At 34.6% G+C, this 72,089-nt stretch overlaps 3 protein-coding genes and 2 long non-coding RNA genes across 8 annotated transcripts; 3 read left to right on the top strand and 2 right to left on the bottom strand.

The window, feature by feature from the left end:
- Positions 1 to 23,916: 23,916 nt before the first annotated feature.
- Positions 23,917 to 26,051, bottom strand: LOC141395507 (NAD(P)H oxidoreductase RTN4IP1, mitochondrial). Its single transcript, XM_073971503.1, has 4 exons — positions 25,573 to 26,051; positions 25,291 to 25,511; positions 24,206 to 24,814; positions 23,917 to 24,147 (listed from the first exon to the last, which is right to left on the bottom strand). The coding sequence occupies exons 1-4, from the start codon at positions 25,883 to 25,885 to the stop codon at positions 24,040 to 24,042; spliced, it is 1,251 nt and encodes a 416-aa protein (XP_073827604.1). The 5' UTR covers positions 25,886 to 26,051; the 3' UTR covers positions 23,917 to 24,039.
- Positions 26,052 to 26,159: 108 nt separating this feature from the next.
- On the top strand, positions 26,160 to 28,963 carry LOC141395510 (uncharacterized). 2 transcript variants are annotated; one of them, XR_012410652.1, is made up of 3 exons: positions 26,160 to 27,416; positions 28,240 to 28,392; positions 28,456 to 28,963. It is a non-coding gene; the product is annotated as an uncharacterized lncRNA (long non-coding RNA). The 2 variants fall into 2 exon arrangements; XR_012410653.1 differs by having other exon boundaries at positions 26,160 to 27,064.
- Positions 28,964 to 29,987: 1,024 nt separating this feature from the next.
- On the top strand, positions 29,988 to 32,109 carry LOC141395503 (uncharacterized). The gene is made up of 2 exons (XR_012410651.1): positions 29,988 to 30,125; positions 30,177 to 32,109. It is a non-coding gene; the product is annotated as an uncharacterized lncRNA (long non-coding RNA).
- Uvrag (UV-resistance associated gene) lies at positions 31,994 to 35,060 on the bottom strand. Its single transcript, XM_073971492.1, has 5 exons — positions 34,449 to 35,060; positions 33,209 to 34,381; positions 33,073 to 33,150; positions 32,492 to 33,007; positions 31,994 to 32,430 (listed from the first exon to the last, which is right to left on the bottom strand). The coding sequence occupies exons 1-5, from the start codon at positions 34,901 to 34,903 to the stop codon at positions 32,304 to 32,306; spliced, it is 2,349 nt and encodes a 782-aa protein (XP_073827593.1). The 5' UTR covers positions 34,904 to 35,060; the 3' UTR covers positions 31,994 to 32,303.
- A 2,935-nt stretch (positions 35,061 to 37,995) lies between these two features.
- On the top strand, positions 37,996 to 42,070 carry LOC141395505 (MTOR-associated protein MEAK7). Of its 3 annotated transcripts, XM_073971497.1 has the most exons (8): positions 38,972 to 39,039; positions 39,108 to 39,153; positions 39,362 to 39,619; positions 39,695 to 40,016; positions 40,078 to 40,332; positions 40,399 to 40,517; positions 41,061 to 41,258; positions 41,334 to 42,070. In XM_073971497.1, the coding sequence occupies exons 2-8, from the start codon at positions 39,139 to 39,141 to the stop codon at positions 41,445 to 41,447; spliced, it is 1,281 nt and encodes a 426-aa protein (XP_073827598.1). In that variant the 5' UTR covers positions 38,972 to 39,039; positions 39,108 to 39,138; the 3' UTR covers positions 41,448 to 42,070. The 3 variants fall into 3 exon arrangements, with proteins under 3 accessions (XP_073827596.1, XP_073827598.1, XP_073827597.1); XM_073971495.1 differs by lacking the exons at positions 38,972 to 39,039; positions 39,108 to 39,153 and adding an exon at positions 37,996 to 38,251; XM_073971496.1 differs by having other exon boundaries at positions 39,006 to 39,153.
- The last annotated feature ends 30,019 nt before the right edge of the window (positions 42,071 to 72,089 follow it).

A 72,089-nucleotide genomic window follows, 5' to 3' on the forward strand; every position in this document is an offset into this window, starting at 1 on the left:
TATATTGAAAAGTGTTGCAGCATCAACAATGTTTGTGTATATAAAATATGAGGCCATGGCAATATTTATAGGAATGGTATTGATCATAGGATTTATAAAAATACATATATTGTTTGAAATAAAAAAAATAAATAATAGTGTTATAATAGTGTTAATAAAATTTGTTTTGTAGAATGTTAAAAAACATGTAATATCAAAGATAATCCTCTTGGGCATAAAAAGCTCATATCTAAAATTGTGGTTCCGTGGGTGAATACTCTCTCGCATGTCGAAATGCATCAAGAATTTTGGGGTGGTATACACAAATAGGTTCAGTGCTGCTGTTGGATTTAATGTACACCAGCCCACGAAAAGTGTATGCAGCTTGTATCAAGCCCTTTTTTTTCAAGTGGATGGCATCTTGTAGAAGCTGGTAGTTGGTGTTGGATATGTTTTCGTTGACGTAATATTGACTGTTTGACTTGAACCCAATGGAACTTAGGAAAAGTTTCCTGTCATGCATTTTTTTGTAGCTTGTTAACGTTTTGAGAAAAAAATTCTTGTCATACGGCGACAAAAATTTAACAATTATAACACCATCGGGGGAGTTAACTTCCTTGGTGTTGTTCCGATTTTTTAGACGATGTACGGATCGTACACAAGGTGCCGCTGTATTAATGGAATTGCAAATATTTCCGAAGACTTCAAGCAGATTTTCTTCAGTGTTATAAGGGATACCGTTGATCCGAATTTCGCAAGCAACGTGTGAGTTTTCTTGCCTTAGAAGCTGCATTCTCAAATCTTTAAGCTCTGATTTCATTTCAATAACGTCATCGGAGACTCGTTCAAGGTTGGAAACGCGAACTGTGACATGTTCTAAATCGGATTTAAGCACACCGAAATCGGTTCTAAGCTCCTCTAGTCTTTTATCCAATTCGTTTAGGATCCGATCTTCAGTTTCCTTCAGCAAGCACTTAAATTCTGCCATAAGACGCTCACTATGTTTCTTAAAACGTTCATCAAACATCTGCATCATTCTGAATGGAGAGTCTGTAGATCGTGGAGTCTTCGAAACGTTGCCAAAAGATCGAACATAACTATCCCTGTCTCGCTTTGGTGCTCGCGTGACGGTATTTTCGGTGTCATATTCAATTTGCATATTATTTTGTGTAATGTCGTTTTCATTTGTTTCGAACATTGTGGGAATAACGTATTTTTATTTTTCTTTTAAATGTATTGTTTTTTGTCTATAAATGATCACAGGGTGATATTTGACTAGTTTATAATGTGTAGTTTTTTTAATTGTTTTTGTGTTGCATACTTTTAGGCGCAAATTAGAATATATTGATTTGAATCGTTTACTAACACAGGTTCTGTTACTAACAGATAATAATTTTACAACTAAGCTTTTGCAAAATGTAATTGCTGATTTGACGTTTTCTTTATTTTCTATTAATACTGACACTCTCACCAAGTTCTCTCGTGTTATTTTGGTTTGTTTGTGGTAATTGTTGTTGTTTATGGTTTGGTTAATTTTGCGAAATTAGTTTTGCCTTTAGAACGAAATATTTCAAACACGGATTATAGTTTCACACAAGTTCTCACAGTGCTTTTAGGAGTTTTATTTCACACAGGGTGTACTGTTTTATATATTTAGCTGGTTTTCTCTTCGTAGAAAGACTTTTTAAACACGATTTATGGCAATTAAAGAGAGCTCAAAATAAACACGTCTGCTTCAGTCACTTTTGCTTTACCTTTTACATTAGGTTGTTTATGGACACCTCTCGGATCGGTCTGAAATTTTGACAGTAGATACCCCTTGGCATCCTGAATACAACGATATATAATTTTCCGGGGGAAGTCCATATTTCCCGAGATATGGGTCTTGACATTTTACAATTCTAACGTGGGTATCGTATTAAAGCTTATGGGAGGAATTTTGTGCACGCGACCTTTTTTAAAGAACACTTACAATTAAAAAAGAGAGAGGCCCCTCCATTGCTTAAACGTCAAATGAAACCCAATGGATTTCAGATGAGATTTTATTTGACGTAGAGGAATTGACAGTTGAAATCCACTCGATTTCGTAAATGTAAACCAGCCAAGATCATCCATATACGTTAACGTGACTACAAAAACAACACGCGTTCTCTTTTTTTCTCATCTGCCGTGGTTAAGCAACGGAAAGACACTCTCAGAGAGACTAATGAACAAAATATTTTGAGCATCAATGATGTAAACGTACTATAATTGTCAAATGAGCATCTTTCAAACGCAAACGTTTTCGTAGCTTCTCGAATTCATCGGAGGTTATGAGCAAATCATCACGATAAACATAAACATTGGATTGGAGTCTATCTATGATGACCTTTTCCTTAAGTCTGCACAGTCGCAGAGCCGGATTGTACAGACAAAATGATATTGCTCATAACTTGTAGAGAGGACGCCCTGGAACAGTGAATCCTGAATACAGTTAAATTTCCTTTTCCAATTCGATCTGCCAAAAGGCATACTTTAAGTTTACGAAATGTGTTTGGTCGACAGCGCTCAGGATTCTCTCTACGTTCTGTAGGTGATATGTATCCTTGATGGTTAACGTATTAAGCTTGTGGGTATCGAATACGTTCGATGACAACCTATAATTTTCACATTTACAATAACTTCGGTATAAGTATAAGACTCGAAGCATTGTCAAGAGAAGCCACTACCACAATCGTTATGTCTGATAAGCTGCGTAACTTTCTCCGGATTTGCTTTTTCACTTGTAAAAAATTGTCGATCATTCGGCTCAATTCCCGCTGGAATAAAGTTCATAACAACCATGAATTTGGTCAGGAACCTTTTATCGGCAATAAACGACGTTTGCATTAGAGCTTTTTGCCGGGTTAACCTCCATTACGAGGATTATTCATTAATTTTCTCGCGTAGAGTTAAGCTTGATGATCGGAAATTATTTGCAAGTGAAAAAGGAAAGCCAAGGACTCGAACCCACATAGTCACCAAATTACGTTACCTGGTTGCATTGGTGGTAAAGCAAATCTTCGGACGTATCGACTATCTAATGGCTTCTCTGTCCTAGAACTTATCGTTTTTCAAATGCAAATGTGTTTTGTACATTTACGCGGATACTTGGCCACAGAAATGTATTTTCTTCACGACAAAGGCTTTTTTTGCGCTGCCTTTGAAGTTATGAGTTTTGGCTTTGAACGCTAACACGCCGTGACAACATTTTTTGATATGTTTTCAAGGACGTGGGTTCAAATCCCAGCCGGGCTCAGCCTGTTTTTTATTTTTTGAAATTTAGCCTGTAAGGGCGAAGATCATTTTTAATGATTTTTCATTAATTTTCTCGTTTAGAGTTAAGCTTCATGATCGGAAATTATTTGCAAGTTAAATCTTTGCCAAAATGGCTAAAAGCTATAAAGGATAACAATTATCTCAAATTATCTCCCGACACTTGCAAAAGAATCCAGAATATTAAAAGTTCAATGGTAAACATAAATTTTGTACGAAACCACTGTACTTTCGCAGAATGTTTTGTATTATTGTTTGGTTCTTTTCCGCACATCAGCCGACCAATTTTCTTGTACACACATACACATTCATAATACATACACACACATCTATATGTCTGGTTGAGTGCGAAACACGTTTGTGAGTCGTGCGAACTTTTCAAATGAAAAAAAAATTTATTTGAATATGAAAATTTGTTTCAATTTGTTGTTACTCTTTCTTTCATTGTAAAAGTTTTATCCAAAAACTAAGAGAATGAAAAGTTGCTAGTTAAGAGAACTACATAAATTTATGTTGGTGCGCGGGTGCTAAAAAATAAATGAGCAAGAGATTTTAGTAATTTAAATTATTTTTTTTATTTGTTGTTTTTTTTTTTGTTATTCAGTTGAAAAATTCTATTAATTTTTAGTTATTTAATTTGACCGTTATTTTAGTTATTATAAAATTTAGAATCTAAATATACAGTGTATATATCAATGGAATCTTTAAAAAAACCAAATTTAATCATTTTTGACTATTTTTGAAATAAATATAACATTTCCAAATTAAATGAAACCTTTTCCAAATCAAATGAAACCTTCTACAAATTAAAGAAATGACACCTTTAATGCGGCAATTAATGCGGTTGTGTATCTTAAAATTATTTCAAATTCCACAGTCAATTCCGACAAATATAAGCTGTTTATTGAAGGCCTTATAAAAAAAATAAGACATGAAACATTTCCTAATTATGGACAATGCAAAAAATCCATAAAAGACAACAAATCAAAGCATTACTAGAATCGAACCGTTGTAATTTGAAGTTTTTACCACCATACTCGTCTATGTTGAAACCGATCGAAACGGCATTTTCAAAATATAAATATTGTCCCAGGGAGCTTTGCGATCTTGCAATAGATCATAACATCATAGAAGTGCTTGAGCCCAGTATCCAACAGCTTAATCAGCTGAATTGCTCCAATTAAGTAATGGACATGGCGCTGAGATTTCCACAGGACCTATTTATCCACAGAAAAATATATGTTAGAAATATGTTTGGATCCAAACAAATATATGTTTGTACCCAAACAAATATATGTTTGCACCCGAACAAATATATGCTTGCACCCAAACAAATATATGTTTGTACCCAAACACATATATGTTTGCACCCAAACAAATATATAGCTCTGTTCCAGAACTAAAAAGTTTTTACAATTTTTACCACTTTTACACATTTTGCGTTCCCGTACACAAAATTTATATGAAAATCGTTTACGACTTTTACAACTTTTACGACTTTTACCACTTTATAAAGTACGGGAACAGGCCATATGTTTGTACCCAAACAAATATATGTTTGCACCCAAACATATAATTTGTTTACACCCAAATATATAATTTGTTTGCACCCAAACATATATTTGTTCGTAGGAAATAAACAAATATTTGTTTGGGACTGCTTGTAAACAGATATATGTTTGCTGCAAGATATGTTTGGGCCATATGTTAGAGAGACCTTTTTTTCTGTGTGCAGCATTTTTTATAACCTAAAAAATCTGGTAATTGATACAGTTAGCGTACTGAGGATTTGGAAGGAGCACTTTATGCAGCTTTTGGTTTGGTATCGAATATGGTTGGCGATGAAAATACCCCAGAACCAATCGTAAATGACAACGTTGAATGTCTACCACCTAGCCATAGCGAGGTTATGACAGCTATTAATCGGCTGAAAATATAAAATGAAGAGTATTTTCTGTTTCATTCGTGTTGCACATAGAGCAGATACCATAATTATTATTTTTAATGCTTTTGAATTTATATCAAGTAAGCCACCTCTGGCTCTAATAACACTGTGCTACAGTGAAAATTTGCAGGGGTTCTAATGCATAAATTCGGTTTTGTGGGAGTCCACAGAAGACGAAAATACCTTTGGTTTCTTTGGGTCACTTCGGTTTTTCATTTTATAACGGTAAATGTAGTGAAAAACGGGCTTTCTTGGATTTTCAAAAATCCTATGGCTTGTTCGAAAGGCATTACTCTCCCCTTTATAATGAAAAACAGTGTGTGCAAATCGGTTGTGGAAAAAAGAAGTAATGTCCGTTTAAATTTGAAAATCCAAGAAAGCCCATTTTTCACTAAATTTACCGTTATAAAATCAAAACCCGAAGTGACCCAAAGAAACCAAAGGTATTTTCGTCTTCTATGGACTCCCACAAAACCGAATTTGTGCATCAGAAATCCTACAAAAAAATTTTGTCCACTTTTGTATCACAGTGTAATTAAACTGTATATACGTGCTGAAAGATCAACTGTAAGAGATGGGATTGTGTTGTATTCAAGATGAGGGTATAGATCGTGGAACTGTGAGTTTCTGGCAGCCAAAACAAAATCAAGCTTTTCTTTTTTATATAAAGCATCAATAATTTCTTTACAGTTTGAACAAATAGGCAGTCTATTATTGGAGGGATAATAGTTTATATTATGGCATAAATTTAACCACGCGTTGGCCCATGAAATATTATTTTCCAAGATTTCCTGGGCTAATATTCTGGGAAGCCGATTTGTATTTAACTGTACGATTTTATTGATGTAACAGAAGTGACTTTTTAGCGTAGCAGAGAAAAGGGAATGCAGTTCAGTTTCCAGATGCAACATATAGTTTGGTGTGTTGTTGGGCAAATATAACATTTTCTTAATAAAAAATCGAAACAACTTTTCAACATCGTCATATCGTTCATATCCCCATACCTGATCTGCATAGCACATGCTTTTGAATTGCTTTTGAATAAGATTCAAATATTTTTAATTTATTTGTTTGTGAGATTTTTGGATTTTTTATATACGTTGACCAAGTGGAATTAATGGCAATTTTAGATGCTGACAGTTTATTCTTTATGTGATTTTTAAAGGAGAGATTGTATGAAATGTCAACGCCGAGATACTTATAACTGTTGACGATTTCAATGACTAGACTATTGTAATAAAAAGTCAGATTACTAGAAACTCTTGCACCTTTCCTAAAAACCATTATTTTAGATTTCGATAAATTTACTTTTAAGCTGCAAGTGTGACAATATTGTTCTATTACATTTATCATATTCTGCAAATCATTAGGAGTGTCAGACAAAAGAACAATATCGTGAGCATACAGTAAAACTTTTATGCATGAATTTGCAACGTTCACTCCTCCCGGAAGAATATTCGGCAGGTCATTAACATAAAGTGAAAACAGAGCCGGACTAAGAATACAACCCTGTTTGACACCTAAGTCAACAGAAAAATATTCAGAGAACGTATTTCCATACTCTGCTTTTGGTATCCTTGTACAGTAGTTTTATAATCGAGACAATTTTTGTTGACATTCCTAATGCGGAAAGTTTATAAAATAAACTATTTCTGGGAATCAAATCAAAGGCAGAAGAAAAGTCAACAAAAAATGACACGTAACGTTATTATACCCTCAGCCTTTAGGCTAAAGAGGGTATTTACACTTTGATACGGCCAAAAATGTGCCTCATCGAAATAATGGTTTTAGACCCCAAGTATGTTTGTACGATATCCGTTTCAGACAATTTTGAGTCGATCTAGCAATGTCCGTCCGTCTGTCTGTCTGTCTGGCTGGCTGGTGCGCACGATAACTCTCGAACGGATCAATCGATTCGGTTCAAATTTTGGGTATCGAAATATTTTGTCCAGATTTGATTTAAGTTCGAAGATGGGCCATATCGGTCCACTCCTTCAGGTACCTCCCCCACAAAAGTTCAAAAATGTTCGCAAAAATTGTCCGCACGATAACTCTTGAAGGGAGTAACCGAATTAGTCCATACTTTGAACATCGTGACATTTCTACCAGACATAGATGAGGTTCCAATATGGACCCTATTGGTCCACTCTTTCAAGTACCTCCCACACAAAATTTTGCTTAAGTGCAGTTTAAGGCCTGCTCTCGAAACGCTTTGATTTTTGTTGCAGCCACTTGTATTCACTACCCCCATTACGACGATATAATATTTTTCAGGAGCAAGTCCATATATCCTCAGAAATCACCACGAAAACTGCAAACAACCCATATAATACCATGTGTCGTAGTTGGAGTGCACGATAACTCTCGAACGGATCAACATATTTGGTTAAAATTTTGGGTCTTTCAATATTTTGTCCAAACTTAGTTTAAATTCGAAGATAGATCATATCGGTCCACTCCTTCCGGTACCTCCCCCACAAAGGTTCAAAATTTTTCGCCAAGATTGTGGGCGTGATAACTCTAGCAGGGAATACGTGGCTGAGGGTATATCTCTGTCGGCTCAGCTGACTGATACTTTCTTACTTGTTTTTATATTGGTTTAAATTGACAATGCTGACTAATTTGAAAATATTGTCAATTGTCGAGTAATCCTTTCTGAACCCCACCTGGAACTCATTTAGGACGTTATGAGTAGTCAGCCAGTAAGATATTCTATTTAAAAGTATTGAATTAAAGATTTTACATACTGAGTCAATTAGGTAAAGACCTCTACAGTTACTCGGCACATTAACATCGCTTTTTTATGTAATGGAATTAAAATTGATTCCGTGAAAGAAGTTGGTATCTCCTCTTTAATGAAAATATGATTGAAAACATATAATAGTTTATTTAGAAAACTTCGAGGAGCGTATTTGTAAAACTCATAAGGGATACCGTCTGGTCCGGCAGATTTGTTACATTTGAGCTTACGCATAACATTATATAGTTCGCAATATTCGAAAGGTGAATCCAAGAACGGATCAACATAAAATGGAATACATCATCTTATATCACCGGATGCATCTTGAATACTAAGAAGTGAACTAAAATAGCGCTGGAGGTCATCAGAATCAAGATTTCCACGCAATTTGGCACTTTTGGTTTTTAAGGAATTCGAAATCTCCCACCATTTTTTACTACATTTAACCTTGTCTAACTTTCTTAAGTTTGTATTGTAACATTCTAACTTATTTTTTTCACGCAATTGTTTGAACCTGCTGATTAATATTGTCTTCTGTTATGGTCAGTATTTTCTCGTCTGCACAATTTAAGAGCCCTTTTCTAACGGATCTTGCACGAAAGCAAGACCAGTCGAAACATTCTTGCTTGTTTCTAAGTCGGCTTTCACACAGTGTACTTTCGTCACGGAGACGTAGTCGTTTCTTGCTCTCCGTTTCGCTTCATTCGTATTTTTTTTTGTAAGCAGGGTTGCATTTTTGCGGGATTTTTGTGCCAATCGTACATCTTTACCTATGCGTACTATTTATGTACCGAATGTACAAAAATGTTTTAATGAAATATGTTGAAATAGACATTACAAAATATGTGTATATATTGATTCTGATGAAAAACATCATTGCAGGTAAAAAACATAATAAATTAGTGCAATAAAATAATTATTTTGTGTATGAATTTACATCAACAGTACTTTTTCGTACGTTTTCTTCACTACATTTCCCATGCTAACAACATCTACGAATGAACATCAAAACGGAAACTGTGAAATGGTGTCGTCAAAACGACACTGTGTGAAAGCCGACTTAGTTTTTTGAAGTTGTGCATGTTTGATTGTATGTGTAATTCTCTTAACCATATCATCCACCGGCATATAGTTTTGATCAATTTGAAGAGGCGGTAACGCATTCAGATTTTGATAATATTGTGCCTTGAACCTATTGTTCCAATAAAGTCTATGATGTGATTTTTTACTATTTTTAATAGCCAAATTTATAGGAATTTTTATATGTAGACATTAAGGCATATGATCAGAGTATGGCTTGGGGGGAATTATAAGTTTCTCAACATATTGTGAATTACTATAAGAACATATGCTGCAATCTATAGTGGAGTTACCCATAACTCCACAGAAAGTGTATTCTCCTTCGGTATCACCATCAACTCTACCATTAATGATGATTCCGTCAATATTCTCTATGACATTTAAAAGTTGTTAACCGTTATATCCTTAGATCTTCTGTGGGAATAAATGTGTGCGATGTCACAAACTATATTATTATCCAGAACCTGTTCATTTCCCACACTCGCATTCATGTCACCCATAATACAGTAGTTTAAAGGATTAAGATCTGGTAAAAAGGAACTGAATTTATCAGCATCAAGGTTCCATTTAGTGCAATTTAAATAAATACGGATTAAATGGAAGGATTTACCACAAACGTTAAAAAGTAAAAATGGATAATCATAGGATGTTATGAATTTAAGGTTGAATTTATGCTAAATTTCTTTTTTGAAGCCATATTGGCAGCCACCACTTGCTCTACCAAATCTATTCATTTTTATAGCATCGACCCAGTGCAGAACATAGTTTTGAAAAAAATGTGAACAATTTGATTGTTTATTTATGACTACATGAGTCTCAAACAAAAGAAATATATCAAAATTGTTTACAAAGTTCCCAGAGTTCATGCAACTTTGTAAATTTGAAACATTGTAAGACACTATATGGCACGAATCAAACTGCTATTGTCTAGAAGAATCAAGATTTGAATTAACGGTTTGGTTATAATAAACTTCCAAAGTTGAACCGACTTCAATCAGGATATGCATCAGCTAATTTGCGAAATTTGGCAGGAAGAAAGCATACCCAACGATTGGAACCTCAGCCTCCTATGTCCCGTACACAAGAAAGGAGACAAGACGGTTTGTGCCAATTAAAAGCTATAATATTTTGTCCAAACTTAACTGTACTCGACTCTTTTCTTTCCAGAGTAACACTGTCGCTCTTAGCTTTGCCGAACCGAGTTAATATCCGAGTGTTGCCGATCCTTGTATTTTCGACTTACTGTCAACGACCAACTCCATCCAGTGTTAGCGGATTACCGCCTACTTCATACCTACCATCTTGGAACGACTCCCAACTCGTTCCCCAACTTAACCAACACGCGCTACAACCTCAGCTAATCTCCAAACCATCCGATATTTATATTTACGACATTGTATAAATAAAGCATTGAAGCACAATTTCATTGTGTCTCTTGCATAAAGTTTGTGGTCCTTGCGGCTGAGCTAACATAAGCCCTTGATAAAACCCCTTGTTATAGTATTTCATCAAATATCCAATAATAATTATCCAAGTGATATCAACAAATGCTTTGCTCCAGAACCGGCAAGAATCTATTATTTTTGAAACTTTTACAATTATGGTCCTTTCGATCATCAACATCAAATTTCTCTACAAGTGATGCCATCAACTTTACTTTGGTCGCTAACTTACCGAAAAAATACGTGAATTACCGAAATTATAAGCATTTGAATTTATCGATCGTTTTATCTGTACTAACATGCATATGTAAATCACCTCCTTGAAGTAAAACATGGTCATTACTTGAAAATATGATAGGAAACCTATTATCAACCAAACACTGCTGCACAGGTTGTTTCAAATTAAAATCATGCCACCCTCATTGATGGTTATTTTTAGCCTTCAATAGGAAAATTTTTGTTGTTAAGTAGATCATCACACCACCATTAAATTTGAAATATTTGTTGCTTCGATGCCCGGGGCAATAAATAATAATACGAACTCTAATCTTTAATAGAATTTCCTTATCCATCCATCTATTTGAGCACTTTATGCAGTGAGTGGTGGCACATGCGAAATTTGTCAGTGTTTTTCCGCAAAATTACTGTTATCACTGGACAAACTGATTTGAATGTTTTGTTTTTTTTTCCTTTCTTCTATGTAGTAGTTGGCATGGGGCTTTCTCCACTTGAATACAACAACATTATGATGATGATTAATTTTGAAACATGAGTGCATAATTATTGACCATTGACAAATGTTTGAGATAAGGTGATCTTGAAAATCAGAAAGGTATGTGTTGTTGTTTTAATGGCATTTATTTTGATTGATACAGTTTAGGTCCTGAAAATACTTTACATGCAATCAATAAATTGTCTGCATAAAGCTGCTGGAAGCTTTGTTATTGTGTCTCTGAATGTTATGTATTACTCGTTATCGAATCTTGTTTTTCGTGCCTGCTGTTATTGATCCGCCGTCATGGATGGTTTGTGATCCCCGAGTACGGTATTCAAACGGCTCGCTTTTATAGTTTTCAATATATCAGTATAAATATCTGCTTCATATGCCTTGATCCTCTCTTTTATACCTTCGGACCTCTTACTCTGGGTCATGACGATCTCGCCTGACATGACTGAAAGTGAATACTTACCTATAAAATAGTTTGGATGGTTTTTTCTATAGCACCCAAGCCGATCGACACGAACATATAATAAGCTTTGTTCCTTTACGTTTTTAATGGTAAAAGTGGTAAAAGAGAAAACTGTCGAAATTGCTCTCTCATGAACAGTTTTACTCGAAAAGTAAAAGAACGAAAAAATGTTAAGGCCTACGTACAAAAGCTGCCTCGTCTGGTTGCCTTGCTTGCTTCTGATAAAAGAATAAAAAAGAAAAGGGCAACCCAGTTCGAAATTTGCTCGGCCTCCTTTATTCTTTTATTTTTATTATGTCAAAAATGAAGCAGGAAAGCAATTCAATCAGGCAAAGCAGCTTATGTACCCACCCCTTTAGATCTGGGAGGAATGTCACAGTTTTTAATTTTGTTTTGTCAGCGTTCGACTTTTTCTTCTGTTTTTTTTAAATTTTGTTCTTCATTGTCAAATAATCGTCAAACAAATGTCGAAAAATCAGTTCTACCATTTTTTACCTGATGAAATTTGTCTGGTAGCCTGTGGCATTTCGGCTCTCCCCCTCTTACTCTCTTAAAAATTGATTCCAGTTTTATCACTTTTTGGGGTTAAGCAACGCTTTGCAGGTTAGAAATGGTAACAAATGGTAACATCAGGTAAGTAAAGGAACACAACTATAGATGCTGTATTTTACTAATCGACTTGGAAATTGTCGCACCGTGTAGAAATACAGTGAGTGTCAAAAATATTCCGTTTTCAATTTTATCAATAATAACCCCCATTCCCAATAACCAAAAAACTAAATACTTAAAAAATGTGGCAATACTACGGTTACACTAGAGTTTTTTGCCGGGTTAATCCACTTCGAGAGGCTTTACTTGACTTTGCGCTATGGAATTGACATTATAAATCCAAACCCACAGGGTTAATCCGGTTAAGTGTAACCGGGGTATAAACTTTAAACGACGCATTTAAAGTTAAAAATATTGAAAAAAGTTAATTCTTTAAAACCAAATTTCCTTAAATGAGGCTCGAAAATCAAAATAATATATTCTACATATTTATATGAAAAAAATTTGTCGCAAGGTGAAAGTTCTCATTACCGTGGCGTCTCCCCAGTAGTTTTGTGCTCAAAAAAACACTGATTTTCTAATTAATTTAATTAATCGAGCTATATGGCCTAATAGCACGGTCACACTACAGCTTTTTGCCGGGTAAACCCACTTCATGAGGATTTATTGCTTAATCTGGTCAAATCTGACCAGATTTGCCATACAAAAATTAAATCCTCTCACGACTGGGTTTATTTTAAATCCGGCACAAATCCACCAAAAATACAGTGTTGTATTCGGTATTTGTGCAAAAAAATCCAACTCTACTCAAAAAGTACTAAAAGTTGCAACTGTTTTTGCAACAGAGTTAGTCGTGTTTTACACGTTTACGATTCGTCGCATGAGATTTTATGGAGTTAATAAATCTAAAGTTATTTGAAAATCATAAAATTATTTTTTTACATTAGACACTTTTTTAAAAAAAGTACTCTTGATACCACGAAACAAAAATGTATCCCTGTGTGTAAAATATACCAATATGAGCAATGAGGGGACGATATCTCATACGAGAAATTGTAAAAGTGTAAAACACGACTTTATTATTTATTTTGTATGTATACGTAAACAAACATCAGCTGACAGTTTATATCCTCGAAAAGCTAAGTGTAACCAGCAAAGATTAACCCACTGGATCTATTACACCCAGTGGGTTAACCTTCAATAGTGTAACCGGGGTATTAAGAGTCCTAACTGCTGAACAAATTTGTACCCGATCCGAGCTTAATGCTTCAACTCAACTTGCTCTCAAAATACCAACAACCCAGCAAAAAGTTCGCATCCGCGGATGCAATTGAATCACTACAAGTGTACAGTACAAGTGCCGTTGGAGTACATCTTTTTCTATGAATTCACTTATGAATTTTACAAGGGAGCGCGCTAGGATGCACTCCATTTTGCTTCCACAGCACACAGCTAGGATGCACTCCATTTTCGATCCAAATCACAGTTTTTGATGTAGTGTTTTGGATTGAATTTAAAGGCACTCTTCGGATTGCATTTTTAGATGCAATAAAAATGCAAGCCATTGCGAAATATCCCAGTATAAATAAAATACATTTATTATTTGTATAAAACAATAATGCAAAGAACTTTATTATATAAACACAAATTAAGAAAGTTTCCATTCAATTCAATCATATTTGAGTTTACTTCCTCCGTTCTGCATTTAATCCAAGCGCATCTGATTTTGCTTCATCATCCTAAAGGTTTTTTATGTTGCCTTCCCATCACTAGTTCAGCTTTCGACTTCCAACTTGACTCCACTCCATTAAAAAATTTCCCTCTCGTGAATTGCCGTAAAATGTTCGCAACTTAAGTTTTTATTTATTTATTTTATAACAAATTCTTAGAAATGTATACACTCTCTCGTATTTTTAGAATAAATAAATGATTTCGTCAGCGGCGGGTACGAATCAATCAACTGTTTTTGTTTTTTATTTTTTTTTTTTTTGGTAGGGATCTCTGAAGCTACTGCTTACAAATTGTATCCAACGAAGTTCATTTTTCATAACTCCGTGTGGACTGTATCGAAGGATGTTGTGAAATCATAACTCCATTTGCACAACTTCCAAATTTTTTGCTGGGAATTACCGTGCCACTCGACACAGTTTTTTTTTCATTTTTCTCCTTACATATTTTACATTGCATACCTCAGAGATCAATGCACCAATGAACTTTGCTCCAAAAAGAAAAGAATAGCATCACAATCCATAAACAGCATTCAACAGGTACCTATTATGGGTTCTGCTACATGCCTGCTGAAATGCTGTGTCGCGATTTTTTTGTTAGCTTGACTATAATTCTTCACAACTCTGCGTGCCCTGGGTTCAAGTACATTTGTATGTGTGTGTAGTACCACACATTTCTATAACCGATCCTACATCGTTTTTTCATCGCCCTGAACCGCAACGATCTCCAATTGACAACAACAATAACCATCATAATAACAATTAAGCCGGTCCTATGTGTATGTATTATGAAATGGTGCGATGGGTGGGATGATAGTTGATATTAAACGAAGAAAAAGTATATAGGCGCAGCAACAACAGCAAATGATAATCACGCGACAAGGTATAAACTTAGGCAAATTAATTGATAAAGCACACAATTTTTAAATCATTTGCTAAAGCGAAAAATAATCATGAACTCGTATTCACATGGGAAAACATGCTTAAAGTATTCCCTTTTGTACAAGGAACTAGACAATAACTAGTAGTACCCCGTTTGCACTTAACCGGATTAACCCTGTGGGTTTGGATTTCAAATGTCAATTCCATAGCGTAAATGTCAAATAAATCATCGTAAAGAAGGTTAACCCGGCAAAAACTCTAGTGCTTACGCCCTTTAGGTGAATGGAATGGAAATCATTCATTTACTAGGTAAATACCACTGCTCTGTGAAAAGAATTTTTTTCGGGCTATCTGAATAAGTAGTTTTCTATACGAAAAAACGTCTTCCGAGCCCAGTTGAATGGATTTCATTTGACGTTTGAGCAATGGAATTGGCAGTTGAAATCGAGTGGATTTCGTAAATGTAAACATAGACAAATAAACAAATAAAAACTCACCTGAAATCCATTGGATTTCATTTGACGTTTATTCATTGGATTTGACCGTTGAAATCGAGTGGATTTCGTAAATGTACTCAGATCCTCATCAGTTTCTTTATTTTATGTTTTTTTTTAATGTGGTTTTATCTACTTATTTGGTTTTATACGTTTGTAAACGTTAGTAACCTGATGGTTGTTGACACCTCCTGCATACTTTCTGGCATGTTTGTGTATCGTTACCATAAATGCCCGAATACGTAACCCACATGAAAATCGAAATTAGTTTTTTGATGGAATCTGATACATAAAGCTAAAATAAAGCAGTAAAGTTCTATATTGTCGTATTTTTTTGATGACTAATTCAATTTACAACAGCTTGTTTTGAAAATTCATGTTCGATCAGCTGCGCATATGCATGTACCTTGATAATTGTGATATGTTTGAGATCAACAAAAAAATAAGTATAAACACGGGTGTATTTCAGGATTTCGTGAAATCCAGTGGATTTTGGAGCGTAAGTGTAAACTTGGCATTAATTTCATTGCTTACACCCATTCGTACATGCTTGATAAGGCCATGTTTATATTATAGCCTTTTGCAGGGTTAACCTTCTCAATGAGGATTTATTTGAGGTATACGTAAGGGAGTTGACATTTGAAACCCAGTGGGTTTGTTAAATCCGGTTATATATAAACGTACTATAATACTCAGAATACTCGCCTCATAAGATTGGTATTCTATAAACAGTTTTTCATTTTGGAACCTTTTCTGCTTCTCCTGTAAAGTTTTGGTTTTGTGAGTTCCGCCTTCGGGCATTTATGGTGACGGTATTATCAATTTGATATTTATGGCAAACATAATATGTATTATTTATAACGACCTAACTATGGTGTTTCCTCCTATGTGCATCGCCAACATTAACCAGTGGTGTTCAGTTATCAACAATGATTTTTGTTTATAATAATAAATACACAAAATAATAATACAGAAGTTTATTTAATAACACATTTACATAAAACTGAAATAGATTATAGTTTTTTTTTGCAAAACTAACATTTCTTATCAGCTGTTCGTTCGTAAATAGGCTGTGATTACAAATCGGTCAAAATAAAGGTGAATAATCGCATCATGTCGATGAACGTCAGTGACATTGAAATTAAAAATCAATGCAAATAAGCTATTGCATTTTTATAAACTAGAATATTCTTCTCAACTTAAACGGCGTTTGCACTAGAGCTTTTGGTTTTTGGTCAGGTTTTTTGCAAAAATTAGGTGGTCGACTTATTTAAGACAAGATAGGAGATATAAATAAAAGATTAACGTTTCGAGTAAAAAGTGGCAAAACTTGAAGATTTTCGCACGTAAAGGAACAGAGCTTATATGCCTCAACTCTCGTTCCATCAAACTGACAATTGCCGCAAGGAAAAATGCCTAATATAGATATGGACCATGGTACAATAATACAGGTAGCATTATCATGCCAGCTGATGGTAACATAATAGCTGTGTTCCAGAACCTGCAAAATAGTACTATTTAGTACTAGTTTTACAATTTTTTGATAAAAATGCGTTCCTGTACTACAAAAACTGGCAAAAGTTGCTGTTCTCTTTAAACAAAAATAGCTCCAAATGGCTTTCTCTTCTACTATTTTCTACTACACAAATTTGGTTGTGTAAAAATTGGAAATTTGTCAAAAGGAATATTTGACATTTTTTGAAAGAAATAAAAAGTCTGAACCAAAACATCAATAAAAATAATTTGAAAGCAAATTAAATTGAAATTATGCAGCCAACATTAAATTAATTCATCTCGCTGGTAACTGCTGAATCGTTAAATGAAAATACGTGGTATTGAAATATAAAATGTCATCAAATCTCATATTTTTTAACAATTTCAATCTTACAGATCGACTACTGCAATGGCCAATGCATGAATGGCATCGCAAGTTGGTACAGGGAGTTATCAAATTTCGCAGATGGAATCATCTTCTGTACAGGTTTACGCCACAACAACTTGATTTGTATTGTTCAAGCCCTTCAAAATTTAACTTCTGATAAAAGAATATCCTCGGTGGAACAAATGCTTGGCATACGAAATCCCAAAAGTTGTTTTCCCCGAAAGCCATATGTTACCTTCCTTCAACACCACAGAATGGAAAGGATAAGACTAGCTGATTTTATTTTATTTGCTTGATATACATACATAGGTCAGTCGATATTATTGTGGACCAAAAACATAATGAAGTGATTAAATAAGTACCCGAACAATAAATCTTTTAAGGAATTATTATCATGTTTTTTATTTTCCACATAATATGGAGATATGTACATATGTATATTGATTAGCCTACGCCAAATTGGTCGAAGGGGATGATGTTGTGTTTGATGCTTTTGTAAAAACATAATTTCTTATGATTTTTGTTGTCCCAATGGCGTTCTAAATTTGGAAAATTGATTGAAAATGACCAGCAAATGACTTGCATCATTTGATTTGAAATTACTATTCATTGCAAACATACAAACATACATTTTTTTTATTTTTCATGTGTCGTTTGCCATTTTTCGTTCTTGACATACTTATGAACATTACTATATTTTCCGTTCCTGTTCTTTTTGAAAAAGTATTTGTTCTGAGAGCAAATTCGGCAGTTTTCTCTTTTGCTATTTTTGCCACTGAAAAAGTACTGGAACGAAGCTAATTTGTCAACTGCACTGAATTGATGTCAAATTTTGACACTTTAGCTCTGTTCCAGAACTAAAAAGTTTTTACAATTTTTACCACTTTTACACATTTTGCGTTCCCGTACACAAAATTTATATGAAAATCGTTTACGACTTTTACAATTTTTACGACTTTTACCACTTTATAAAGTACGGGAACAGGCCATTTATGTTACCAACAATTGCCGATGCGGCTACCTGTGTATTTGTACCATGATATGGACTAATATTTAGATATTACGAAAGTAATGGCTATTCTACACGATATGTTTTTTACATATGTGTTGTTACTTTGTGTATATATTATGTATACCAAAAGTGACAAAACATATGTAAAACAGTTAAAAACACATATCGTGTAGAATAGCCATAATTATTCAGCTACACTTTGTATATATTAACGGAATAGATCTCGGTGACTGTCAGTTTTGTTGGTCATTACAAGGTAGGCCATAGCAAACAACTAAGGCCGTCATCAGACCATCTGCTTTTTCACATGTATAGCTCTGTTCCTTTACCTGCCTGAGGTTACCATTTCTTACCATTTTTAACCTGCAAAGCGTTCCTTTACTTTAACAAGCATACGATTTATATGATAGCAGTTCACCACTTTTACCATTTTTGCCACTGTTACCATTTTTTAAAGTAAAGGAACAGACCTTATGACATCAGCTGTTCTGTATATTAGTATACCCAAAGTGACAACGTACATGTGAAAAAGCAGATGGTCTGATGGCCGCCTAACTAAATTTTTTTCTATTGGTTTGCTTCAAGGCAAATTTATATAAGGTATATGCATGAATTGCAACAACTAACAAATTTACAAAAACAACATTGTTGTTATTGAAAATTAATTGTCATAGAAAATATTGGATAGTTGGGCCTTTTCAAAAGTTTTTTTCAGGAAAACATAAATACATTTTGAAAATCCTCTAAAATAGAACAAATTTGAATCAAAATGTAAATATAACGCATTCAGAACTCTCGTAGGTAATTTTTATTACACGTTTAGGATGAAAAGCAGTATTTTATGGTAACCAATTTCGCAGTTTCAAATTTCATGGGTCTACTTTTACATTTTGAAAGCCAAATTTACAAAAAAGTAAGAATACAGCTGATTGTCACTTCTACCTTATATAAATATGCCTTGGTTTGCAAAGCAAGGCAAGCGAGGCAGGCCTTAAAGTGGTGAGTACATAAGCTGCTTTGCCTGCGTACTTTGCTTGCTTCTGATAAAAAAAATAAAAAAGAAAAGGGCAACCCAGTTCGAAATTAGTTTGGCCTTCTTTATTCTTTTATTTTTAGCTTTGTTCCTTTACTTTTTTAATGGTAAGGGTGGTAAAAGAGAAAAGTATCAAAATTGCTCTCTCATGAACATTTTTACCAGAAAAGTAAAGGAACGGAAAAATGGTAGATCTGGTAGCAATATCAAAAAGAAACATAAAACATCAATTTTCTTCTTTTATTTCACAGTTTTTAATTTAGTTTTGTCAGCGTTCGACTTTTTCTTCTGTTTTTCGTCCATTTTCTTCTTCATTGTGAAATAATCGTCAAACAAAAGTCGAAAAAACAGTTCTGCCATTTTTTACCTGCAGAAATTTTGATGGTAGCCTGTGGTAGAAGAGAAAGCAATTTTCGCTCTCTCTCCACTCTCACTCTCTTAAAAATTGCTTCCAGTTTTGCCACTTTTCGGGGTTAAGGAACGCTTTGCAGGTTAAAAAGATAAAAATGGTAACCTCAGGTAAGTAAAGGAACACAGCTTTTATTATGTCAGGAATGAAGCAGGAAAGCAAGGCAATCAGGCAAGGCAGCTTATGTACACAGGCCTTAAAGGCCTGGGTACATAAGCCGCTCGGCTTTCGAATTTCATGATTAGACCCTATTACATTTTGAAAACAAAAACAAAAACAGTAGGAATACAGCTGATTGCCACTTCTACCTTATATAAATATGCCTTAGTTTGCAAAGCAAGGCAGGCCTTAAAGGCCTGGGTACATAAGCCGCTCGGCTTTCTTGCTTAATTCATTTCTGGTAAAAGACCAAAGACTAAGTTCCACCTAATTGAAATGTGGTTCTGACATTTCTTTATTCCTTTACCAGAAATGAATTATGTAAGAAAGCCGAGCGGCTTATGTGTCGAGCCCTTAAGGCCTGCGTACATAAGCTACTCTGCCTGATTGCCTTGCTTTCCTGCTTCATTTTTGACATAATAAAAATAAAAGAATAAAGAAGGCCGAGGAAATTTCGAACTGGGTTGCCCTTTTCTTTTTTATTCTTTTATCAGAAGTAAGCAAGGTAAGCAGGCAAGGCAGCTTATGTACGCAGGCCTTTAACTCTTTCAAATCATTATACACATGCTTTGTTCCAGAACCTGCAAGAAGCTACTATTTTTTAACACGATACAATTTTTTCTTTATGTTATCGGAAAAAACAGTTCTGGAACAGACTGACAATTTGTACACATAGGTATTGTTTTAAAAAATATGACAAAATATTTTAAACATATTAATATTCAGTCGAAATTCAAATTGTTATTACAACATTTATTGAACTGGAATTTACCAACATTGTTATGAAACAAACTTTTGAATATATACAGAACCTGATTCTGTAAAGAAAACTTTGGCCTCCCATTTATTTTAAACGTTTTTAGTTAACGATCCAATGCTTGGTTTACATTTACGAAGTCCACTCGATTTCAACTGTCAATTCCTTTGCGTATACGTCAAATGAAAACTCATCTGAAATCCATTGGATTTCATTTCACGTTTAAGCAATGGAATTGACAGTTGAAATCGAGTAGATTTCGTAAATGTAAACCAAGCACAACAAATCAAATAAGCGGTACAACCTGTTGCATATTAATTTATAGCAATTGTGACAGAATAAGCAAACACACCCAGGACTTGTTTTTCACAATTTTTTTGAACCTGACCTACATACCTTCTAGATTATTGTACCATGGTGTGTACAATGCTTAAAACACGTGTAATTTAAGTTGTCAAGTCCATAGAATATTTGTCCAATAAATGTCGTATTTTACTCAAATAATTGTTTTGGGTGCAAGTGTAAAGTGAGTTTTAGACTTCATACGACGATTTGTTCTACGAGGGCAGTTCGCCTAGCACAAAAAGCGCGGTAGCAACAGAAAAAAGTTAAGTGTTTTGGAAACTTCCATCTCTGTTATGAACACATGTTAAATTTTGTTTCGATCTGGCAACTCCTTCATATAGAAACAGGAGGGTTACTCTGTATTGCGATGCGTTTAGTATTTTGTTAACGCAAGATATTTGCGTTATACCCTGGTTACACTATTGAAGGTTAACCCACTGGGTTTAATAGATCCAGTGGGTTAATCTTTGCTGGTTACACTTAGCTTTTCGAGGATATAAACTGTCAGCTGATGTTTGTTTACGTATACATACAAAATAACTAATAAAGTAGTGTTTTACACTTTTACAATTTCTCGTATGAGATATCGTCCCCTCTTTGCTCATATTGGTATATTTTACACACAGGGATACATTTTTGTATCATGGTATCAAGCGTACTTTTTGTTAAAAAAGTGTCTAATGTAAAAAAATAAATAATTAATAATTTTCAAATAACTTTAGATTTATTAACTCCATAAAATCTCATGTGACCAATCGTAAACGTGTAAAACACGACAAACTCTGTTGCAAAAACAGTTGCAACTTTTGGTACTTTTTGAGTAGAGTTGGATTTTTTTGCACAAATACCGAATACAACACTGCATTTTTGGTGGATTTGTGCCGGATTTAAAATAAACCCAGTCGTGAGCGGATTTAATTTTTGTATGGCAAATCTGGTCAGATTTGACCAGATTAAGCAATAAATCCTCATGAAGTGGGTTAACCCGGCAAAAAACTGTAGTGTAACCGTGCTATTAACGCACGATTTTGATTGTTCTGTTCCTTTAGTCCCAATTTACATTAGGCGAGTTTACTTGCGGCAATTGTCAGTTTGTAGGTGAGAGAGGGTACTGAGAGGCAAAGGGTTACCATATGCCTCACCTCTCTCTCCTACAAAATGACAATTGCCGCAAGTAAACTCGCCCAATGTAAATTGGGACTAACTTCTGAAAATGGTAAAACCGGCAAAAGTAGTAAAAGTTGTAAACTGCTCCCATATGAATTGTATTGCGTCTGAAGTAAATGAACGCTTTTCGAGTAAAAAGTGGTAAAACTTGAAGATTCTTGAACGTAAAGGAACAGAGCTTTTATTGGCTTTTGTACTACATATTGTGGCGGTATCAGAAAGGAAAAAGGAACAAAAATACTTTTGAAAGGAGATACGAAAACGCAATAGAGACGCATTTATTTTCCTTACGCATCGCAATAGGGAGTAACCCCCCAGGTGTTCAAAAAAGACGCATCCGCAATTTTTTTACAATGGAAAAATTAGAAATGCGTGCTGTCATTAAATATTTATATAAAAAAGGTTTATCGGGACAAGAAATTCATAATGATATTGTGAATTTGTTAGGGGAAAGGGCTCCTCATATGCAACAGTAAAAAATTGGGTTGCTGAATTTAAACGTGGTCGTACAAGCATTGAAGATGAACCACGTAGTGGACGTCCAAAAACAGCAACAACAACAGAAATTGTAGCCAAAGTGCATGATGTATTAAATGATCAACGAATAAAAGTGCGTAAAATTGCTAATATCATGGGCATCTCAAATGATCGAGTCCATTTAATTTTGCATGAAAAACTACAGATGAAAAAGCTTTCTGGAAGATGGGTGCCGGGTGCCGCATTTGTTAACAGTCGATCAAAAACGCATAAGAATGAACATTTCTCAAGCTTGTTTGGATCGTTTTAAGCGAAATAAAATGGATTTTAAGCGTCGTTTCATAACTGTTGATGAGGCATGGATCCACCACTATACCCCAGAGACAAAAGAGCAATCCAAACAATGGACTGAAGCTGGAGGAAGTGCCCCAAAGAAGGCAAAAACAATTCAATCGGCTGGTAAGGTTATGTCAACGGTTTTTTGGGACTTCAAAGGTATTTTATTGATTGACTATCTGCAAAAGGGTAAAACAATAAATTCAGAGTACTATTGCAACCTTTTGGATCAATTAAATGTACAAATTCGAGAAAAACATCCTGGCTTACAACACAAAAAAATAATTTTTCATCAAGACAACGCACCAGCGCACAAGAGTGTTTTAACAATGGCTAAAATCAACGAATTAAAGTACGAGTTGCTTGACCACCCACCTTATTCTCCTGATTTAGCTCCCAGTGAATTTTACTTGTTCCCAAATCTAAAAAAAAATGCCTTGCTTGATTGACCTTCAAATTCCATTTCCATAGGACTTGCGATTTCCAAGCAAAATCGTGAAAACCTAAAAAAAAATAATGTGAACTTTGACTATGATTTATTCAAAAAGCCCTCCGGCGATATTCTTTATTTTTCTCATATATGAACCTTGTAGTTTCAGAATCCGCAAAAACTTCAGAGATGTAAGCTCCATTCATTAAAAGTTAAATCAGGCGCACCGCGTCCATGCATTCATTGAAATTTTCATATTGCTTCTGCTCCTAATGACGTATCATACGCTAAATGTAACGCACTTGTATGTCCTTTATCCACTAACATGACATACATCAGCTTCTTAATACTAGAATTTGTTTGGCGAATGACAAACATTTTCAATTATGATTAACTAAGGCAAAAATGTGCTGATTTTTGAATACATATATATTTATAAATCAATTACATGCGTAAATGATTTCAAATTGCCTCATAACTTTTAGTTTTGAAACAGTCAACAATTTGTGTATTGAATTTGATTAACTAAAATTAACATAAATTATTTTCGATTTTTTCATTTACCTTGCAATGCACAACACACCATGCAGAATTATTATTTTTTTATTGATTACAACTCAATATATCACATGATTTCTAATAAGTATTAAAAATATTAAGTAACTCGAAGCGAACTAAAAACATTAAATATGTACATATATAAAATGTATTCAATTCATATTAACAACAATTTTGCCACGTAAATGGCCATCTTTAACTCGCTGAAAAGCTTCAGGCATTTGTTCCATTTTATATGTTTTCTCAACTAAGGGTAGGAGCTAAAAAGAAAGACGTTTTTCGTATTACAACAGATTTAATTCACTCTCAAAACCTTACCTTTTTCTTTTCCACCAATTGTTTTAGATGGGCAATACCCTGTGGTGCTGGACTAAAGAAACCCCATTTAACTAAGCCTTTTTGTTGTGTTAACGATTTGACATTTGTCTCCACCAGATTGGTGACATTCTTCAGCAAACCCAATGCCAAACCAGAATTATCAATATTTTTCAATAGTGGTGATGAAAATGTAACATATTGTTGATATTTAAAATTAAGTTGCTCTGCTCCACTTGGTCCTTGACCACTGCAATCGAGCACAATATCATAGGGAGCATATTGACGCAGTGTATCCATTTCTACAGGATTGTGATAATCCACAACAATCTCAGCTCCTAAATTTTGTACCAATTCACGGGCATTTTCACTACAGGTTGAGACAATTTGCGCACCCTGTGCCTTTAACATTTGTATGGCCAATGAACCCACACTACCGGAACCACCCAAAATTAGGATACGTTTATTGTTGCAATTTGCACCATTGGCTGTTAAGGTGCCACAAATACCACCCAAATTTGCTGTTAAATAAATACCCGACCAAGCTGTTAAGCCTGCGTATAAGACAGATGCGGCTTCTTCGTGGTTGAGATCTTGCGGAGCGGCTGAAATCTGTGGGAATGAGAGGTATAAAATCTTTATTATATTGCTGATAAAAGGAAAAAAGTCTAATCTGCTCGTTAAAAAAAACTAAAACGACGAACGGCCCAACTCCTCCTCTACAACCTCAAATGCTTGTTTTTCGTAATATTTATAATTTTTTACCCACAAATGAACAGTTTTGTACGATCTAGGGGGGTAGCTGCCCCTCCCTAGCTACTCTTGGCTACGCCCATGCACGTACATATACTCAAAGGTCTGTCTGCAATCAAAAAATAGCATATTATCGATAGACTATCTACTCGGTGTTTCAGACTGAGAATTATGGTTTGGAGAATGAACATCATTCATATCAGATTGGAAATTGCGGAGTCTTCTCTGTCCATATTTGGTCTTTTATATCCTCTTGCATAATGGCGCCATATAAAGATCGTTTGAATATTTGCTTTGTCACACAAAGACTTTCTAATACACAACTATAATCTTACGCAATGTTTTGGAACGGCTACATATTCAGCATGTGCTCCTTGTGGTGTTTGGACGGGTACAACACCCCATACTCTTTGACCCAATGGTAAATGTACGTCATCCTTAACATTCATGCCTTTCTGTACAAGAATGCCACAGAATTCTCTTCCGAGCGTCAAGGGAAATTCAATGGAATTACCCTGACAACGCATTGCATTCAATACCTTGGAGCCATAACCATCTGCAAAGAGTTTTAAATTTAAAAATGACTACAAAACGTACAACTATTTACACATTCTTACTCAACATTGCAACGTCAATTGGATTGATGGAAGTGGCTAGAACCTTAACCAAGCATTGATCGGCTTGGCGTATTTGTGGCATTTTTAATTTGTCGGAAAATTGCAATTCATCAACATCTCCATAACTGTGTATTTGCCATCCGCGCATTTTCAATTTTGATTTGGTTGTTTCCACAACATCTTTTGTCATTGGGTGAGGTGGTGGTGTTGTAACATGGGAAGTGGCTGCAGTGTTGTTGGCCACATGACTCATATAACGTACATTCCTTCCAATATTATAATCACACAAACGTATTAGGGCTTTTATTTGCATTTTTCAAGTTAATAAATAATTCGTTAATTTGCAAACTTAACTTTCGTTCGTTTAACACAATTCAACAATTTTTTGTACATTGGTTCACTTGGGTGAATAAGAGCTCATTGAACGACACAAATAAGAAGGCAAAAGAGATTAACCAAAAAACTGACTAACCAAAACAAAACTGACAGGGTGAGAATGAGCTGTGAAGCATAATGCCGACAAAAATATTGATAATCAGCTGATCATTAGACGACGAAGCCAAGAGGAGTATTTTACCGGCTAATACACCGTTTATATATAACCGGATTTAACAAACCGACTGGGTTTTAAATGTCAATTCTATTGCTTATATTTCAAACAAATCCTCATAAAGAAGGTTAACCCTGCAAAAAGCTCTAATATAAACAGCATATTATACTTAGTCGATGGTCAGACTAGCACGATTTCAACATGGCGACGTCAAGTTTATAGGCGAGGGGTATGAAGTAGTGAAACCCATGTACATGGTTTTCTGTGTTTGTTATGTTGCCTCTTCTTGTTTTTCGTTGCAAGATTTTTTCTTCCATTTTCTTTCATTTTTATTTTCTCAAGCAAACGTTAACAACAAAACAAACATAAAAAGATTTAATAAAAACATTTAATTAATGAAATAGTGAAAATTTAACTATTAATATTAATTTAGTTATTAATGTTAATTATTTTATGTTGTTTTTTTTTTTGGTTTATTTATGTCTTTATTGGTATGAGAAACACAACAAACGCGAATGGTAAAATAAAGAGGACACGCAAAAATCTTAAATTTCACGTTAACGTGTGTGGACACTAACGAAACTTGAAAGTCGATGGTCAGACTAGCACGATTTCAACATGGCGACGTCAAGTTTATAGGCGAGGGGTATGAAGTAGTGAAACCCATGTACATGGTTTTCTGTGTTTGTTGTGTTGCCTCTTCTTGTTGTTCGTTGCAAGATTTTTTCTTCCATTTTCTTTCATTTTTATTTTCTCAAGCAAACACTAACAACAAAGCAAGCATAAAAAGATTTAATAAAAACATTAAATTAATGAAATAGTGAAAATTTAACTATGTATTAATATTAATTTAATTATAAATGTCAATTATTTTGTGCTGTTTTTAGTTTATTTATGTTTGTTTTGTTTTTATTGGTATGAGAAACATAACAAACGCGAATGGTAAAATAAAGAGGACACGAAAAAATCTTAAATTTCACGTTAACATGTGTGGACACTAACGAAACTTGAAAAGAAATTTTAACGAAATTGGTTTCAAGAAACCTTGCTAGTCTGACCATCGACAAAAGAAACTTTACCGAAATTGGTTTCAAGAAACCTTGCTAGTCTGACCATCGACTTATGAAAACAACGGTTGAATTTTTAATATGATAAAATGATACAATAACAATGTCCTTACAAAATGACCTTGCGTAGAAGTTCTGGTAAAAGTCTTGGAACGAATGAACGATATCCTTTTAATTAGATGAATCAGAAAAGTCGATCCGATCGTTTCTGAAGAAAAATAACAAAAGTGAGCATACATTTCAATGCTTTATTTAAGGCCGCTGCACATACGGCGCGTTGAGCGTCGCGTTACAGCAACCACATGAGAAATTCAAGAACAAACTCGCCATCACTTACACATTTTTCATGTAGTTGTTGTTTTTAACGCATGACGCGACTCACAACGGACCGTATGTGCCGGGGCCATTACACTCACTTGCTCTCAGTAAAGGCCGCTGCACATACGAAAAATGTGTAATTGATGCCAAGTTTGTTCTTGAAGTTTTCATGTGGTTGTTGTAATGCAACCCTCAACGCTCCGTATGTGTAGAGGCCTTAATGTGGACCGGGATTATGCTAGGTATACATTTACGAAATCCACTCGATTTCAACTGTCAATTCCATTGCTTAAACGTGAAATGAAATCCAATCGATTTCAGATGAGATTTAATTTGATGTATACGCAAAGGAATTGACAGTTTTAAATTCTGTTAAACAAGTAAAAAATAAATAAAAAACAATAAAATAACTGTACATGATACCCATATACACCTCAAAAGTGCTAATATTCATCCTAAAATGGGAGTAAAATACGTCATCCGGCATATTATATATGACTTCCCAGAGGTTACATGTCTTAAGAATCATTCTGCGTTGCAAATTTTCAGATGATTTTAAAACATTTCTTTTTCTTTCGTCAATCATGGTACAATAATACAGGTAAAAGCAAGTCCCAGCTGATTAGGTTCACCCGTAATACTAGTGTCAAATACAATATGAAGTTCTTCTTTTCGACAATTGTCAATTAATATTTATTTTTCTTACTTTCTGATAAACACATATTTTTGAAGTTATAGACTTCACGAGTAATATGTACGTGCGAACTTCGAATAAATAGATCCACAGGATGCAACGAATAGTTTCGAATAGTTTAGCAATCTGTAAGGATGGTGTAAGAGAACAAAAGGCCGTGTAAAATGGTGTGTCGGGCAAGGCGGATACAGGTCAGTGCTATATTTATTTAGGGTCAAGTGGGTATTTATGCTCTTAAAAATATCTCATTGCAGACAAGGATCTGATGGAAAACATTATGAATGAAATCTCAATATATTGGATGCACTGTGAATTATACTGAATAAGACAATGGCAGAGTATGTTTAAACTTCTATTATGGAACATCAGTCGTGTTTTTTGGTTATGACGAAGCAGATTTGTTCAAAATATCCCTAGTAGGCCCCTCTTGCTAAGGAAGAGTTACCAGAACAGCAGTTTCGTCTCAAGTATTGCTGTGGTTGGCATCACGAAACCAGTCCTATGTGGTTGTTGTTTTTAGCTACACAAAACGTCAAGGGATGGAATAAACAGAAGATAAACCCACGTTCAGATTTCGTAAATCCGAACTTACTATAAGGCACGTTGAAACTCTCCTTTCGTTACACCTGTAGAATGAAAATAGTGAACCCATTTTGCATCTATGAACTTCAGCCAACAATTTTTGGGGATAATATCCAAACACACTGATTTTATTTAAAACATTTGTACATACATAGAACCAAATATATTTTATATATCGAATTGAGATGTTTCATTTGTTTATGCCGTACAAGGGAGTCAGAAATAGAGATGTTTGCTTAGGGGTAGTTTACACTATATGTAAATGTCATATGACATGAAATTTTCCATCGTTATATATTCGCTAATATGCGTAATATTGGAGAATTTCCTTACGCCATTGACTCTTTGCGTCCACACCAGCAAAAATGTAAAAAACTAGATCTCCACATTGCCTCCGTGAGTAAATATGGAATGTTTTTATTTCGTGTCATATGACATTGATAGATAGTGTAAACTACCTCTTATCCTGGCAACATCGGCTGCATTTCCTATTACAGCAGGTATGTAGTTTTCTGCCGTACTGCTTCACCATCGGCTTTCTTGATTTGTTTCTAGAAGTGTTTATTCACTAATTTTGATAAATTTCATTCTGAATCGTGGATTTCATCTTTTCTTCGCATATACATAATATGTTTGGATTTAGTTAATTGAAAATTGTGATTCAATGTGCCCCATCTGAAATTAACCATGAATTATTAGTAATTCTGGATATTTAGATGCAGTGGTACTTACCACTGTCAACATTTTTGAAGAAAAGTAACACTCGGAATTATTATTAATGTTAGTTTATTAATTATTTTTTAATTCATTTATTAAATTTACATATATTTGTATTTCATTAAACCAATATTTATGAGACTTCAAAGCATATTGATATTTTATATTTTTGTTTACAATTTTCAAAAATGAAATTGACACTAGTATTACTTACAACAACAAATTTCTGTGTGGTTGTTGCTTCGATTGTTGTACAACAACACTTGCTTTTACCTGTAATAATTGTACCATGAATTGTACCCATGAGACAATAAGAAGGTAGCAGCAACTGCCGTTTTTGGTAACATAAGATGTCAAAATTTGACATAAATTCAATGCAATTGACACATTATGTTACCATCAGCTGGGCTGATAATGCTACCTTCTTATTGTATCATGATGTCGAAAGAGGAATGTGTGCGAAAGAAACAGAGTTGTATTTGAAGACAAAGTATCTGGTGTAAACGCCTAGTAAACGATTACCGTCGTTGTAATGAAAATATGAGTAATAAATGGGCAAAAATAACAATATAATTAGGCAAAAACCATGAGTAATTTAAAACGAAATGCTCCAAGATCTTCCAAGGTATTTTATAGATTCACAAATGTGTGTTGTTATATCTAACAATAATATCAGACCTAGCAGCTATACATATCAGGGAAAGCGGCATCACACTTAAACAACAACTCAATGTCAGTAATCAGTGAAGGCAAAAGGAAGACAATTTTGGGAAGAACAATAAGGGCCCAAGAACGGACCCTTGGGGCACACCACTGAAGACTGGCAATAAACCCGAATGACTACCTCCAGCATAAACATATTAGCTCTGTTCCAGAACTAAAAAGTTTTTACAATTTTTACCGCTTTTACACATTTTGCGTTCCCGTACACAAAATTTATATGAAAATCGTTTACGACTTTTACCACTTTATAAACTACGGGAACAGGTCAATTGATATCTACCAGCGAGATACGATGCAATTAGAAAACACGATTCTAAGGAAAATCCAAAATGATGGCGTAATTTAAATACAAGCAAATGATGGATGGTCAAGCCTATCAAAACCCATGATACAATGATTGAGGGGTGGGGAAGTTGAGGTGAGCAAGTTTCAAATCCCCCCCCCCTCAACTTGCCCACGCTAAACTTGCCACCCATAAGGTTCCCACCAACACTATACAAAAGTGTTGCCAAAAATATATCAATTCATTTTTGCTCGATTTTACTCTTCGTGTAAACTCGTACTCTATTTCGAGTATTTTCACTCCCACTCTTATTTTTTAACCCCGAGTACTCGCGAGTGCTCCCAAATTAAACAAAAGAGTGGAGAGTAAACATCTTTTAAAACTCGCACTCTTCGAGTACTCCCACTCTCGAGGCAAAACGAGCAAATCTGACTTTTTGAACGCACTCTTCGAGTACTCTCACTCGCGAGTAAAAACGAGCAAATCGGAGCTCTGATGTAGATATGCCCTCCAGGACAAATCTCTGAGCGAAAGTGAATATTTAATTTCAGGAGATTTGAACCAATTATCCGTACGAGCATTCAAACGCCGCCTTCTGCGCCCAGGAAAACAACTATGCATCCCATATAAGTTCATGTATAAATCACTTAATTGCTTATCAACATCATTCGTATTCTAAAGACTAGAAAAATCACAGTTCTCCAAAGCACTTTCCAAAGTTTCAGGTGTCACCGCAGAGTAGTCAGTGTGCTCATAATACTGCGGAACAACATTGAAATCAAGATCCAACGAAATGAATATAAAAGAATGATGGGATATTCCAGGGCGCTGAAATTGACTAGAGAAATATACCAAACTAGGCATTGACATGAAAAAATAATCAATTAAAGAAGTTGATTTATGGAAAATATCGAAGTGAGTTGGTATAGAATTATGTACCACAGAAAGATTCATGTTGGCACATATTGACCTAACACTACGCGATTTACGAAGATCATATAGATTGTTATTGAAATCTCCCATCAATATAACATTCTCATATCTAACCACTAAATCTGACAAATCGGACTCAAAAGCACTAAAATCACCATGAGACAGGTAAACAGTGCCAACTTCGAACTTATTTCCATTTAAATCAACCTCAACAACAATAGCTTCAACAATACCTTCATTTACACTAGCAAAACTACTTTGTGTTTAATATGCTTCGCTATATACAAGGCCACACCACCCCCTCATTTCTGTAGCAAGAGTAACGCGGCATATCAGCAATGTTGTAAGCCATATGTGGCTTAAGCCAGGTCAACAATGATCAACAAGCCATACTTACTGCTTACATGTATTGGTTTCAAACTTCGCATTCATGCAATCTTGAGTTAAATATAGCAATTATTTTAGTCCGCCCTGATACGACTTTTAAGTTCTACACACCTTTCAAATTATCTACCTATTCTCCAAAGTAAAAGGAAATCATTAAACGATTTGTGTGTCGTTTTGAAAGTTCATTTTTTAATACCATAAATTTGCTATAAATACAATCAAGTTATTACAAGTTATTTAGTTATGGGATTAAAATACAATATAAGAAGATATATATTACAAAGTTACTTTTGTTTGTTGTTTTGTTTGCATCTTAAGAACAGAAAAAGCTAACAAAGCTTTTATAATTAAGCATATGATATATTATTATGTAAATGAAAAGAGGAGGAAGAAATTAAGGTGCGGGGGCAGTAGTCGAAAGAGAAAAAAAAATAAAACAAAACATATAAAATATAGAATATCACAAAAAGATTAACTTCAAATATGACCACTTTGATGTTGCAGTGTTATGTTGGAGTCTGAATTTGAAAAAGCCTTTGCCTTCGATGAATGGCATTCGTGTTCATCTTCACTGTCTGTGTAGGATCCAGCCGAACGGCAAATTCTAAAAAAAAAGTAATTTCAATTTGTTTTTTGTTTTTCTAGAATTTGTTATCATTTATTACCTTTGTTGATTATTTTGCATTAAATTCCTTTGCTTTTCTATATCAATAGGCTGGGAATTCAAGTGGCTAGATAAGCGCAAATTTTCTACTGTTAATGGAAAATCTGTCAAATTATGATGATGGCGATGCATGGTTATGGTAGGTGGCTGCATATGATTCATATCTACAGATGAATGCGATTTCGATAATGACGACAAATCTTTGCCATTATTGATAGAAGTGTGAATGTAGGGGTGATCATTATGGTGATTAGTTGGACCATCCAATTCGTTTGCATTGTCGTTAATGGTCAAACGTTTTTGCGGCAACGTTCGTATAGTGGAACGTATTTCCCGTTTATTTTGTTCGATTTCAACAAACATTTCGAAAATGTGTAAAATATTGCCAATGGTACAGCGTATGTCACAGCGTTTGCCAGTTATTTCATAACTTAATTGAGCTATATTTTGATTCAATAAATTTATAGCATATTTCATAGCTTTTGTTGGTATTGATGAACGGCTATATAAGGGATATCTGAAAGTAAACAAAACATATTTATGTCACAAATAATATGAAAATAATAATATCCAATTACTTACTCTCTTAATGTATAAGATGGAATATCTTTAATAATGTCCTTTATGCGTGTGCGAGATCCCTCATATATAATAGGATTTCTAAGGTAATTAAAACCAATTAATTTTTGTATAACATTTAAAGTCAATTTCTACGTACCTTAAAGGACGATTTATAATAACCGATATCATTTCTACTAAATGTGCTACATAACCCAATGAAGCACTTATGGCCATAGGTGTTATATTCTCTGATATATACACACTATTGGGATTATTGGAATCGTATACATAACCTTCAACCGAAGGAAAAGGAACACCACAAATCGTATACACGCCACGGCTACTCTCACATATCGGATAGATTTCTCTTAATTCTATACACAGCGAAGACATACGACGTTCTACATTTTGCGTAACCGAACGTTTTCGCTGTCTTCTTTCCAATTGTTGCATACTCAATTCTTCCAGTTCAGCTTTTTCTTTGCTTAGGTTTTGTTTACGAGTCTCTAGCCATGATTCCAGTTGTTGGCGCGTTGCTATTGCCGATGTCAATTGTTGCCTTAAGTAGGTAATGCGTTTAGAAAATGTATCACGAGCACTTTGTAATAGTCTTTGTCTGGACTTTAATGATTCCAGTTGTTGTTGCAACTGCTGGGCTAGCAACAATTGATGAGGATCAATAGTTTGCTGTTCCGCCAATAAGAGACTTAAAGTACGTCCCATGGAATGGTAATGTGAGCCAGTTCCCGAACCGACCGATGATGAACTTAACGATGTTGTTCTAGGCTTACGTAATAGCTGTTCTTTGGTAATGCATCTGAGACTCAAGCGTTTTATTTCAGCAGTCAATTCTACACATTCTCGTTGTGTTTGTAGTCGCAGCCGTTGTAATTGTTGTAATCTCAGTAGCTTGACTAAGTCATAACTTGTTCTGACTTCAGAACGCACACAGTTCAACTGGGCATAACGTGTACGAGACATACGCAGTAGGTCCCGTTGCCAATCCACTGATGTGGGGCTGGAGCTACGACTAACATGTGGAGAATTTATGGTAAATTCGTCGGGAGTGGGTATGCTACACTTTGGCACGCTGGCCGAGTAACGTTCATAGTTTAAGGCCAATTGTTCTCTAAGATTTTCCGTGGTGAAATTTTCTGGTGACGCAAATAGTTCGTCATTCATTTGGAAAATCAGGGTATTCTTGTTCAGTTTTGCTTCACTATTTTGTGACAAAGGAATGAGTCCAGAAAAGAAAACGCCCCATGTGAAAAGCAACTTATCGGGAGGTATATTCTGTCTCCTGGATTTGACAAATTCCAGCGATAAGGCACTATTATAATAAAAAGAAAAAAACATTTGTTATTTACTTTCTTCTAAAGGCACCTTGTCTAACCAACCTAATGGGTTCCTTAATGTCTGGCTTACTATTGTTCTCCACAGTTTCCCCATTATTTGCTTTGCCTTGTGTTGCTGTCGTCGCCGTTTTCTTAATCTTTACCCAGACCTTAATGCAAACACAATTAGCATTGGATTTGATCATCGACAGACAATGAATCTCCGCCCATTTTACAGGTAAATATAAACGCAATGGTAGTTTTTCACTTTCATAGAACGCCTCATTTTCCGGATGATCGTGTAACGTAAAATACACTAAGGTTTCTGGGCAAGCACAGTACGCAGCAACATTGGTTGGTGTTTCTGTTGGGGATAACGACGAGGAGGAGGGACTACAGCTACAACAATCTACTTGATTGCATTCAATGTTAATCGCTTGTACGGCTGTTAAATTCCTTAAACGCAATTGCTGTGTGCTCAAAGGCAGCCATTCCCGACATCTGGGTCTTATATTCATGGTGTCCGTATTACTTTGGCATAAACATATTTTTATTTTGCCAATTGTTGTATTTTTTCACACTTTTTCTCTGCTAAATAAAATAAATATGTTTTTGTTACAATGAAATGTCAAAAATTATCACAAACAGTGCCGGACTGTCGATAATACACCTAATGTTGCCACATTGTGGTGGTTGCTAAAATATGGGCGTACAAATGTGCGGCATATGACAAAAATGGCAAAAGTTGAGTTTAATCTGGCCGGTGTTTTTACAGGTAGGTTTCTGATAAAGACAATATATAATTTTAATTTTTATTTTAATAATAATTTTGAGGATACACTCCGTTTTTTTTAAGGTTTAGGAAGTCCTTGGCGTGGTGCAATGGTAAGCACACCTGGGGCTCAATTCTGTTTCTATGAAAATGTGAAATGAAAACTTTTATAAAGGAGAAAACTGTCAAATGAAAAAAATTATAAAGGAAATATGTTTCATTTAAAATTTTCATAGAACAAGAATCCAGCCCATGTATGCCACATTTCTGTGTATTTGTTTAGATACGCGTCTAGACCCAGCGATAAGAAGGAAGTGTCATGCTCTGACTTCCAATACTTTTCTTATCTACAAATTCACCAACAGTTACCGTGTGTAGCAATCGAACGGCGGCCGATTTTATGCACCGGATTGATTCTGAGGAATCTTCGACCAGGGGCCGTTATTTCTACAATTATGTTTTCGTGTATTTTTTCACAATGGGGGCGTCAATTTATCTTTTGGTCCGTGCCGGGATAGAGATGAAGCACGGGCGATTATGGATCTGTTCGGTTTTGTATTTCTTTCCACTCTCACTCTGTTCATCACTTGGGCGGCTTAAATGAGGCTCCAACTGATCATATTGGTGCACTGATTCCGACCACTAACTACCCCAAAATATTCAGTGTAACGTTCGATAGCATGTTTAAGTCGCCGCGCAAACCACAGCTATTTGCGATAAGATCAGAAGTAGGAACAAAGTCCTCAAATCGCTAGCCGTCAGCACTTGGGGTGCTGACCTCTTACAACGCAATAGGCAGGTTTGCGGTAAGCTATGCGACGCCAGCTTGGTATGCAAATGTTGAGAACGGCAACAGGGTGCCTCCTCGTGACACCAGTGGACCATCTTCATGAGGAGACGAAGGTTTTACCGGTGCATCAGCACAACATAATGTTGTTGATGCAGTATCTGCTTGGGTGTTATCGCCGTTAGCATCTCTGTCAGGATTTAATGGACAGGCTTCCCTAACCAATGCACATCAGGATAGATCTTTAAGATCTGCAGAGAGAGAGGTCCAACGGTAGAACCTCTAGACCAACGAGCCTATCAGGCAGGCTTGGATATCATTCACACTGATATGGTTGCTAGTACAGAGATATAATGTGAATGCCGTACTGCCAGACCAAAGATAAATTGCCGCTCCCATTGTGAAAAAATACACGAAAACATAATTGTAGAGGTACCGGCCCCTGGTCGAAGATTCCTCAGAATCAACCCGGTGCATAAAATTGGCCGCCATTGGATTGCTACACACGGTAACTGTTGGTGAGTTTGTAGATAAGAAAAGTATTGGAAGTCAGCGCGTGACACTTCATTCTTACCGCTGTGTCTAGACGCGTACCTAAACAAATACACAGAAATGTGGCATACAGGTGTGCTTACCATTGCACCACGGCAAGGACTTCCTAATCCTTTAAAATTAAGCCAGAGTATGTGGAATAGTAGTATCCCAGCAAAAAGTTTGCATCCGCGGATGCAGTTAAATCACTAGAACAATTGCCGCTGTAGTACATCTTTTCCTATGAATGCACCTATGAATTTTACAAGAGAGCGCGCAGCTAGGATGCACTCCATTTTGCTTCTACTGCACACATCTAGGATGCACTTCATTTTCGATGTAAATCACAGCCTTTGATGTAGTGTTTTGGATTGAATTTAAATGCAGTCTAAAGATGTTATAAGATGCAAGCCATTGCAAATATCCCAAAATAAATAAAATACATTGCTCATTCGAGTAAAACAAGAATATTAACTTTATTACATTAACACAAATTATAAAAACTCTCCATTAAAATTGATCGTAACTAAGTTTACTTCCTCTACTCTGCTTTTCCTGACATCGAAATTGATATTGCTTCATCATCCAAATGGTTTTTCATTTTTCCTCCAACTCCAGTTCAGATTTCCAAAAAAACTCTAACTCCACTTCAAAAATAATTTGCGTCTCGTGAATTACAGCAATGTTCGTATCTTTAGTTTGTATTTCTTTATTTTTTTTAACAAATTCTTATAATCTTATAATTTTAGACTCTTTCTTGTGTTCAAAAAAAAAAAAAAAAAAAAAAAAAAAGACTGCGACTGTAGGGATAAAAAAATTGGCTTGTTTGGCTAGGGATCTATAAGCGAGTGCTTCTAAAATGTATCGAGCGGAGTGCATTTTTCATAACTCCGTGTGGACTGCATCGAAAGATGTATTGAAATCATAACTCTGCATTGCACTACTTCCAAACTTTTTTACTGGGATTCTTTGTGCTGGAGATTAAGACACCACATAGTGATGAATGCATGAAAATTCAGGAGAACATTATATTGGGAATATAAACTGGAACTTCGGCATTTATTTATTTTTATTCACTGAGATGAAACGTCAAATGAAATCCAGATGAGATTTCATTTGACGTTTGAGCTATGGAATTGACAGTTGAAATCGAGTGGATTTCATAAATGTAAACTTAGCATTAAATAGCCAAAACTTGAGAGACAAGGGGAGACTTGTTTCACATCAAGTGGGAAAAGCATAAAAATTCCATGAAATGTCTGATTTTTAGAAAATGTATACTTTTTCTCTATTCCATGTTCTTTAGTCTTTTGTTTTATGAAAGTGAAACTTGTCATAATTTGGACATTAAAAAGAATACATATCGAAATGGGTTTGACACAAATCGGTCACCAATAGAAAAAAAATTGTAATCACCTGTGAGCTCTGCCATACCTTTCTTATTATACCATGGGTTAACCATCATTTTTGATTTTAGAGAACAGCTGGTTGTGTTACCATATTGTTTGTTTGTTGTCATTAATTACAAAATACGGCAACAATTACAATTATTTTTATTTACATCAATTCAATATCGGCTGGCTCGGGCATTAAACGGATATATTTTTTGCGAATAAACGTATAGTATTTTTCGTATTTTTTAACATGGGTAATCAACAGACTAAAAAAGGTAGAGGTGATAACGCATTTACTAGCGAGGAGTTGAAAATTTTGGAAGTTTCCTTTCGTCTGGCTAACGGCGGAAATACAGAAAAAATAACAGAAAATAAATTGGTGGTAAGCAAAGAGAAAGGTTTACATTTTTTGTTTTGAATTATGTGTGCGTTGTAATCGGATACATGAATGAAGTGTTGATAAACAAAAAAATGCTTGGTCAGACGAGACAGTAACAATTCCGTAATAACTCAGTCATGTCATAAGACTCCTTTCCTTATATGTATTGTTATTGTAGGTATAAGTGGGAATCACTCATACATATGTGTTCGTTGGTTTGATTGTTATTTCTTTTTTGTTGTTTGTTTGCTGATTGATGTGCACAATGCTTTTTTTCCGCTAAAGTTATGGGCTTGTTGTTGATAGAGCATACAGTGGGGTGGAACGAAACAAAAAATTACACTTTTCCGCAACACAAGCCTAATATGTACGTTGTTAACTAGACTCTTTAAGGTGGTATGATAGCAGGCGGTGTAACTCCATGACACCTACAGGTATCCGTAATAACTTCAGGTGCTGTCAGGTATTAACAGGTCTTTGATTGCATAAATGGAAAAAATGTTTAAATCCAGTCCATAATCGCTATCTTTATCAATATATCAAAGTGTCTCGTGCTCAAAGTACCTCGGTACTTCCTAATGTTCGCACATTTCAAATCTCTTTTGTTATTCTTTTTTTGTGGGCAACTATGATTTGTTGTTCGTTGATAGATATGTTTTTCCCTGGCAGGTTTAAGATGACTAGTGAATATCTACCTACTGCTGGTCTGGTTCGCAAGATAACAGGTATTATGAAACGTTGACAGTATATGCAGTTTTATAAAGAAGAATGAATGAGGGAATAAACAAACAGCAAGTGCTTACTACAATTAGTTAATAAACATTTATTGAATAATTAACAACTATTGTGGTTATTTCAGGCCGTCTAAATAGTTAGTTGATGGCATTTGAATGCTAGTTGTTTGGGTAATTTACTATGAATACGTTTGCTGGAAATGAATGCCCAACTTTAGAACAAGAACATATGACAGAGGAAGTATTTGATTATATTTCAAATTTGTCGAGTTTTTCGTGGCTTCTAGTTTTTATCGTTTGTAATAAACTAATATCCATTCTGTATACTTGTAAAATCCAAGCAATATTAAAGGTATACATTATTATTATTATTTTTCAGGAATCATGGTCATCAATAATTGATAAAAGTCTAGCGCAATTTATAGCAAATTTCCTCTTTACACAAACGCCTCAATCATCGCCCCAAAGGGTGTCGACACATCATCATTCACAGCACATTGGGACCATAGCATTTCACAAGTATGCAGAACCCTATTATATTGTGGAAAGAGGTACTATTGATGAACAAATACATTTTATACAAACCTCATTGGGAAATAGATCTACAGAGGATGTTGATTTGAAAAAACTTGAAATGGTATGTTTCCCCTTCAGAGTTACATACATCAGTCGCAGATATTAACCTTGGATATTAATGGAATTCTCTTTATAGTACATCACCTCATTATTGCTCAGCTATTTGCACATATTGAAAACGCAAAATACCCCAGCATTTGATTCATGGCATAAATTTGGTTATCACTGCAATGATCGTTCGGCCCAGTGCTTTGCCAAGGGCTTAGTAAGGCATCTGTGCAAAATGGACACCGATTCCACGGCATCAACAGATGATTTGGAAAAATGGTTACAAGTCAATCCCACCTTTTTGATTATATGGCGTAGCGTCTTTTCTTATCTTTATGGATATGCTGGTAATGGCAAGATAAGTAAATTGGGTAATCCTCCTAGCAGTCAAATATTGCCAGTTCAAGAAGGTAGGTGGAGTTAAAGACTTTACGACCTTGCTATTGCTTTAATGTTTTCTTTGAAATGTAGGTCTACCCTTTGGCACCAATTACACTCCCATTTTGGATATACCCCATGTTATATTCGTCAATAGCAACGTGCCGGTGGATTTACAACATAAATGGCGTTTTTTGTTTTCCTCCAAAATAATGGGCGAAAGTTTTTCCACAATGTTGGGAAAATTGCTGAAAAGAGGACCAACACTATTGGTAGTTGAGGATGAGGATCATTATATTTTTGCCGGCTATGCACCACATTCGTGGACATTGGGTCCCAATTTTATTGGTAAGAAAAAAAAAAATATTTTTTATTTATAGGGAATTTTTAATAATTTTTCAAATTTCTTTTCAGGTGATGATAGTGCCATGTTATTTACTTTGAGTCCTGCCATGCGTTGCTTTAATACCACCAGTTATAATGATCATTATCAATATTTGAATTTGGGTCAGCAGACAATGCCCAATGGTTTGGTAAGTTAGGTTAGGTACACTTAGACTTTATGGTTTTTGACCAGGTATGACCAAAAACACACATTTGCGGATTATAACATGCGCTAGTGTGAGTGGAAACGTAAACAATTCATCAACCTAACGAATGTGTTTATAGTGAACGTGTGTTTCGTATGCCCGCGGGCATAGGAAAGTTGTTGTTGGTGGCCATCCCTGTTTTAGACCCCACATATGTTTGGAACAGTGGTGGCCCTATGTTTATATATGGGGATTATCGCCGTGATGTCCCTGTCTTCACGATTTAGAGAGATAGGTCAAAACGAGAACCACTAGATCAACGGGCCTATCAGACAGGGCTAAATAGCATTCAATGCCGTACTCGGAGACCACCACATTTATCTCAGTAGAAGAAAGCCATCTGCCAAGGCAAATAAGTTATTTTTCTTTTTGCTCCAAAAACTTGTATTGCTTCAATTTCCTCGTATTTTTTGTGTGTCCATAAAAAAGTAACATCTCTTTATGTTGTTTTTGTTTGTTCATAACATTTCATTTCTTCTTTTCCAGGGTATGGGTGGTCAATTCGGCTATTGGGGTCTTTGGTTAGATTGCGAATATGGAATTGGCCAAAGTTCAGAAAGCTGTACCACATTTAAAGACTACAATCAATTGAGTAAGCGTAAAGATTTTCGAATAAGAAATCTAGAAGTTTGGGGAATTGGTGATGAACCCAAACAGGGTGATGACAGTGATGAAGAAGGAGATGTAAGTAGAAAAAAAATCGATAAACATTTTTGCCACAAAACTTACCAACTGTCCTTCATTTCTCTTTATTTCTAGGGCACCAATAAACGTTCCATATTGGACAAAAACCTCGAAGATCGTGTCATGTTGGAACTTTCCGGTCGCAATATGCATTCAGATGGTTTAAGAGACCCCGAATTGGATCTTTAATTCGTTCTTTCGATAGACTCTTGGATTGTTCCTTTAGTTTGTATTTAAGTTAATTTTAATGTTGCCCCTATTTGTTTCAATTTTTATTGAAAAGTAGTCTGGTTTTTAAACGAAGACAATAACGCCGCCAAGGGCGTACACATTCGTATATTTACTATATTCAGATAGCTTCCAATGCTTATTAATCTTTAAAAGATTTTCATTTTATCCTAGTAGCCATTCCAGTTTGGATATATCTAAATTTAAATATATAAGCAATATTCGGAATTTATCGAAATTATACAATTATGAAAACAAGCTGAAAGCAATTTTTACATTCAGGGAAATTGATTGTTTGTCTTTATATAGCGACTGAAATGAGAAAAAAAATGTATTTGAATTATATTATTTAATTAATCCACTTTGAGGGTTTTTTCTATGACCAACATCGAGAATTATCAATATACATGCATAGGTTGTATTCAAATTCGTAAAAAATTAATTCTATCTAGATATCCTTTTTTAATTTGTAGTTAATTTCGTTCTTTACGGAGTTTGACACATATAAACATGTGTCTATATACGATTAGTCTATAAATATAGTAGTATTCAATAAAAATAATACTCTTATACATTTACAAAAATTGAATATTTAAATTATTTAAAGCTTTATGGGCAATGGGTTATAAGTTTCCAGACTTAGGGACAATATTATTTCTTTTCTTTACTATCTGATGGATTTGAAAACGTAAAATCAATTTGGAGGCATTAAAAATTGAATTTTCACATTAAAAGTTAATGCCAAGAATGTCCTCCGCGAAATTTAATGATCACTTTTAACTTCCACTTAACCGGAACGCTATAAATCTGTTCGGAAAATCCAAACTATAACAAAAGAAGACTTATAATAATGGGGATTAATATTTTTTTGTGTAAATATTTCCACACATGTTGCTATTAGAGTTACCTACACATACCAGCAAAATTTGCACATCGTAAGCCTCACTTCCTGAGGAATCGGCCCAGAAATGTCCCAATATTTAGGACCATTCTTTCATACACTTCACGCACTAAGGTTAATTTAGCAGTATTTCTTATTTATTTATTTCTTAAGTCTATAGATTACAAAAATCCTTACAGACTAAATATACAAATAATTACATATGTATGTACAAGAACTATATAGTTTTTATTTAGATATATTGAAAAAGAGGGTTAAATACTAAATTTAGTTTAAGTGTAAAATTATTTTTCTCTTTAAAGATTCACGACTTTCAGATAGATCAGTGGTAAGTGGTAATTGAACGCCACAACGTTATAATTTTGTTCTCATCTCCCGATAATGGCCCGAATGTTCCAAAAATCATGTCCAAGAGGATATTAAGTTTTTTTTTGCGAACTTCCAATTATATGATTATTTTTTATTTATTTTTAACTCACTAAAACCCTCTGCTGAAAAATGTACAGAAACTTGTTTATTCCACTTTCCCATATAATTGGTACTACTGTGCATCGGAACATTGGCTTTCCGGTTTTGCGTGTACCGCAATTAATGTCTTATAGCCTGTTTCTATTATAGCTTCTTTATGAGCATTTAATTGGTTCATATGACCAAAACAGGCTGCCAATGAAAGCAATGAATACAAATTTAACCTGTTTTGGTCATATGGACCAATTAAGGTATGTCATAGGGCAAATACCGCCTTGGACCCCAAACACACAATTTCAAAAGTAAAGCACAGAGAAGACTCTGTTGTGATAAGGCGTTGTATGAGTGCTTCCTGTGTAGGAAATCGTGTCTTTACCGAAGGAATTAAGCATAAGATGTATTATTTAAACATTCTGAAAGGATAATTTGAAATTTAGGCGCGGAAAAAATAGGATTTGGGACAACATTCCCAATAAACGTTTATCAATATATGAGCCCGAGCACAAATCACATCTTTTTCCAAAATGGATGCTATGTAACTGTCCAAAAGTGATTCAAACACCTCCTCGATCCCCGGATTTGAATCCTATTGATAATTTATGGAGTATTTTGGAGACAAATATAAAAAATCGTCACATCTAAAGTATAGGAACCCTGAAATATGCCTTGCAAGAAGAATGGGGGAAAATTCAGATATCGTGCACCGAAAATTTAGTTAAACTTTTGCCAAAAAAAGCAAAAAGCTGTAAAGGATAACAAAGGATGTCATACCAAGCTAAAAAATCTTTTTTGTTTCATGCAACTTTTAGAGTGGATACTTTTCACTGTGAGGTAGAAATCGATGTTGTTTAACCACTTTTATTTTTTATATCTAAATTTACCTGAATTTCGTTAATGTAAAAATAAAAAAATGAATGAATTCGCTATCATTAACCAATTCTTAGCAATCGCAGTTGAAAAAAACTGAAGTGGATACTTTTGACTGTGATTCACTGTATATCAATTTTAGGAGTCTCCAATGATGATAATTTCATATTTAAGCAATGAATTTTACTTGAGTGGGCAATAAAATCCAAATTTACGGGTATGTGATGAAAACCGAATTGACTCGATTTGCAGAATCGAAATGGTATATAATCGGAGTGCCGTTGATGCTACATATAGTTTTGCTTCGCAAAAGGCCCTTATTTGAATAATATTTTTAAAATCCATTTTCAATTTCATTAAAATATTCACCAAAATTAGAGATATACGATTTCGATTTATGGCAAAACGAGTCGAATCGTTTTCCATCACATACCTGTTAATCTATTCTGCTATCTCCACAGTTACTCATGGTAGAACAAGAAAAGGTAGCAGCAATACCCAGCTGACTGGCATTGCCCGTAACGTTAGTGTCAAATTTGATATAACGTTTTGTCATTTTTGTTTTGTATTTTCTGTCATCCAGTATATTACTTTCTTCAAAAAGTAAATATAAAAAAGAAATATAAATATTCAAATAGAATCAATTTGTTAATTATAATTAAATAAATTGTGAACAATGCGAAAGTTTGCTCTGTGTTCCAAGAAAGAAAGCAAGGACAAAGGTCCTTTCTTCCGTATTCCTTTAGATCCACGCCGCAGGGAAAAATGGATACAAATTTGTAGAATAAATTTCAAACCAAATGCATGTATATGCTATGATCATTTTTTGCCGGAAGATATGAGAATGGTGGGACAAACATGTAGACTTATGCCACGGGCTGAACCATTTCTTATATATTCCTCTGAAGATTTTAATATGGAAAAGTAAGTAAATATAATTGAATTAAAAGTATTTACGAATTGATATCTATTTGCATCTATTAATCGCAGTACGGATCTGAGTGTTCCAAATCTTTCTATTCCTGTGGAAGAATATTCTGAAATGGATATTGATGATGAATATAAGTGTGTATTAATTTCGATTAAGATACTTTATTGAGATTTAAATTTTTTTACGCAGACCCTTTTCGCATGACGAAAGTGTAGTAATTGAAACAAAAACTTTCGCAGAGTGTGGTACACAGACAGAGTAAGTTGTATATTAATATCTTTATTATCGCACAACACGTATTTGATGCATATTGACAGAAAATATACTGCAAAACCCACCCACACTTTTGAAAGCATAAGCAAACATCTACCCCATTTAACATTTACATATGTCGTATTTGTAATTTTATCCAAAAATAGTAATCATACGACCCGTGGTCTACTACTAAAAAATTAAAAAAGTGCAAGCAAATCATGACTAAATTTTCTTAGTCCTGGTACATTCAGTACTTGTTTTTGAGCAATAAAAGTAAATTTTGTTGAAAAAATAAAATATGTACATAAAACTATTCATGAACTTAATTTCTCGTTGAAATCGAGCTTAATGACCGATGTTTATTTTGCAAGTGAAAAAGGAAAGCCGAAGATTCGAACCGACACCACCACCATTATGTAACATGTTTCGCCATCGGTAGTGGCTCAACAGACATGTCGGCTGTGGAGTGGCTTCTCTGTCTTCAAACATTTTCTCTTTCAAATCTCAGAACAAAAAAAAAAAAAAATGGAGATTTTTTACTGAACTTGAGTTAAGCCCTAGTTTTTCTCGTAGTCTATTATTCCCTGAAGAATTAAGGAGTTTTCTGATTGAGTTATACACTTAACAATACACTTACACACATTTTCATATGAAACGGTTCCTGAATATACAATTTGCAACTATGAGATTTTATTTCCGGTTGTTTTGTTATTGTCTTATAACAGCGAAATTGATGTACGAACTTGCTCAAAAAATTGCTGCCAAGATCTACAAGCACAGCTGAGGGAAATTAAGTCCGAAAATAATATAATAAAATTAAAACACGATGAATCTGAAAAGGCAGTAGATTCAATTCGAAACATATTTTCTGAGGGTCAAATACGCAAGCTTTCTTCCAAAAACTTTGTTAGATGGAAATGGAGAGATATTTCTAAAGCACTTTGCTTGCATGCTGCGGGGCCGAGAGCATACAGGCACCTATACAATATGGGTCACCCACTGCCACACGAGTCTACACTACAAAGATGGTGTAAGCAAGTAAAATTAAATGAAGGCATTGTTGACTGCGCCATAGACGTTATGTGCATTGATGATGGGGAACAAGAAGATAAAAAATTGTGCGTGCTGGCTTTCGATGAAATGAAGGTCGCAGAATTATACGAATACATGCCTTCTGGTGACTATGTTCGAAAGCCAGCTAAAGAAGTACAAGTGGTTTTTGCTCGCGGGCTAAAAAAATCTTGGAAGCAACCAATTTTTTATGCTTTCGATACTCCAATGACAAAGCAAATTCTTTTAACCATAATTAAACGTTTGTCCGAAGCCGGATACATAGTAGTTGCAATTGTTTCCGACATGGGCGGAACAAACCGTGCCTTATGGACAGAGCTCAATGTCACTTTCGGTAATTTTAACCACAAACCAAATTGTTATTCATTTGGACGATTGCTAGTCATATTGTTTTATGATGAATAAAAAGTGAGCGTAAAATAAATTTCTTCAGATCATCCATGGTTTCAAAATCCATATGTAGAAATGGGGAAGTTTTTGTTTTTGCTGACCCGCCCCATTTATTAAAACTGATTCGTAACCATTTTTTGGATTCAGGACTAACATACAAAGGTCAACTTATTACCACGCGTACAGTAAATGAATTGTTGCAATATACATCGAATAGTGACATGTCAATAACCCATAAATTAAGCTCAGAACATATAACTGTAAAAGAATCAGGTGGGTTTATTTCCATTAACAACTTTTTTTAAGTTACTTAAACATGCAATTTAGGAAGGCAAAAGGTAAAGTTGGCGGCGCAGCTATTCTCCCATACCACAGCGAACGCAATTAGATGGGTTTCATCATTGGGGGTTGAATTATATAACTCATCTCTAACAGCGGACTTTATCCAGCTAGTGAATGATTGGTTCGATTTGATGAATGCGCATTTCAATGATTTTCATTTCCCGGGAAAGGTATAGACTTATGTAAAAAATGCAGTTCATATTTTTTTATTTTTTCAGCAACCTTTTGGAGTTGCTTTAGAGAGTCAAGAAGCAATATTAAACGAAATGAATGATGTTATGTCTCGTCCAATTATCCCGAACAAAAAATCACTAGAATATTTTCAAAAAGGTGTACTAATGTCAAACAATGCTCTAAGTATGTTATACGGTTACCTAACCTCAAAATACCAAATGGAATATATAATAACAAGCCGTCTTAACCAAGATATTGTTGAAAACTTTTTTGGTTCTCTTCGAGCTAATGGCGGCCTTAATGATCACCCAACTCCTAAGCAATTTGTATACCGATTTAGGAAGCATAGTTTAGGTACGTGTATATGTATATAATTAGCAAGAAAAGAGAGAATCACAATTGCCCAACTCTAATGTCAAAGGTCATATACATATCAAGATTATATAAATATCCCCTATTCTATTATTTTTGCTTTCTAATGTATCCTCATTGGTCTCATATGTGCAGCTCGGAACACAGAACTATTAAATAACACGGGAAATGTCAATCAAACAGAAGGGATTAATTCGAATCATGGTAGTGGAAAGAGTATCGCCGTTGAAGTGGTTCAGCCAGAACAAATGATAGATGATGGTTTTGCAAATGGATTCAATGATGAAGATTAAATAGATCCTCTGAACTTTGAAGAAATGGAATATGAAGACTTTTCGGATTTTGAATGTGATAATATAAAGAACATCGAAAACTCCCAAGAAGATGCTCTTGAAAACATGGCTGGCTACATTATTCGTAAGCTGAATCTTCGAAACCATGAAAGTCGTTCTAACACATTCACCTGGGTTGATCAGGTCTCCAAAGGTTTTCTGAAAAAACCATCTGAAGATTTTCTAAGGGACATTAAGCAGTTAGAACGAACACACATTTGAACTTTAATCCACATTTTTGTCGGCAAGTTCAAATGTGCAAAAAGAGCCACAACATTCTGAAAAGACCGTAAATACATTTGATCTGTACATAGAGGAATGTTTCAATTCACATACTAAGGGTATATCTCTGTCGGCAAAGCCAACTGATAGTTTTTTACTTGTTACATTCCTTTTTGGCCTCGGGCTCAAAAACCACATAGTCGATTGCCTAGTTGATGATATCTTCGAAATTAGTGGCATTTTAAGTCAAAGAACGTCTCTAACATGTTTGTTATGTATTGTGTGCGATCGTCGGGCAGCATGCTTTAATAAAAACACTAGTGATTGATGGAACTAGATGTGCTTGTATTAACTAAGGTACTGGCAATATCATTCTACAATTTTTCAGAGATTTTCATTCGTTCGATCGAGTTGTATGGGACCAAAAATTAATTTCTTCAATTTTCTTCACATGTTTGTGTTCCAGCCCAATTTTCTTCTTTGTCATCTCCGACGAACCTTTACATAATGCTACAGAACAGCTCCGCGTCCTTGGAGACAGTCGATGCTCGTGAAGTACAAGGTTTTAAATACGGGCCAAAAATATGATGTTCCTTTCCGGGATTAACAGCCGACAGACAATTGAACATGCATTATATTTTAATTTATGTACAGCTTGCCGCGAAAACGGTTTTATATTTGTTATCCATTGCTTCTTTCTCACATGATGCATGCGAACTATCGAATGCCATATCGACCTCAGTTCTATAAAATGTTTTATCATATTCATTGACCGTTCATCTTAGTTGTTTTGAGATCTATACTTACTGCATGTTATTTGTCTAAAATTCCGAAAGTTTGATACCATAAACATTGCCAAATAAACGGTTTCTCATCAATTTTCGGATTTACATTACAAGCAATATTTGAAATAATATTTATGAAAATTCAAAATATATCTTGACATTTTGTATTTTGTTTACATTATTTGAGCATTTTCCGATGACACTAAAGTTCCCAAACAAAAACAATTGTCTATGTGGTTGTTGTTGAGTTGTATTTGTTGTAGTATTAACTTTACCTTGTATTTGTTCTACCATGACAGTTACTATAAAATTATGTACAGTGAGTGTCAAAAATATTCGGTTTTCAATTTCACCAATAATAACACCTCAGTATTTTAGAAGCCCATGCCCAATATCCAAAAAAAACCAAATACTTAAAAAATGTTGGTCCTGTGGCAATTAAAAAGTGCATGTAACATGGATCCATGGCAACCCTATAAGGGAGAATAACAAAGCAAACGTTGTTAACCCTGTTTTCTATGCGTCAAAAATATTCGGTTTTTGTAACTTTTGTTAAATATTTTGCCAAAAAACCGGTCATTATCGAACTTTTTCTGCAATATTATTATACATTTTAATAATTGCGAATAGAATCTTTGTTTGTGTGCAAAAATATTATATTTTATAGCAAATTATTAAAATTTAGCGCTAAGGAAAAACGCTATCCCAGAAAAGAGAAAACTGGTCATATTTTATTATAAAAACAGCAGAAATAAAAGGAAATTTTGCTTATTCTTGAACATTTAGTCGAATAAAGTTGAAATAAAGAGCAAAAGTCACGAAAATATAGAAATAATCGATTTCGTGAAACGCAGAAGCCTGCCAAAACCAAGTTCAGTGATAAAGTTCAGTGATAAAAAATGCGGTCATGAAGGGTCTTCAGACAGGTAAAAAACGCATGGGACCATATTAACAATAAACAATGACGAATCGGCCACAGTCAAGTACGCCAAGAATCGATATTTGACTCAATATGTATTGTATTAATGGAACAATGCAAAACAGTCCGATTTTGGCTTTGAGAACATCGAAATACCTCTGGAAAGTACAGTATGCAAAGTTCATATTCGTACACCCCTAAAAAATTAATAAAATCGTTATTACTTCCATACTTTATGTGCAAATATGAAATAATTGATGGGAATTACCATAACGAAGAAAGATTTAAGAATAACAAAACAAATTTTTACCGTCATTTAGGTATAGATGGCGCCTGTGTGGGTGGCAAAGTTCGTATTCGTACACCTATAAGCACTATATATTTGGAGTTTTTAAGGATTTTCAAAGTAAAATACCGCAGATTTTTGTTCTTTTCTTCTTTTGGAATGCCGCTGCTATAGAAATATGTACAAATAACGGTAATTTTATTAAAAATTTTGCATGAAAAAAAAGTCTGACGTATATTTGAAATAATTAAGAAAAATGTGCTAGATATGATTAACTATTGCAATTTATTCCCGAATTTTGGACGAAAATAGCTAATAGCAGTCCTTCTGTACCAATATTCGAGGTTTAATATGAAAATAAATGTTGTCAGCGTTTGGAAATGCAAAGAAACGTAATCCGGGCTTAGGTAAAGTAAACACATTTTTGGTTTTTACTTGGTGAAAATCGCACGTTTAGTTTTATATTTGACATTAAATGTATTGAAGTTTTAGAATACGGTTTCGAACATCATTTTATGTCAAGAAATATCGGAAATTACGAGGAATAATAATGTTTTAAGGATGAAAATTTCCCCGAAAATAATGCATTTCTTCAAAAGGTTATCCCACGTTCTGTCCTGGACAATTTACTTCATTCTTTTGACATTTTTGCACTCATTTTGGATCCTTCGATAAAGAAATATAATTTTCAAGAAGTAAAAACCATTATTTTCCCAACTTTGGCAGCCATAACCCTCGTTCATAGTAAGCGTAAAATTTCAGTCGCACGCGGACAGTATGAAAACTTGTACAGTTTCATTTTACTTCATAATTTCTCACAGTATTTGACATAAAATGATTTTCGAAACCGTATTCTAAAACTTCAATACATTTAATGTCAAATATAAAACGAAACTTGCGATTTTTACCAAGTAAAAACCAAAAATGTGTTTACTTTACCTAAGCCCGGATTACGTCTCTTTGCATTTCCAAACGCTGACAACATTAATTTTCATATTAGACCTCGACTATTGTTACAGAAGGACTGCTATTAGCTATTTTCGTCCAAAATTCGGGAATAAACTGCAATAGTTAATCATATCTAGCACATTTTTCTTAATTATTTCAAATATTCGTCCGACTTTTTATCCATGCAAAATTTTTAATAAAATTACCGTTATTTTTACATATTTCTATAGCAGAGGCATTCCAAAAGAACAAAAATGTGCGGTATTTTGCTTTGAAAATCCTTAAAAACCCCAAATATATAGTGCCTATAGGTGTACGAATACGAACTTTGCCACCCACACAGGCGCCATCTATACCTAAATGACGGAATAAATTAAAAATTTGTTTTGTTATTCTTAAATCTTTCTCCGTTATGGTAATTCCTATAAATTATTTCATATTTGCACATAAAATATGGAATTAATAACGATTTTATTCATTTTTTAGGGGTGTACGAATATGAACTTTGCATACTGTATATGGAAAAAATTTACACCAGTGTAGTATTTTGAAACGACCTACGACAGACAGAGCACTATTTCGTCTCTCAATGGTATTGATATGATTTAATTTTTACTAAGTGGATAGATAGTATCCTCTGCTATCATAATGAATCCAAAAAAATGCGCCAAATCCAATAAAACCCATCAAATATGGAAATTAAACCGCTACTGGAGAAGCTGGAATACCGAATATTTGGGTACTATATTCTTAACCACTGACATCATTAAGAAATATTTAATAGTCATTAGTCTGAAAGTCAGAAAAATCGATCCCGCAGGCTCAAACAAAGTCAACTCCATCATTCCAAAGACCAGATCATGACATGTTAATCTTATTTGTGTAAATTGCCGATGTAATATAACAACACAAAACTCTTAAATACATCGGGCCAATATCCTGATATCAACCCTCATAAAATGTTTGGGTCCAATTTAACAAAAAACTCCAAAAACATCATCCAACGAAGGATCAAGATTTACTAAAAATTGGGGAACCAGTATCCTTAGAGTGGCCTTAATTTTTGGTTTAACTAAGCTCATTAATGCTCCAATGAATGAATAAAGTGGATAGACTCATTAAGGAACACACCTTTGGTAATTCTCGAAGAAACCATCGATTTGGCAATTTTTGCAATACTTTTATTGTCACCCCCGAATAGTAGTTAATTCTTATTATTGATCGTATTTTTATAAATCGCAAATAATCTTTGCATATTTTGACGGAATATTGTTGTAAGGACCTATAGCAAGAGATTTGCACAAAAAACCGTATAGTTTTTACATAATTTGTTGCCATAAACGAACAATTAATATGAAATTTTCTACAATTTTGGTTTTTGCAATACATTTCTTGCCTAACTGTATAAAAAACATGGTACCATGGCAGAACTACCAGGTAGTGGTATCACACCAGCTGATCGAATATGAAAAGTCAAATCCCTTTATAAAAAAAATATTTTTGCTGTAATTACCCCAACAACATAAAGAAAGTTTTGACATAACATATTCAAAATTTTACGATGCCACTACCTGGGTAATTGTGCCATGCATGGTACAATAAGAAAGGTATGGCAGAGCTCACAGCTGATTACAATTTTTTTCTGTTGGTGACCAACTTGTGTCAAACCCATTTTGATATGTTTTGTTTTTAATGTCAAATTATGACAAGTTTCATTTTCATAAAAAAGACTAAAGAACAAGGAATAGAGAAAAAGTATAAATTTTCTAAAAATCTGACATTTCTTGGAATTTTCATGCTTTTCCCACTTGATACGAAACAAGTCTCCACTTGTCTCTCAAGTTTTGGCTACGGCGGCCGATTTTATGCACCGGAGTGATTCTGAGGAATCTTCGACCAGGGGCCGTTACCTCTACAATTATGTGTTCGTGTATTTTTTCACACTGGGAGCGGCAATTTATCTTTTGGTCCGTGGCGGGATAGAGATGAAGCACGGGCGAGTATGGATCTGTTCGGTTTTGTATTTCTTTGTGTTTTAGGAATATGAAACTATCCTCCCTAAATCCACTGTCACTCTGTTCATCACTTGGGCGGCTGAAATGAGGCTCCCACTGATCATATTGTTGTACTGATTCCGACCACTAACTACCCCAAAATATTCAGTGTAGCGTTCGATAGCATGTTTAAGTCGTCCGCGCAAGCCACCTCTTACAACGCAATAGGCCGGTTTGCGGTAAGCTATGCGGCGCCAGCGTGGTATGCAAATGTTAGCGTTAAGCAGTGGAAGAATATTCAAACCTGCCAACATGTCTCCCTGAGAACGGCAACAGGGTGCTTCCTCGTGACATCAGTGGACCATCCTCATGAGTAGACGAAGGTTTTACCGGTGCATCAGCATAACATAATGTTGTTGATGCAGTATCTGCTTGGGTGTTATCGCCGTTAGCATTTCTGTCAGGATTTAATGGACAGGCTTCCCTAACCAATGCACATCAGGATAGATCTTCAAGATCTGGAGAGAGAGGTCCGACGGTACAAGAACCTCTAGACCAACGAGCCTATCAGACAAGCTTGGATAGCATTCACACTGATGTGGATGCGAGTACAGAGATACAATGGGAATGCCGTTCTGCCAGACAAACAGGTCTGGTTTTAGTGCAGTTAAGACAATGCAGTTGCCTCAATTCGTATCTGGCCGAACGACACGCAGGATTTGTTTAGCTGCCTAGCTAACCCCAATCCATTTGCCTCCTGATACTTTATAATGCAACCAGTCCAGGTTGCAGAATTTTTGAGTCTGCATACAAACTGAAATAATGCCCAAAAGAAGATATTTGCGATGCTACAACAATAACAACCACACCTCTGTAGCAGCAACGTTTTAAGAAGATCCGCAAATTATTTGTTTGTTCTCTACAACGTTCCATATATATTTTTTTAACATTTAATTAGTTTTGAAAATTTAATTATATGAAACAAACAAAAACAAAACTTGACGATTGTCACCATAGGCAATTTTGAAAGGAAGCGGACATACGTGTGGGGTTGATTTTCTATGGTTTTTTCGAACCTGTTCTACCTTCCTTATTATACAATGATAAAAAACCAAAACTATATAAATAACAAAAACAATAATAAAACAACAAAACAAAAAATATAACAAAAAGAACTACAAATTTGGTAGTCCGTTGGACGCCTTCTTCTCCCACGAATGCATTGAGAGTTTTCGTTTTTTATTTGAAAGGAATTTCCTAATTCAATTTGCCTTTTCATTGTTGTCACTATAATGTCATTGTCGCTTCGCGTGGAATCCTCCTTCCATCCAATTTAAACTGTACGCAAGTGAACTGAAGGGGATTTTTAATATGTATAAAATTGAAAAAAGAGCAAGAATGAATAAATGAATTATGAATCAGTTAAATATTAATTATAATATAATAATATATAATAGTAATATATAATTATAATATTAATATATATTATATTAATATATATAAAAAATTGAAAAAAAAACATTATATTTCGTCAGCAAGCAGCCGGTCTTCTTCCTCCTCGTCCTTTACCGGAGCCGATTCCATCGGCACGTCCAAATTAATCCCAGCAAGTTGCTCTTGCAGTTGCTGCAATTGGGATTGTTGTTGCAGCTGTTGCGGTTGTTGCAGCTGTAACAGAGCGATCTGCTGTTGTAGCTGCTGCAGCTGTTGCATTTCCAATTGATGCCTCTGTCGCATTTCCTGTTGTTGTTGCTGCAACTAGTGCTGCACTTCTCGCAAGTGTTGTTGCTGCGGCTCCAGCTCCTCCTCCCCCGCCAAATCTATCGCAGCCACCACCACATGCTCCTCGCCACCATGCTCCCTCTTCACACGGCGTCGTTCGTCCTCCTCCTCTTTCATTATTGCCTGCTGCAGGCACAGGAAACAGCCACAATAAAAATTTGCTGGCATCGATGTTTTGGTGGTGGACTGCGTTTGTTTCCCATTAACGCACGTCTTCATTTGAGTCCGGATCTCCAAAATTGTTCCCTGAAAAATTAAAAGAAAAAAAATAATTAAAATTAAATAACAAAAAAGTTTCAATTAATTATATTAAATTAATTATATTATAGGGGGTTGTCATGAATGAAATTTCCCCGTGAGTTCCGTCTTTCCGCCGTTGCAACTTAAGGGAGAAAGTGAAAAAATTCACGGCGAATTGCCGTTCATGATAACCCCCATAATAAAGATGCCTACGTTTCTAATTATATCTCGCGGCATGTTGTTCTTCTATTTAACATTTTGTTTTCTACGCTTCTGTGTCTACGTCTTGAAAATAAATGAAAATATTTGTTTGCTAATATTTTCTATTGTTTTCTGAAGTCAAGGCCTGATTTCATGAAAAAATTTTACTGAAGTCAAGGCCTGCTTTCATCAAAAAATTTTCAAATACGAAAAAAAGTTACCATGCGTATTTTTACCAACAAGAAGCAAGGAAAACAAATAAACATGCATTCACACATTTTAATGTAACGTTGTGAAATATGCAATAACAAAAATACTTGTGGAACATACCTCTATTTCTGACCAAAACAGGCTGCCAATGAAAGCAATGAAGACAACTTTAACCTGTTTTGGTCATATGGACCAATTAAGGTATGTCATAGTGCAAATACCGCCTTGGACCCCAAACACACAATTCAAAAGTAAAGCACAGAGGAGACTGTTGTGGAATGGCGTTTTATGAGTGCTTCCGGTGTAGGAAATCGTGTCTTTATCGAAGGAATTAAGGATAAGATGTATTATTTAAACATTCTGAAGGATTATTTGAAATTTAGGCGCTGAAAAAAATGGGATTTGGGACAACATTCCAATTTTATCAATATATGACCCCGAGCACAAATCACATATTTTTCCAAAATGGATGCTATGTAACTGTCCAAAAGTGATTCCAACACCTCCCCGATCCCCGGATTTCACTCTTAAGCTGGAAACACATACAACGTTTGAGTAAAGTTTTGTGTCGTTTTGGCCGTTTTTACACTGTTGGGCATGATGCCGAAAAATTCAAATTCATTTGAAATATATGCCGACAAACAGATAAACGCTGGACTTTGGTGTCGTCGTCGCCCTGTTGTTGTTGTTTTTTTCTCGACGCCCAACGCAAAACTTTAATCAAACGTTGTATCTGTTTTTAGCTTTATAGGCAATTTATGGAGTATTTTGGAGACAAATATAAGAATTTATAACATCTAAAGTATAGGAACCCTGAAATATGCCTTGCAAGAAGAATGGGGAAAAATTCCGATTTCTTGCCACGAAAACTTAATTAAATCTTTGCCAAAAAGGCTAAAAGCTGTAAAGGAAAATAAAGGATGTCATACCAAGTGCTAAACTCCTAAGAAATCCTTTTGTTTTCATAAAACTTCTAGAGTGGATACTTTTCACTGTGAGGTAGAAATCGATGTTGTTTAACAATTTTTATTTTTTACTAGCAAAATGCCCGCTACTTCGTATGCGGAAAAGGAATAATATTCAAATAAACAATATCAACACTGAAAATGTTAATGTACTAATACCTATTTGAATTTATATATAATTTCTTTCAAGTACTGTTCGTACACGTTTTGTTCGAATCTCAAAAAAGACCTCTACACTTCAACAACGGTCTACATTTTAAATTTCAGTCCATGTTTTATTAGAACGGTATGGGTATTTTGAAAATTTATCCACATTTTCAAACCGAATTTTGGAATTTGTGATATCAAAATGTAGAAAATGGAAATACAGCAATGTACACACAAAAGATGGGTGCCAACGTGGTGCAATGGTATGCACTCCCGCCTTGCACGTTAAAGGTCGTGGGTTCGATTCCCCGGCCAGGCAACATCAAACTTTTTCAACGGTGGCAAAATACGCCTTTTCCGCAAAATACGACATTTCCTGAGTATTTCAGCCATGTAAAACTTCTCTACAAGTGGTGTCGTAAGGCACGCTGTTCGGACTCGGCAATAAACAGTAGGTCCCATATCATTGAGCTAATATGAATCGGGGTGTACTCATTGATATGAGAGAAGTCTCCCTTGTCCCGTCTGGGATGTTTGTGGAACAGTTATTACATTATTTAGAAACCCAATTCGTGTTAACATAGAAGCAATAGTACATTATTCAGTACAATTTTTAGAATCCAGAACCGTAGCTCATATGTTACAGTTTTAGCTCTACTTGTTCAACCAATGCCAATAGTATTACATGTAGAAACCTTTCATACATTTAAAGGTGGATTTTAATAAACATTCTGGTCCAATCTCAACAGTGATCCTCACAACAAATTTCATTTATCGATTCACTCAGTACATTTATTGTACGGCCACTCCTAACAATGAACCTGACAAATATAAAATATATACAAAATATACCAGAATTCCATTTATATTCCTTAGCCCAATACCAAATTTATTGCAATTTTGTACTATTCACACACTAATTATATAATCCCAGCTTCATTGCTCCACCAACGTTAAATTTAATACCATTTCGTATTTCTCATTATGTCAGCCAGCCCTCAGCCCAATTTCAGAATTTTTATGCTTTTCAAAAAATCCTTATCTAAACACCAAAACCATCCCTCATACAACAATTCGAAAATCCACCTTTATCCCTTCAAGCAACGCCAAACTGGTACCAAATTCAGTACTTATAATATGTATAAGTTAAAAAACTACTGCCTTTTATCCAAAACTAAGTCCCAACCGCAATTTAGTATTTTTCGTATACATAGTAAGTATGTATACATTATACCGAATTTCACAATTTCAGCTCTACTAATTTACGCAATAACAATTTGAACCAAATTCTGTGCCATTTTGTAATTTTGTACGTACATACATACATATATCCACAACCACATCCATATCTCAACCCTACACATCAAGAGGGTCTATAATACCAAATTTCCGAATTCCATCTCTTTTCATAATACCATTAATACTTTTCGTATGAAAGTACGAATTTCAATAACTATCTCCAACAGTAATTCCAAATTTCAGTATTCTACCCTATCCGTCCACCCTAAAACTACCAAATTTAGTACCATTAAGTACTTTTCGTAACCATAAGTATGAACTTCCAAAACTATCTCAGTCCTACGCTCTAACAGTAATCTAAATTTCAGGATTCCAGCTCTCTCTCCCTTCACCCAAATATAAATTGTATCAAATTTAGTACCCTTAGGAAATTCCGTACCCATAAGTACGAATTTCCAAAACATCCTTAACCCTACTCTCCAACAATAACCTTAACTCGAAATTTCAGGATTCCTGCTCTATCCGTTCACCCAAATATAAATTGTACCAAATTTAGTACCATTTAGAACATTCCGTACCCATAAGTACGAATTTCCAAAGTATCTCAATCCTACACTCCATAAGTAATCATAATTATAAATTTCACGATTCCAGCTCTATCTGTTCACCCAAATCCAAAATGTACCAAACTTAGTACCATTTAGTACTTTCCGTACCCATAAGTACGAATTTCGAAGACTAACTCAATCCTACAGTCCAACAGTAATCTTTATTCCAAATTTCAGGATTCCAGCTCTATTCGTTCACCCCAATCTAAATTATACCAAAGTTAGTACAATTTAGTACTTTCCGTACCCATAAGTACGAATTTCCAAAACTACCTCAATCTTACACCCCAATAGAAATCTTAATTCAAAATTTCAGGATTCCAGCTCTGTCCGTTCACCTAAACTTAAATTGTACCAAATTTGGTACCATTTAGTACTTTCCGTACCCATAAGTACGAATTTCCAAGACTAACTCAATCCTTTACTCTATCAGTAACCTTAATCTCTCTATCCGTGCACCCAAATCCAAATTTAGTACCATTTAGTACTTTCCGTACCACCTAAGTACGAATTTCCAAAACTTGCTCAATCCTACACCCCAATAGAAATCTTAATTCAAAATTTCAGGATTCCAGCTCTGTCCGTTCACCTAAACTTAAATTGTACCAAATTTGGTACCATTTAGTACTTTCCGTACCCATAAGTACGAATTTCCAAGACTAACTCAATCCTTTACTCTATCAGTAACCTTAATCTCTCTATCCGTGCACCCAAATCCAAATTTAGTACCATTTAGTACTTTCCGTACCACCTAAGTACGAATTTCCAAAACTTGCTCAATCCTACACCCCAATAGAAATCTTAATTCAAAATTTCAGGATTCCAGCTCTGTCCGTTCACCTAAACTTAAATTGTACCAAATTTGGTACCATTTAGTACTTTCCGTACCCATAAGTACGAATTTCCAAGACTAACTCCATCCTACAGTCCAAGAGTAATCATAATTCCAAATTTCAGGATTCCAGCTCTCTCCATTCACCCAAATCTAAATTGTATATAAGTATGAATTTCCAAAACTACCTCAGTCCTTCACTCCATCAGTAATCTTAATTCCAAATTTAAGGCTTTCAGGTCTATCCAAATCCAAAGTTTACCAAATTTAGTACCATTTAGTACTTTCCGTACCCATAAGAACGAATTTCCAAAACTTCACTCCAAAAGTAATCTTAATTCCAAATTTCAGCATTCCAGCTCTATCCGTTCACCCAAATCTAAATTATACCAAAGTTAGTACCATTTAGTACTTTCCGCACCCATAAGTACGAATTTCCAAGACTAACTCAATCCTACAGTCCAAGAGTAATCTTAATTCCAAATTTAAGGCTTCCAAGTCTATCCAAATCCAAAGTTTACCAAATTTAGTACCATTTAGTACTTTCCGTACCCATAAGAACGAATTTCCAAAACTACACTCCAAAAGTAATCTTAATTCCAAATTTCAGCATTCCAGCTCTATCCGTTCAGCCAAATCCAATTTGTACCAAATTTAGTACCGTTTAGTACTTTTCGTACCCATAAGTACGAATTTCCAAAACTACCTCAGTCATTCACTCCATCAGTAATTCCAATTCCAAATTTCAGTTTTCCAGGTCTATCCAAATCCAAATTTTACCAAATTTAATACCATTAAGTACTTTTCGTACACATAAGTATGAATTTCCGAAACTACCCCCATATTTCACTTTGACTGTAATCTAAATTCCAAATTTCAGGTTTTCAGCTCTATCCGTTCATCCAAATCCAATTTGTACTAAATGTAGTACTTTTCGTACACATAAGTGCGAATTTGCAAAAGTACCCCTATATCTCAATCATATACTCCGTCAGTAATCTTAATTCCAAATTTCAGATTTCCAGCTCTATCCTTTCACCCAAATCCAAATTGTACTAAATTTAGTACCATTTAGTACTTTTCGTACACATGAGTACGAATTTCACAAACCATTTCCTTTTATAAGCACCACTTCCCAATCTTTATTTCCATACCAAATTCCAGTTTCTAGCTAAATCCGTTCAAAATATACAATTGGTACTAAATTTGGTACTTTTCGTACACTTAGAGGTCGAATTTCCCAAAACCTTTTGGTACATCTTTCTAGCTCTCCATCAGTTACCCCCATTCCAAATTTCAGAATTCTAGCTCTTCCCGTTTTCCTAATACAAAGGGTACCATATTTAGTACCTTTTAGTACATTTCGTACCCTTCTAGGTCGAATTTCCAAAAACCCAACCTTATCTCACCCCTACACACTGACAGCAACCCACAGTCAAAATTTCAGCTTTCTAGCTTCAGCGGTTTCGTCTGGGCGATGATATGTCAGTCACTCACTCACTCACTCACTCACTCATCACTAAGCTCTTTTATATATATAGATCTAAATTTACCTGAATTTCGTTAATTTTATTTTATTATATTTAAGTTAAGACACTAATGTAAAAATATAAAAAGGAATGAAATCGCTATCATTAACCACTGCTTAGCAATCGCAGTTTTAATGAAAGAAACTGAAGTGGATACTTTTGACTGTGATTCACTGTACATCAATTTTGCCAACAAAACACCCAAATATTTTTTGAATAAATTTGTTTTGTTCTTTTTTCGTGTTGATGTATGAAAGTAACATGAAATTTAGTTTTAGAGGAAATGTGTTAAAAGGGGAAGTATTCTACACAAAATTTCACTGTATGTCCCTGAACTAACCAGACATCTAAGTAAAATACACAGTCTTACATATGTAAGTATACGTACGCCCCATAAATCTCGGGTTTTAGAAAAAGTAATGATATTTATGAAATTCCTAGTACACAGGTTTATTTCGTCTCACTAATAAACAATATTTAATACAACAAAAGTATATTCCATAATATAAATAACGGTAAATTTTACAAAAACCAAAAAATTGAATTAGCAGCAAAATTTATACATTTTATTGTTTTGGCGAATGTGTCTGGGTGTCCGAGATACATATATTTTAGAGAAAAAAAAAAAAAATAATTTTTGGGTGTTAAGGTCCGTTATTTAATGCCAAACTTCTTGTATAGCTCGTTAAAGCGGACCCTTGCTGATTTCTTTCCGTTTTAGGTATTTGAGTATACAAAAGCCACAATATTAGTGTCAGATTATAGATTTTGAGACCCTAGAAAGCTTTTTAGTTGACCTTGTGCATAACACACCTTCCTGGGTGTCGATAAATTCACATTTTTCCTGGGATATCTCAGGATGTTAATAGATTCCTCGGAATTCTTGGCTCAAATTACATACAGAAGACCTTGAATTGTGTTTTAATATGGCGTTATATAATCCTTGGACACCAATTGAATCAGAAATGTACAATTATCCGATACTTTCCGACCTATATTGACGGTAATGGTTATAATACGAAAACTACGTTGTTCACAGTGTAAATTTCATGCTTTTTGGTAGTGATTATATTTTGATGCTTTGGGAGCAGGTTTTTAACAGAATATTTCACATTTCGGATTCAATTGGTGTCCAAGGATTATATAACACCATATTAAAACACAATTCAAGGTCTTCTGTATGTAATTTGAGCCAAGAATTCCGAGGAATCTATTAACATCCTGAGATATCCCAGGAAAAATGTGAATTTATCGCCACCCAGGAAGGTGTGTTATGCACAAGGTCAACTAAAAAGCTTTCTAGGATCTCAAAATCTATAATCTGACACTAATATTGTGGCTTTTGTATACTCAAATACCTAAAACGGAAAGAAATTAGCAAAGGGTCCGCTTTAACGAGCTATACAAGAAGTTTGGCATTAAATAACTACACTTAACACCCAAAAATTATTTTTTTTTTCTCTAAAATATATCTCGGACACCCAGATACATTCGCCAAAACAATAGAATGTATAAATTTTGCTGCTAATTCCATAAATTGTACGATAATACTCATATTTCCTTGGGCGTATGTATACTTTTGTAAGTATCATTTTTTGGTTTTTGTAAAATTTACCGTTATTTATATTATGGAATATACTTTTGTTGTATTAAATATTGTTTATTAGTGAGACGAAATAAACCTGTGTACTTGGAATTTCATAAATATCATTAATTTTTCTAAAACCCGAGATTTATGGGCCGTACGTATACTTATGTAAGACTGTGTACTTTGTTAAGAAAATTACGTTACAAAATTAGATATTAGGTCTGTACTATAACCCAAAAATTTGTACAAATTCGTACAAATTTTTACTGAATGCTGTTCGATAACAAAATTATCCAGCAAAAGTGAGCGAGTTTGGAGAGATTTTTGGAGAGTTTTGTGACTGAGAACTTGCAAATTTTTGCTGTGAAAATTTGTCCCGCAAAAATTTGCAAGTCTGATCAGCTGACTTTTAATCACCTATTCAATGTAAACAACTCGAAATGTTAACATTTTTGACCAAGAAAATTTCACAATTGGACATTTTTTATATTCTAAAGCGTTGTGGATAGGATTAAAGCATTTAATAAGTAAACTGCAATTTTAAAATTTATATTTTTGTTGTGTTTGGTTTAAAATATCAAAAGAAGCAAAAACAAATTTCATACATTTTCGGAAACAGCTGACATTCTTGCTAGTTTTTGAAAAATGCTGTTCGATAACTTTCTGTAATTTTTCTTGCTTGAGAGAGTAAAATTCACTGAGAGGGGTTGCTGGTACTGACTGAGTAATTATTATAGGTAGAAATTATTTGTTAAACTTTTAGACCAGCCATGCACGCGTCTAGGGATAGGTAATGAAAAGCTATAAACGATTTTTCGACTTTTCGATTTTGATCTAAAACTAAAAATGCGATTATTCGGTTTTGCGATTATTTCAGTTATCTTAAAACTCGACTTTCGACTTTTTCATAACAGCAGAAAATCGATTATAATCGACTATTCGTCGATTTTCGAGTTTCGTTTTGAAATGGTAAAACCGCCAAAAGTGTAAAACCGATTATGCGATTTCCACTCCAGACAAAAGTCGACTACGATTTTTAGATTTTTGACTGCAAAAACTCAATTAATCGATTAACCGAAAGTCGACTTACCTATCCCTAAAGCCATGGTAGAACAAGTAAAGGTAGAAGCAATACCCAGCTGACTGAACTGGGCTGTAGTGTTAGTGTCAAATTCCATACGACATTTTATATACAGTTAGTCAACTATATTATTGCAAACGATAAATTTTTAAAAATTTAGATGTTTAATTAGGAATTACTACAAGAAATTCTTTCAATAATGTTGGACTTTTTGTAAATATCTGTTGATTTACTTCTTAATGACAACATCAAACCAACAAATTCGGAAATCGGTCGGAAATAACAAAAACAGCGGGCAAAAAGGATAGGTACCTGGTTTTTGTGGTGTCAACTAAATAATTGCAAAATTAATGAATGTGCAATAAAATCGTGGGATTTCCCCGCGACTTTTTTCCAATTAAGGATTTTTTGATTTTTATGGTATGTGGAGATGTAGATGCACAATTTTTGATCATAAATTATGTAACATAGACAGTATAATCAGAAAAAGGGAAAGTCAGGAAAACGGTTTCGGAAAATATGGTCTATTCCAATTTGGTCTATTCCAATTATAATAATGTTAAATCCGAAAGAGAAATCCTTAAAGTCACCTCTCGTAAGCTGAAAAGTACACACAACATCATATACCGCAACAAAAAAAGAAACCAGGCTCAAACTGAAGGCGTTACATGGCAGGCCCAAAATAGTAACCACGCGAATTGACAGAAGAATGATTAAAGAAATTAACGAAAGAGCCCAAAGCAGCACCAGAAAATAGCTTTTTTTAATTAAAATGATTTTGGAGTAAGTGTGTCACATGGAAGAGTCAAAAAAGTGCTACATAATAATAAGCACTCATTAGGAGTGACTAGATAAAAACCATTGTCCTCCCAAAGCACAATATATAGAAACTATTCAGACTTGTTACAGACAACTTTTCACGCCATCTTTAGTATCGGCATGACGTTATATTTTTTGATGAGACTAATATTATGCTGTACTATCACGAAAGGCCTCAAAAAGTGTTCGGAAAATCCCTTACAGCCATGGAAAACCAGAATTGAATACATACCGTAAAGTTCGGAAAACTGTCATTTATGGTGTGGGGTTGTATACCCAGCAGTGACGTTGGTAACATCCAGATTTTGGAGGAAATAATGACAATGGAAGCTTATTTAGATGTTTCAAAACCATATTTAACCAAAAGCGTCAAGAAATTTAGGCCTGTTGGCCCCGAAAATTAAAAAAAAAATGCAATATCAGTACTACCAAGACAACGCCCCTAAGTATAAATCTAATTTATGTAGGACTTGGTTGTTATACAACTGTATCAAAGTCATTTACACCCCGTTGCAATGTCTAGATATTAATCTCATCGACAATTCATGGGTACACCTGAAGGAAAAAGACGGGAATAGGCCGCCTACTAACAGGAGGGACTAAATAAAATGCAATAAAAAAGAATGGCAAAAAATACCATTGGAATATTACATTCCGAAACTTATTTATTAAATTCTGATACGTTTACAAGCTGTTTTTGATGTCAAAGTTGGACATACGAAATATTAGAACCAACTTTTCGAAAAATACCGTGAAAGACTGAAAAGTTGTGAATTTTGCAATTCTTTAGTTGACAGTGCAAATAATAAGTTGTTCTCATTTTTGTTAATTTTAAGGAAATGTTTAGTGAAATTTTGCTACTTTTTATTTTTTTATATTAATAAACATCTGTAAGAATTATACTGTTAACAAAAATATTGAAAATTATATTTATTTATACCAATAAAATTATGCTTTATTTTAAATTTTGTAATAATTTTGGTTTTGCAATAATTAAGTTGAATAACTGTATTTATTTCTATGTTCGATGTATAATAGGGATATATATTTTTTGAAGAAAAAAATTATTCATCTGAAATAAAAACAATTTCCCATAAAGACTCCTTCATATCAATGACATGTAACCTCCTCCAGGTCCGAACGACATGTCGCACACTAAAACACCACTTATAGAGGCGGTACAATATTTGTTAATATGTGTGGTATTTTATTAAACTTGAAAATAATAAAGCCCTAATAAACATGTGCTTTTTGTTTTCAAAAACAAAACATTGAAACAGCTTCTCTTTTTTCAATGAATTACGAGCGACCCCAAACATTTTGGCAAGAATTCTACTTCCTGCGTGATATTGTGTATTTAGTGGAATGATACGGAAACATTCAAACTGAAAATCTAACCAGTTTTCATTCATGTTTTTCAAAATATTCAATCAAATGTGAAAAATTATTAGTTTTTTAAATTCCAATAATTTATAGACATTTCCTTATTTTGTTTACATTTATATTTGACACTAACGTTCCAAACAAAAACAAATTCCTTTGTGGTTGTTGTTCGAGTTGTATTTGTTGTAGTATTAACTTTACCTTGTATTTATTCTACCATGCCCTAAAGCATAGTACACACCATGGTACAATAATACAGGTAGCATTATCATGCCAGCTGATGGTAACATAATTGGTCTGTTCCAGTACTGCAAAAATCTACTAATTTTTACTATTTTTTGCGACAACATAAAGGAAAAAATGTTATTGTAGTAAAAAATAGTAGCTTCTGGAACAGAGCATATGTGTCAATTGCATTGAATTGATGTCAAATTTTGACATCTTATGTTGCCAACAATTGCCGATGCGGTTACCTGTGTATTTGTACCATGGTACACACGGTCCAACAAAACTGACAGTCATCGAGGTCTATTTCGTTAATATCAAAGTCTAGCTGAATAATTACTTTCCTAATTACTAAATTATACCTTAAATGTTGTATTTCAATCATTTTTAACTAACAAAAAGTTTTTATTTGCCAGAAAATTGCCGTAAAAGTACGATGACTGTCAGTTTTGTTGGACCGTGTGTACTATGCTTAAAACATTCTTCAAACTTCAAACATCAACATCAATAAAATGGCGGGAATACTGCGTATATATACGGAAGAGGAGAAGAAGATCTGGATGATCAAGGCATTATCTGGCGGGGGAGCACATAGGATTGCGCAACAACTCCTGAATGAAGTTAGACCTACAATCACGATGGTGCCCAATGGGGTTTTCAACCTCAACCACAGCTGCTATCCGCAGATTTTTCGAGAGGCAGGCCGAAAGAGAAAAGATGTGCGCGTTAAATTTCGACGCGATACGTGTTGTACAATCCGGTGGCACTAAGGATATGCAGTACGCATTCTTATTAACAGGATTGTTCGCAGAATGGACAGTGTTCATCGGGACAATGGAAGGCCGCAGCAGATATTTGCCACTGGACTTGAATTACATGCTTGGCTCCATCTATACTGCTGCAGAATGTATAGGAGCCAAGATTGAGTATAATGTTTGTGATGGCGAAGACCGCCATCGACATTTGGTCACACGTTTTGCAGATGGTGTATGCGGTGATCCTACACTACCTGCTATAGAAGGAACTAGGCGGAGAAAGGTGTGGGGTTTTGATGCAATGCATCTTATAGTCAATATATCCCGAGACTTCCATAATGGCAAAATTAAAAATGTGGTTTTTAGATATCGTCACTATAAATGCCCGAAGACGTAACCCACACGCAAATCGAAATTCATTTTTTGATGGGATCTGATACATAAAGCTAAAATACATGCTCTGGCAAAATTTTAAGCTTATAGGTTCAAAATAACGATCCTATTCAAGAAATTGCATTTCGGAAAATTTGAAAATATTGCAGATTTTATTGTAATGACGGATCCGAAAACCAAGTGTTTCGGTGGTTTTGGTTTCGTTAATTACTCCCATTCGTATAGGATTGATAATATCCCAAATACTCGACCTAATAAGGTAATTATTCCATAAAACAGTTTTTCATTTCATAACGTTTTTTGCTTCTCCTCATGGTAGAACAAGAAAAGGTAGCAGCAATACCCAGCTGACTGAACTGGGTTGTAGTGTTAGTGTCAAATTTCATATGACATTTTATACATTAATTTCTATTTCGAAGTACATTAGGGATATATATTTTTTGAGAAAAAAAAAATATATCATTCGGAAAAAACCATTTCCCAGAAAGACTTCTTCATATCAATGATATGTAACCTCCTCCAAGTTCGAACGATAAGCCGCGCAGTAAATCACCGCTTGTAGAGGCGATACAACGTTTGTTAATATGTGAGGTATTTTCATGGTAGAATAATAGAAGGTATTCGCATCTGTCAAATTTAGATAAATACAACCCTGTATGTCGGTACGGGAGCTTGTCAAATACAAAACAACAATAATATGGCATGACATTTCATAACAAAAACAAAACAAGTTTGTTTACTTTTTTAAATGCATAGATATTTTTTGTGAAAATCAAATCTTTTTTGTATTTTGCTGCCAGATTTACTAACGCCAAATCTTTCAATAGAATACTCAACATACATATCTAACCAACGAAAACATCTAAATATTTCCACGAACACCGAAGTAACAGCGTGAAGGAACATAAAATGATAGATGATAGTGATGATTCTATGTGGTTCAAAACAATTTGCTTGTTGGCAACTATCAAACTAGAGAAGAAACTGAAAACGTCATGGTAACCAATATGATGCGCTTAGGACTAAAATTTTCCATCGAGGCCACAATAATCAGCGAAATAAGCAGAACCACAGATGAATTTCATTTCTGAATATAAACAACCATATGAAGTGCCAACTAATCAATTGCTCAACAACAAAATATGCCGCAACAACGACATCAGCAGCAATAACAAGCTTTCAAGGTTGTATGGTTTCCGAAGTTATCACCAGAAGCGTCAACGTCTATTGTCTTATGGAGGATATACAAATTTCCATCACGCCTTTGAAAAGGTACAAAAATCTTATTTTTTAGTTGTTTTGTTTTACTTTTATTAATAAAAATTTTTCAAAACATAACATCACGTTTTTGTCCAGTCCTTGCAACAATTATTCTTTGTGCAAGTAGAACCACGTAAGTCCTTGATGAAAACAACATAACAGCCGAAAACCTTACGGAGATTCTCTTTATTGATTTTACACAAACCGGACCATTTACCTAATTTCTTGTGGGAATCTACACGGATTAATGGTTCGCGACGAAAGACAATTATAAGCTTCTTGTAGCAAAACAGTTTGACGTTTTTCAGAAAGTTTGTAGGCTTGCGATACAAAACGACAATCAGCAATGAGTGATTCCTTCATGCATACCTCGACTAATGTTTACAGCTCCACCAACATCGCGGAGGGTATATCTGCATAATTGGTAGTCATTTGTTAATGTATTTGCTCCTTTTGCTTTTTGAGAACCATAAAAAAAAGAAATTCAAAAATATTGTTTCAAATTTTAAAGTTAAATTGACATTTTTGTATACACATACATAAGCATTGCGTGTCAAATTCAATTTGACAATGAATGTACTTCAAAATAAAAAATTTTGAAAAAAATTTCAATCAGCTGTTAGCATAAAGTTACCTTTTATCATTCTACCATGGGTATTTTGTTAAAATTTAAAAAAATAAAGCCCTAATAAACATGTGCTTCTTTGATTTCTAAAACAAAACATTGAAACAGCTTCTCCTTTTTCTATGAATTTCCAGCGACCCCAAACTTTTCTGCAAGAATTCTACTTTCTGCGAGAATTTATGCATTTAGTGGAATGATGTGGAACCATAAAAATTGAAAATGTAACGAATTTTCATTCATGTTTTCCAAAATATTCAACCAAATGTGAAAAATTATTAGTTTTTTAAATTCCAATAATTTATAGACATTTCCTAGTTTTGTTTACAAATACAACTGGCAGTAACGATACAAACAAAAACAAATTCCTTTGTGGTTGTTGTTCGAGTTGTATTTGTTGTAGTATTAACTTTACGATATGTTGCTTCCTACTGCACCAACAAAAAACATTTTTTAAGGAAATATGCATACGAACATTTTCATATGAGTGTTTATAAGCAAGTTTACAGTGTTGATGTAGTTCGAGCGTTGAGACGCGGATACATGGATGGAGAACTGGAAGGAGAGTACATACAGTATGCAAAGTTCATATTCGTACACCCCCTAAAAATCGGAAATATGAAATTATTTAAACACTATAAATTCATTTCCAGCAAATTCATGTAGATTTATTATTTTTATATCGAAAACTATAACATGAAGAAAAAAAACTTAAATTTACCGCCAGATGGCGCTTTATTCTAATAATGGAAAACAAAGTTCGTATTCGTACACTATTTGAACTTAAAAATAAAACTCTTTTCGTGGTTCTAAATGAAAGTTAATATTTAGTTGGGTATCCTTTTTGTTTTAGGACTGCATCTAGACGTCTAGGCATTGATTTCACAAGCGTAGTTGTTAATTGTGGTGATATTTGGGCCCATTCCGCTTTTAAGGCATTTTTTAGGTCTGTTATGTTGTTAATCCTGTAATTTTTCAACTTTTTTTTAAAAATTGACCACAAATTTTCTATTGGGTTAATATCTGCACTTTGAGGTGGTGTTTTAAGGTATTTGGGGCAATTATATAGAATCCAAAGGCGGGAATCAAGAGCCGTATGTTTCGGATCATTATCTTGCTGGAAGATAAAGTTCCGAGAAATTCCCATTTTTATTGCACTCTGCTTCAAATTTTGATCTAAAATCTTTATGTAGTCCTTCGATGTCATAGTTCCTTCAATAAAATGAAGATTTCCAACACCTGCAGCGGAGACTGAACCACAGCCGTGCTTAAAGGTGGGAATTAAATTTTGGCGTGATAAACTTTTATTCCTTTCCCGCCATATTCTTGCCCGTCCATCTGATATTTTTATATTGAATTTGGATTCGTCAGTGAATATCACTCGTTTCCAAAAATTAAAATCTTTATTTTGGTATTTTCTGGCAAACAGAACCCTTAGTTTTTTATTAGCCTCGCTAATGAATGGCTTCCTGACAGCATAATTACTTTTAAACCCCATTTTTTCTTATGTAATTACGCACGGTTTGTGGGGTAATGCAAATTTGAAAATCACGTTCCAAATCTGAAGCTAATTTTACGCCACTTACAGAAGGATCCGCTCGAATTTGGCGACGTATGTAAGAACAGTGCCTCCTCGTGAGCTTGGATCTGTTTAAATTTCGAGGCCTTTTGATTAATTGGCTGCGTTTTTTGTAAGTGTCCACTACGTATTGTATAGTTGAGTGACTGCGGTTCATAATACTTCCAATTTCCCTCAAAGTTTTGCCGTCATTATACAAATCCACGATGAATTGTCTTTGATCATTCGAAAGTTCTTTGGATTTTCTCCCCATTGCAAATTTCGCCAATTTTGTATAGAACTTGGGGCAATTTTTCTTAGTTTTTATCAGAAAATACCTTAACGAAAATAGTAAACTACAGAAAAAACTATTTTAATGCGAATATCCCGTTAGAAGTAGCAAAAAACATAGACTTGCCACCTGTACGAATACGAATTTTGCTTGCCACATTTTGTGTAAATAACGCCCTCTGGCGTAAATTGTTGGCGTAACCTACCGATTGCTATTTTTTTCTGATTTACACTCATAACATTATCTACCACACTTTTTTTTGCAAATTCATACAAAAACATGGGAGTTATAAACGTTTTTCTACATTTTTGATCCATGTACGAATATGAACTTTGCATACTGTATTTGCTTGGGACAATCGAATTTGTTGCCATTATGGTAAAATTTATCAAGTTATTTTGCGAAATTGTCCCTCTCCCTGAAAAAAGACAGATACTTGAGGAGTTTCAAACAATCCTTTCAACCCTCGATTACGACGATAGAGGATTCGTAATCAATACCATAAGATCGTGGCAAGAAATGCTTGGAATGTATGGTGACTCGTTCCAACGCAACTAACTACACATCACAACATAGAACGTTTTTTCTACAAAATAAGAAGGCGGTGTACCAGAACACCAACTAAAAACCATGGCGTAGTTAAAACGTCGGTTTGACGCTTGCGTCGAACTTGTAGATACAAACGCAGCGGCAAATGATTTTTTTTGGGTGGAACATCGGTTCCCAAGATAATGATAAGATTACTGGTAAGTGCTTCAACACTTAACATTCTCATTAAAAACGCAATAAGTTTTATATATTTTCTATTTTCTTGTTTCAGAATGAATGAATTGCAGTCAACATTAATAAATGAATACATTTTTAATAAATAATAAATTTAATATTTATTTCTTTTAAAAAATGACTTATAAGGCATTGAATATCCATTGCTACGAGGGTTATGGGACCAAGGGATTACCAGGTCATATTACATGTAAACAGGGTCCTATAGGTCTCAAAGTGCGTTTTATGAGTTTTCTATTAAAACCAAAATATGACATAAGAGTACAATAATACAAAAATCGCAGTCAGTCGTCATTTTTCATAAATTAAAACAAAAAACAAACATACTATTACTGCTGCAAAAGGGCATTTTTTGAAGTGGTTGGCATTTCCGTATCCCTATCAGCAAAGCCATGTCCTGGGTATTGCTGTTTAGTTGCACAGGAGGAGGATTTGGCGATGCCGATGCATAGCCATTTCCTGGCTGGGTACTGTGGTTTAGTTGCACAGGAGGAGGATTTGGCTGGGTATTGTGGTTTAATTGCACATAAGTAGGATTTGGCGATGCCGATGCATAGCCATGTCCTGGCTGGGAACTGTGGTTTAATTGCACATAAGTAGGATTTGGCGATGCCGATGCATAGCCATGTCCTGGCTGGGTATTGTGGTTTAATTGCACAGGAGGAGGATTTGGCGATGCAAAGCCATGTGGACTACTGGAAAGCAGAGGTATATAATATATATATATATATATATATATATATATATATATATATATATATATATATATATAAAGCGTAAATGACTCAACAGTAACACCAGTGGATGCCCGTGCACAGGGCTGGATTAGATATA

This window comes from Musca autumnalis, unplaced genomic scaffold, assembly GCF_047663935.1.
Source record: "Musca autumnalis isolate F117 unplaced genomic scaffold, ASM4766393v1 scaffold_2, whole genome shotgun sequence".
NCBI lineage: Eukaryota > Metazoa > Arthropoda > Insecta > Diptera > Muscidae > Musca > Musca autumnalis.

What these genes read in the sequence shown, in the direction of transcription:
- LOC141395507 (XM_073971503.1), bottom strand. Translation starts at nt 25,885, where the DNA reads ATGCAAATAAAAGCCCTAATACGTTTGTGTGATTATAATATTGGAAGG. An exon ending in AATTGACGTTGCAATGTTGA is followed by an intron (nt 25,512 to 25,572) that starts GTAAGAATGTGT and finishes AACTCTTTGCAG; the next exon opens with ATGGTTATGGCTCCAAGGTA. An exon ending in TAGCCGTTCCAAAACATTGC is followed by an intron (nt 24,815 to 25,290) that starts GTAAGATTATAG and finishes TCATTCCCACAG; the next exon opens with ATTTCAGCCGCTCCGCAAGA.
- Uvrag (XM_073971492.1), bottom strand. Translation starts at nt 34,903, where the DNA reads ATGAATATAAGACCCAGATGTCGGGAATGGCTGCCTTTGAGCACACAG. An exon ending in ATTATAAATCGTCCTTTAAG is followed by an intron (nt 33,151 to 33,208) that starts GTACGTAGAAAT and finishes TAATTACCTTAG; the next exon opens with AAATCCTATTATATATGAGG. An exon ending in CCATCTTATACATTAAGAGA is followed by an intron (nt 33,008 to 33,072) that starts GTAAGTAATTGG and finishes GTTTACTTTCAG; the next exon opens with ATATCCCTTATATAGCCGTT.
- LOC141395505 (XM_073971495.1), top strand. Translation starts at nt 38,120, where the DNA reads ATGGGTAATCAACAGACTAAAAAAGGTAGAGGTGATAACGCATTTACT. An exon ending in AGACAATGCCCAATGGTTTG is followed by an intron (nt 40,518 to 41,060) that starts GTAAGTTAGGTT and finishes CTTCTTTTCCAG; the next exon opens with GGTATGGGTGGTCAATTCGG. An exon ending in ACAGTGATGAAGAAGGAGAT is followed by an intron (nt 41,259 to 41,333) that starts GTAAGTAGAAAA and finishes CTTTATTTCTAG; the next exon opens with GGCACCAATAAACGTTCCAT.